A 72,089-nucleotide genomic window follows, 5' to 3' on the forward strand; every position below is an offset into this window, starting at 1 on the left:
ATTGTAAGTAGGTTTAAATTTACAAGACAAATCTATTGTGTAACTTCAACTGTTTTAATCATATCGGTACATATGATACTCCTATGATACTGCAAAGGTTTGAAAATGCTGACAGAAAAATAAGTACCATTAAAACACGCACGAAACAATTTAAAATTGTAAATAAGTACAGGTACTTAAATTACTGTTTTGAGAGATTGAATTATTAAAGTTTGCATTCAAATGGATATTAAACGGTCTCTGTTTTGCTTGTTTTTCACAGAGGTTAAACAAAATTTACAACTATATTTGATTTCTTAGCAGTGTAAACAAAAATAAATGTTAAGACAAGTGATTAAACGACATGTACATTTCTTTCAATAAATAAAATTGAAGAAAGACGTGTGTTTTATTGAAGGCTAGCCACAAATTCATTTGTTTCATATTCATATCGTATACTCAGCCTTCCTTATCAATATTTCTTCCATTCCATTTTTTTTAATGATTTAATTGTTAACTTTAAATTGCGCAATAAAATTTTGAACAATAGTTATGACTTCTTGAATTTGTTCATTTATTTCTTTATTCATTTCTAAAGGTTTATATATCAGTGCCATTTCTGTCAATGATTACTTTCTTGATTAAGAAAGTTTGATTTGGCGAGACAATCAAAACTAAATAAACAATATTTTCATATAATATAAGATGACATTAATTTCAATAGTCTTGAATTATTTTCAGAGCCCTTGATGTATTGTTAATAAAGGTATTGTTTCGAGTTGTTTATGTGACTGTGTTAAATGCCTTAAAAACACAATATCATGTTGGTCATAGAATATTATTCAAAACTGACAACAATTTATATTGCTAAAGATTGTTACTTGTTTGTTTTTTTTGTTACTGTTGTTGTTGTGTTTTGGTGTTGTTTTTTCTTTTCCTTTTTTTTCTTTTTTTTTTATTAATAGCACAAACAATATTGATCTTTAGTAGGTTTGAAATAATAACTGTCTTAATACTTCAAGACATTTTATTGCAAGTTATACTGGTAAACATTATAATAGTTTTTAAATATTAAAACATATGATAGGTTATTAACATTGTCATTTACAATTCATTGTTATTGAAATACTGTATCGCTTATTCGAGTAGATATTAAATTAATAAGATAATTATGATGACCAAAAATCATTTAGATTGATTACTACAATAATTTTTCCAGATATATAATCATTGCAAATGACATTGGATAACATAAGAATTATTTCTAAATACTGAAACATAAGGTCAAACTATAATCACAGTCATGAAATAATTTATTTAGAAAAATAATGCATTTAAACAGAGAATAATTTGTTTCCCTTGTATTGTAGCAACTCTGAAGTAGTAAATGCATAAAAAGATACTTACAGCGGTAAATGGTGTCGTGAGTTATCAAATTCAATGTCGTTGATAGCATTGCAAATGACAATGTAACTGGAAAACTATTTTTAAAAAAGTGCTCTAAGTCCCCAAAAAGTTGTTAGCTATTGCTATCTTTGACATTTCAGCACTAAACAATTATCTTTTCTGTTCCGTCTTTTATATCTAATTACGTTTTCTAAGTTCTAAGCATTTATCAATTTGTCTCAGACAAAAGTAAATTCTGCATTCAAATAGGACAGTTTTTTCTGCATTCAAAACCGACAGTAACTGTAACTTTACAGGAAAACTGTAGCACATCTAAATCCATTTGTACACCAACACAACACTTAAGGTTGGATATCTACGTCTAAACACATGTAAGAAGAAAATATAAAAGCTTGCGATGAGAAATACTTGATTATATATATTTATTTTATATATGTTAACCCTCTTTTCCATACGTTTCATTTTTGTGGAGCATTTTATACATACGTACATAATTGAAAATTTTTTGCGTATACAGATAAATGTTAAGATACTTTATATTTTATCATAATTGGTTTCATTTATTTATTTTACCTTGAAAAAAAAGAACTATAACTGTGTACAATATTGTTCAGTAAAAGTGGTGTTTCAACTAAGATGAGAATAAATAAAAAACAAAAACAAAGCCATAAAGGGAGTACAGAGTTTATATTTTCAAACATTTTGATATAAATTCAACACTTTTAAAGTAGAACGCCTCCAGATTCTTGCTAATTTTCATGAAAATTTTGAAAATGTATTTGAATGTGTAATATTGTGAAGTAACTAAAAAAAGCAATTTACACATTATCAATGGTACTTACATTTCACGTAAATTACCAAAAAGTGGTCAAAATATGCATAAATAGCCTTAACTGCGTTAGTAACGCAGTAGAATTCTAGTTGTAAATACTGAAAAATCAGTCGTTAATCGCACATAAAATGTAAAATATTACTTGAATCCTCAAACATTTTCCTTTCACTTACATCTTACTAGTATATTTTTCTCAAGTTTGACTTTATTGAATTATTCTGATTCACCTGGAGGCGTGTAGCTTTAATAGTGAATAACTTCTTAGGATATCCTAAATATAGACGTGGCTTGATAATACATTACACATTTACTACTTTGCCACGCTGTAATACAAAACATACCAGAATTGTATAACATAATAAAATGACATTTTTAAACAAGTACACAGTAACAGAAAAGTAACTTACCTTTTTTAGATTGTATGTGTTATTAAGATTTTTTTGTCATAAGCTCTATTTTAATGTATTATATTGTTTATAAAAATAGCAGAACTCAAGCATTTATTTTATAGAGTTCCGCTATTTTTTTGCCCGAGCTATGACATATAACATGATTAATATAATGATACTTATTAAGCATAAAAAAACAAATGAGAAAGTTTTAGATCAAATAAAAAAACACATCCGTTTCACGGTATTTCTAACCTTTAAACATAAAAGTACATCTTTGAAATGACCTAGATCAAAGAACATAAAACCAATCATGATTATCAGAAAATAAAAAAGAATATACAAATTGTGTGCTATATAAAAATATATAATACATTTAGATAAAGTTCAGAAGATGAGCAATCAAGACAAATCAACAGTTTTTACAAAGGAATTACTTTTAAGAAAATAACTAAGGCATCACTGGTTAAAATTTAATGTATGGGAAAAAGTAAGTTTGTCACATTGCTCAGCTAACATATTTAAGTTTTATAACTGAACTAAATATAATCAAATGACTCGACTTTAGAAAAAATATAGAATCATGTAGAGATCATTCTTTTAAAACAAACGATTAATTTGAAAAAGCTAGGATAATTTAACAAAGATGGGTGGCAAATTTCAAGATTTGATATTAAATATATTTTTAAAGTACAAAATTCATGCAACGATTTTAAAAATGTGGTTTTTAATTTTTGCAAATTTTTCATGATATGTTATATGTCATGTGCTACGATATATCAGAATGGCTATGCGTAATTGTTTTTTTTTTCCAAAGCAATGAAACATTTTCTAATTTAAGTGAATTTGTATTTAAGAGTACGTAATATGTTTCAAACAGGTAGCATGTGTATATTTTTTGACAGGAAAACCTCTCTTTAAGTTTAGAAAACGTTTATAATTTCATGATTGCTTTCAAAGTATGCTATGTTACTTAAATAATGTCTTTCATTACTTACTTGTAGGCAATGATAAACGCCAAATAACATTGCCAACTGAAAAACTTATTTTCTAGTGTTTATTAGAGAGTAAAAGTTTAAAACTTGTATATTTTAGATGGTTTTATGCAATTCTAAAGGTGGCAACGTCTTATTTTACTGTCGCAATTTAATTGACGCTTTAATTAATTTCAATCTGTTGAAAACCATTAAACGCATTTTGACAATAAGGTTGTCAGTTTGTTATCTTTTTTCCTAATAGCAGTCTTGTCCTAATAGCAGTCTTGAGAATAAGTGTAAAATACAGTTATCGAAAACGAATGATAATCTATTTGATTAAAAAATTATGTAAACTTAATGTTTACTAGCATCAAAATGAGAAACCTGAAGATAAAACTGTAACTCAAATAACATGTTTTCCCTTTCAAAGCAAACAATTCTGTAAGAAAAGGCTTGTATATCTTTCATACAAATGTTGCTAGGTGCTCGGCTTAGTTATTTTGTCATTTGACATCTACACATTGTGTAAATATTTAAAGCAATGATAAATAGTTTGAATATCAATTTAACTCAATTCCAAATGTCTCTTTTAGAAACAAAGACGTAGTTCGTCTGACACTCAATATAGGACAGGTGCGAAAGACATAGACATAATCTAATGTAGCTCTTAGACTATAAATGACTCGAGACTATCTGAATTAACGAAACGTTTAAGATTTATCTTGGAAAAGCTATAAAGACAATTAGGTTAACCTAATTATTATTATAGTGTTATTGACCGTTACATGATTTATATGTGGTAATGCTGTTTTATAAAAATAATTGATGTATAAGAACAGTATGTTTTTATCATATTTTTGATGAACTGAATGAATGAATTTGATTATTTTCTCTGACAACATTGGCCAATGTTATTGAAAACGTATAGAAGTCTACAAGGACAAAATTATGAATACTTCATATATTTGACACCTGTACTTAAATTAATACAAGCAACAATAAACATTTGAAACCCGCTGAGCATGATTTAAAAATCATTATACCTTAGCCCATCACTGTAATATTTCTTCATGGCAAGAGCCGGAAACAATTAATTTTGCAACAAAAACGTTATTGGTGTATTAGACCTGATCGTAATGACAAATTATTATTCGTAAAATATCAAAACTATTTACAAAAAGGTTAAATAAAGGTTAAAAATAAGGAACCGTATTCATGAATTATTGTTCCAGACGATTAAACTGTCTTCTATATTTCATTTTATCACGTCTGATGCAATTATATTAAGTTTAAGATACTGTGAATATGTGGGAAGATATTAAAGTGTTTATTAATGTAACTTTATACTTGTTTTGATTATATAAATGTATCTAATACTGTCATGATATCGCCAAGCTTTCCGTGATGACAAATATGTTGACAGCTGCATTTTACCAGCTTTGTTAGACTCAAAGATTGTTTTAAAAGTTCTTACTCAGTAAATAACGGATAAGTGTAAAATGTTCTGTCTATAAATTCTTGGTTTGTTTCTTCGCCAAATGATTATCAAGTGCAATCTGTTACGTTTGCTCATTAACCACGCATTAGAATGAGAAAATTTACAGACAGCATTTAAGTTTCGTAGCAACATCAGTAAAAATGTCAGTCTTTTATAATTATAGATGTCGATTTACGTTATATATAAAAACCAAGTTGCAATACAAGAGTGTGCATTAAGACACATTCAAAACTAATAAATTTCAAACATGAAAACAATTTATTTCAAAACTGAGATAGCAGAAACAAGAGTCGAACACATCTATTGTTCTCTTAAACGAAGAGTTAATATCACTGTTTCTTATAGATAATAGTTATTGGCTATAAACCTCTTTAACTATTATTTCTTCTATATCTCCAACCTTTAATTATTATTTTGTGAGTTATCTGTAGAATATGCTTTGAAGTAATTCATTATTTCCTGCAATATGTCTGATCACTTAACTTGCTTAATTGTTCTTGATTTCTTGTTTAGAAAGATTAGACTGTTTTCATATTTTGTCAATGATGTTTATATGGTATTATAATAATAATTGTATAGATGTTATCTTAAAAAATAGTATCTGAATTGCTCCGTTAAAAGTAAATGTAGTTGGTAGTTTTCAAGTATTACTAAGCTTCTTCATGCTTATACATTTCGCACGCATTGTTAGTCAATGTGATCTAAATGCAGTATCGGATATTCAATTTGATATTAAACTCAACTTTACGCTGAGGAATATCTTAAATAGCGTTGACAATTCAATACATCTTAATTATGTAAAATTACAAACTTTTTTCTGACTAAAATGCGATTAGTTCTGACTATGATCAGACGGAAAGCTGATCCGGGTCATCACTGGTCGCTTTGGTATATTTAGTTGCCACTAGAAGGCTATTGTTAATTAAATAACAAAATATTATTGAAATAGTTAAGATCGTGTACATAATAATGTAGTTTGACAGTTGAAGATTTACTATGGGCAATTTATTACCATGATGGGTTTTCCATAAACTATAGAGAATTAACGCATCCAGGAAATAATTGAAGTAGGTACAACAATTTTTTCTTCAAATTATAGGTCGATGATAGCACAGAAAATGACAATGAGAGTGAGAAATTACATTAAAGCGAGCCTAAGTCTCGACAAAATTCTGTTATGTTCGAACATTTGTCAGCACTTGTAACCTTTAGCAATAGAGTTCTAAGCGGATTGAACATACACATATCCATACTGCATTTCGTTAGATTTAAATACGTTTGTTTAGTTTCAGACGTAAATCAATTTGTTTTCAGACAAACGTCTATAATTTGTCAAAAAAAAGCGTTCACTATCAATGTAGAAATGTATATAAAAGGAACATGTACATGTATAACAACATGATGAATACTAAATAAAACAAATACAAATGCTGGTACACTCACTGAAAATAAAGATTATTACAGAACATTTATTTTTCTAATTTTTTTACCGTTACAGTATAGTTATTTCATTGCTAAATAATGAAATCTGAAATCTATTAACATTCTTGTCACTACATATTCTTTGTATTGAACGTTTCTATTTCATTCAAATCAGGCATCAGCATTTAAACTAAACTCGTGTTATACTTTTTGTCTTTATGTTCTCATACGTCATATGTCAAAATATCATGCAACATAGTAAAACATTAGTTGAATATGTTCAAATATTTACAGTAATGACAAAAAGGTTGCATTTGATTTAAGAAAATTAAAAACTACTCATTATTTGCATCTATTACTTTCCAATTGGATTGTTCAACAATTATTAAAGGTGATTAACCGTTTCCCTTAATTCATTTAAGCTTGATAGTGAGACGTAATTTTATAAATCCTTATTTCTAAACGATAAATGACAATGTTTTACTTCTCCGAAGGCAAGAACATTATATAAAGGTATCTAAGCAAGTATTGCTACAACAAAATAATTCATTATTAACTTAAAGATATAAACAGAATTCAAAATTATACAAACCAACAGTTACGATTAGTATTTCCTTCACTGTATTTTTCTGGTTTTGATTATATGAAGACAAATATAGATATTATCTACTAAGTGTATACAACTTTTCTTATACTTTATTGACGGGATAGATCATTTTCATTGTTGTCTAACACGTATACTGTATTTTCATGTCATGTATTATTCTTCGTTAATTAAAACAATAATAGCATTGGCATGATGACATTTATTTGACTCATAAGTTGAATACCTTCTTTATATCACCTCAATATTAATATCAGTAACAGAACCAGGTTCTCTTTTGCATAATGTTTCCATGAAATGTGATACCAGAAAAAGTGCAGGAAATGTCATATGTGTTAAAAATAAACCTCACATGTGCTCAGTCACATTATTACCAAGTAATATCTTTATACACTATCTCTTACGGAAAGAATGAAAATGTTACAAAGATTATATTTGTATTGTTTCGGAGTATTACATGTATTATTTTGTTATCTATATCCAATTTTCAGCTTTTAAAGGTCAATGTGAACAGTAAATAAATATCATAAAAAGCTATTAACAAATACAAATGTTTATTGTTTTGTCGATTTAATGAATGTCGCGATGACTGTCGGCATTGTCTCAAAATTAAAGATTCCAAACTATATTACAAAAAAAATTAATCAAACAATATTGAAATGAGTTGTATAAGCTTAGGTTATTAAACATAGATGAAGATGCGTCCTGAGTCTTATTAAATAGTTTAAATGCATGCTAATATACCTTAATGATGAACAATAATTTTGTATTAAATGAACTCCACTGAGGTCAAAAAATAGAGACAAAATGAATTCCTTAAAAATGTCCAAAACTGCAAAATTAAAATGTTGAAAGCTCGTTATGATTGAACCTCTTAAAGGACGGTAGTGGTAACTGAAAACTTCCGTTTACGCCCCCCTTAATATGACTTTTCTCAAAGCGGTTCATTATTAAACTTGTCGCTATTTTTTATCTCAGAAAAACATAATTATATTGCTAACAGAACAGTTACCTGATTATCTGTTTTCCTATCAAGAATTCAATTTTTTGTAGTCAGACATGTAGTGTTAAAGAAGGTTTTTTTCTTATTCAATTGTCTTAAATTATATTGAAACTACAGTATAAAGTAATACGGTTAACATAATCAAGTCATTTTGACATGCTGTTGGAGTTGTTATTCTGTTGATTAAGGTAAATAAATCCTCGAATTTCACCACGATAATTGAAACTAAAATGAGTTCATATGTCGAATTCAAAATTAATCTAGAAAGGAAACATTATATGAACAAACTGATATCTTGTATAACAAAATAGTGAAATTTAAGACATCAAGCTGCTAAATTGATTCATAAATTTGACATCTGACACTTGACATATATTTCCTTACGGTTAGGTGTTGTTCCTAAATATGATATATTTTACATCTAATATTTTAGCAATTGGTTTTGTTTCTAGTTATAATGTTTCAACTTACTTTGGCAGAGTTCGTATCCGCCAACGAACTGATGTTTCAAGTTTTGTTTTGGCCCGCCTGCTGTTTTACTGGCTTATGTCAATCATACTTTTATTTAATTTCATTTGAATCCTTATGTCACTTTTAGAAATATTATTACATAGTCTTTAAAAGATTCCATAGATTTTTCATGGATGCCATTTAGGAATGAAATATTGTATTGATATTCAATTACACCTACTAGTCAACGATACAATTCTAATTACAACAAATATGATTCAAACTAAAATGAACTTCATAACGTAAGCATAAAATTTTATGTAAGTAGTAAACGGTAATTTAAACGAGTCACAGGGTAATATTTTTAACGTTTAGTCCCGATAATTCTTACTTACAATCGATATTATACATTGAATGAGAAAACCAAATGACTTATAATATGTAAAGAGCAAGATCTACTTTGTTATAACAAATAATTTTTAACTTTTTTATCGTCGTTCAGATACAAATTGTCAAATGGTAACATCAAGGCAACTTGATGTAGAAAATATTTTTACAAATGAATGCCCTCGTATGATTTGTTGTCACAAGTAAAATTACATTAGAGATAAGTAGGACATTTCGAGAAATTACGATGTCTCACACGTCGGACACATATTAAAAGCTATGACTGACTATCTGCTGCTAATAAAACTTGAACTTCGCCATTTCATCGTTTTTGGGTGATAGTGCATATAATTATGCACGTTTGCACAATAAATCACTTAACATTTATAAAGTAAAGCGCAGGACGAATTTTACTTTTACCTCTTGGAATCATCTAAGAATTTCCTATGTGTCGAGCGGTCAGGGAATGTCATTAATGGAAGCTACGTAACCTTTTATGATCTGCATGAGGTGTAAAGAAGATCAAGGTTATTTGCAATAACTTTTTATAACTATTGCATTACCTCGTATGGGGTGATTCATATCCTAGTGAAGAAGCCATATATAAAATGTTTAAATATTTAGTTTTTTGTATGGCAGTCAAAATAATACTTACTCTAAAACCGTTTCCATAATTGAAAATCATAAATTTCATGTTTGTCTTCTTTAAGGAACAATTATCTTCGTTTCTGAGGCAAGGCAGATGTTAAGACATTCCTATAGCAGAACATCCCACCAGCTTTCCAGGATTAGTAACTAGTTAATAACAATTTCAGAGACATTTGGTTTCACAAAAAGGTAATGATATCAAAACAGATTATTTTTATTGTATAGTTAAAACAGTTTGAAACAAAATACTCATTCACACTATGATTCATTTAGGAGGCGTCTGTCAGACGGATAAACTTTCACCCATATTTCATTTCAACTAAAACTTAATTGTATATTGAACCATTGTAAGTAGGTTTGAATTTACAAGACAAACATATTGTGTAACTCCATCTGTTTTAATCATATCGGTACAAACAATCCTGCTATGGTACTCTTAGCTGACAGGAAAATGACTACTATTACAACATACATTAAACAATTTAAAATTGTAAATAATTACATTTAATTAAATATCTCATGTGAAATTGCTTTTAAAAAGTTTCAAATGAGTATCACGCGGACTCTGTTCTTGCTCGTTTTTCACCAAAGGAAGACGCAATTTAAAAAAAAACGTACTTTGTTTTCCTAGCAGTGTATGTAAATATGTAAAAGCAAGTGTACATGTCCATTCTTTCAATAGATAATGTCACAAAAGACGTGTGTTTGATTGAAGGCTAGCCACACATTTATAAGTTCCATCGGAGTTTGAAAAACTTGTGATTATGAGAGTCGTAAGCAACATGATTAGAATACGTGTCTGTAGTTTTCTACTACCAATTTAATGTCATTGCGTAAATTCATGTTACATATACCAAGGCTCTCTAATCAGTACTTCTTCTATTTCCTTTCCTTTAATGATTTGAGTGTTATTTTAAATTGTGCAATACAATATCGCACAATACAATGACTCACTGAATAAATTCATTTAGTTCTTTAGTCATTTTTAATGTTTAAGATATCAGTTTCATAGTCTAACAATTATTACTTTCTTGTTTGATTAAAATAGTTTGATAGGACCAGACAATTAAAACTAAATTAACCATAGCTTTATATGCTATTAATATAAGATGACAGTTAAATTAAAAGTCCTGAGTTGTTCTCAGAACGCTTGGTGTATTGTTCATAAATTTATTGTTTCCAGCTAATGTGTGTTTAATGCATTAAACATCAATAATATCATCTTTGCTATTAAATGTAATTTAAAGCTGACAATATATACAGCATTAGATAATTACTTATATTTTCAAATTAATACCACAAATAAAATCAATATTTAGTAGTTTTAAATTAATATCTTTACTTATCTTTATATTATTGCAAATTATATTGGTAAACATCAAAATAGCTTATAAATACTAAAACATGAAGACAAATTATTAACACAGACATGTACGACTCATTGAAATTGAAATATTGTATCGCTTTTTCAAGTAGATAGTTAATTAATTATCTTCCAGATACACGAGTATAATTATAGAAAATGATACCTCAAAATAACTTTTTAATACTAAAACATGAGGTCAAACGATTAACACTGTCATGAAATAATTTAGAAAACCATGCATTTAAACAGAGAACAAATTATGTCCCTTGCATTTTAGCATTTTAGCAAGTCAAAATTAGTGAATTATTGTCGTGGGTTAACAAATTACGTTTTATTGATAGCATACAAAAGGACAAAGTGACTGGAAAATTGTATTAAAAAGAGAGCCTCAAGTCTCAAAGATATTATAACAATTGTTTGTTCTTGCAATCTTTAACATTTCAGCTCTAAATTTAAACAACTATCCATTTTATGGTGTCTTTTAGATTTAATTTTGTCAGTTTGGCATTCATCAATTTGGTTAAGACAAACATATTTTCTGTTTTCAAACTGAACAGTAACTGTAAATGTACAGAAAAGTGAAACAAACCTAAATAGACATGTACAGCAACAAAACACATTCAGGTAAATATACTTAACAACTGAACAAGAATACATAAAAGCTATGATGAAATATACCTTAACCATATTAAAAAAATCATAACGAAATTAGCCCACTTTTCAATATTTTTCATTTTTGTATACGTATATTATAAGGATTACATTATTCCAACATAACTGAAAAATGTGGGTATACAGATACAAGTTATTAATAAGATACTTTATCATACTTGTTTTCAATTATACATTTTGCAATAAAATGTAAGAAATAGACTGAAGATATAAACTTGCATGTTCCATAGGGATTTCAATAGATATACTCTGTATTTTAACAGTTACGTTCACTTGATTAAAGGGAACGGAGCGTGATTTTATAATACAGGCACTATTTATATATTATTTATAATGATTATTTTGCCGCGCACGCAAACACTCGCAAACAGACAATAAAGGTTTAGATAGGAAGTCTTACTTCTGTGATGTTCCATTTCTATTGTCTGTTAGTGAACGTGAGAAATTTTAATCGCATTTCGTTTAAAGATGTATTCAAAATTTACTTTAAAGATATACTATGCTCATTCTTGTGTAAAATATTTTAATTGCAAAAATTGAAATCTATGAACTTCTTAATGCATATGTAAACGTTAAAGAAAAGAATGAATAATCTATGTATGGAAAGCTGCATTCCCTATTGCGAGTCAAGAAAATTTTGTCCTTTCTTAAAAAAACTGCGTGTATGTTTATGTATATATTGTTCAGACAAAAGTTGCTGAGTTGAACCATCGGCTGTATTATTTCAATGACATCTAGACATTGTGGTGTAAATATTTTAAGCATTGATAAATAGTTCATGCGCTGCCGCTTGAATATCGGATAACGCTTACAATTTAACTAAATTCCAAATGTCTCTTTTGAAAACAAAGACGGTAGTTCGTCTGACACATAGGACAAGTACCAAAGACATTACGTAATGTAGCTCTAACACTATAAATGATTCTAGGTCAGATGGTACTGAGTATCTGAATTAATGAAACATTAAAAAAAATATTTGTGTTAAGCTATAAAGTAAAAAAGGGTTAACACTGTGGTTGTACTCTGTATGCGGTACTGCTGTTTTATAAAAATGATTGATGTATATGAACATCATGTTTTTATCATGCTTGATTAACTAAATGAAAACATTTGATTTTTTCCCAGAAAACATGAACTCGTATCTTTAACATGTATGCTATATAGGTAAATCATAAAGTCGAAGCTTTAACTATATCAAACATTTCATTCGATTTAGAAAAACAGTTCTTATCACTCCAAGTAGAAGTCGTTCTGCAAATGTTAAAACGTATACAAGGCAAGGATTGTGAATACTTCATGTATTATATTTTTATTTTGGTGATTAATCATGTATAAAAAATGTCGTGTTTTCCTGTGATGACAAAAATATAAAATTACTCAAATAATACTCAATTGTCTTTTCGGTTAAATAAAAATAACATCCGTAATGTTCTGACGACGACTTATTTGACTATTATGAAAGATGTTAGAGTAATGAATTATTTCGTCTCTAGAATGTATTAAATACAAATAAGATATGGTCAAATATTATAACAATGATAGCGAAACAAACTATTTCTTTAGTCAATTTCTATTTTAACAAAAATCAAAGAAATTAATCTATAAAATGTTATATTAATGCTTTACTTTTATAATAATTTTTTATATTAATACTAATTTCTAACGACACTTGTACGTAAATTAATACAAGCAACAAGCAACCTTTGAAACCCGCTGAGCATGATTTATAAATCATTAATCGGCCCATCACTGTAATATTTATTCATACAAGTGCCGGAGACAATAAATTTTGCAACAAAAACAGTAATTGGTCGTAAAGACAAATTGTTTTTCGTAAAATATAACTAAAAGATTTTTTAAAAAAGATTCAATAATCCGTCATCGTGAATTATTGTGCCAGACGATTATACTTTGTTCTATATTTCATTTGATGTAATTAGATTAAGCTTAAGATATTGTGAATATGTGGGTAGATATAAAAGTGTTTATTAATGTAACTTTATACATGTTTGATTACATAAATGTCATGTCATGATATTGCCAAGCTTTCTGTGATGCCAAATATGTTGACAGCTACATTTTACCAGCTTTGTTAGATTAGAATCTTTAATTTCAGTAAATAACGGATAAGTGTAACATTTTTGTCAATAAGTTTTTTCTGTTTCTTCTTCATTCTCCAAATAATAATCAAGTATTATAGTTTATTCATTGGCCACGCACAAGAAAGAGAAAAAAAAATATATTAGATTTCGTAGCAACATCAGTAAAAAAGGCAGTGTTTCATAATTATAAATGTCGATTTAGATTTATATATAAAACCAAATTGAAAAACAAAACATAGAGAAAAAACAGAATCCTGAAAGAAAGCCAAACACGACAAAAAGGATATTAATGCAGGCTCTGTTTGATTAATATTGTGCATTAAAACAGATGTTTACAACATAAATCAACTAAGGCGAATCGGGTTTCAAACCTTAGATAGCACAAACAAGATTCATACACATCTATTATTTCCTTAAACAAGAAGTTAATATCACTGCTTTATATTAAAAAAAAACATTTTTATTATAAAATCTCTTTTATTAATATTTCTTCCATATTTTCTACCTTTAATTATTATGTTGTGAGTTCTCTGTTTCAAAACCCTTTGAAATAATTCATTATTTCCTGCAATATGCCTGATCATTAACTTACTAATTTGTTTCTCGATTTATTGCTAAGAGTTAATAAACTGTTTTCATATCTTGTCAATGATGGTATAATAATAATAAAGTCTCACTTATTATTATTTCGTCTATATTGTCAAAGATATTGTGATGATAAGATATATTATATGAAATTGTTTTTATTGCTTCTTGTCTTTTAGAAGACGTAAAATATTTTGAATTACCAAGGCATGCAAATATAAACATTTTATATATCTACGTGTGTATTGCTATTTAACTTTATCACCCAAAAGCACAACGACCGTTGGATTATATTAGCAATGTCATATCCAATTATATCACTTTATTATATATAATTATATTACTGTTTCTTTAATTGCTTAATTGTGTCAAATGTTGTTGTAACCAACACAATATTATAAAACATTTGGAGTAAAAACAGCTTTCAGTAAATATAACTTTACTCTGATTTCAATCTCAATTGCGAGTTTGATGAAAGGTAAAAATAAAAGGCGTGTTAAATGTTGCATACATTATTTAAAAATCGTTTGCACTAGCCCATTTGACTTCAGTTGATTTGATCTTAAGAAATGGTATCTGCATTTCTTCATAAAAAGTAAATAAAATTAATAATTTTCAAGTAATCCTTTTTAATGCTTATACATTAGGCCGCACTTTACATTGGTCGCATTGGTAGATTTAGTGGCCACTAGCAGTCTAAGATTAATTAAATAACATAATATACTGAAAAAGTTAAAATGATGTGCATAATAATGTATTTCGACAGTTGAAGATTTACTATGGTACTTCAATAACCATAGAAAGTTAACGCATCCGGGAAATAATTGAAGTAGGTACAACAATTCTTTCTTCAAATTACATGTGGATAATAGAAGAGAAAATGACATTGTGTGTAAGAAATTACATTAAAACGAGCCTAGGTCTCGACGAAATTTGATTATGTTCGAACATTTGTTAGAGCTTGTAATCTTTAGCAATACAGCTCTAAACGGATTATACATAAACAACTATCTATTCTACATTTCGTAAAATCTTATTACGTTTGTTTAGGCATTAATCAATTTGTTTTAGGCAAAACAAAAACTATTTCTGTTTAAAATAAAAAAAGCGTTAGTTGATACGTAACTAAAACAAAACTCCGAAAACAGACACGGATACTGGCTTATTAACTGAAAATAATGAAATTGCTGAAGGTCGTTGGTTTTTTAACCATTCATTCGTAGTATTATAAAGAGATCGGAACTTGATTAAGTGAATTAATCTGAACTCACATTATTTTCCACACATATATCAATTGTTTTGAACATTTCCATTTCCTTCAAATCAGGCATCCGCTTATAACTTCATTTACCTCTGTTTGTCCTTGTTTTTATGTTTCCATACGTCCGAATACATATTACTGGCTGTTCTATAACATCATTTGAATGTATGTTTAAATAAACACAGCAATGCTAAAAGATTATGATGTATTGCATTTGATCTTAGAAAAGTCAACTACTCTTTATTTGCATCTTTTTGTTTTCTAATTGTATTGCTCCATAATTATTAAAAGTTATTAACCATTTCCCTTTTAAATTGTTTTAGCTTGATAATAAGGAAGTAATTTTGTAAATCATTATCTCTAAACAATAACTGACAACCTAACAGTTTTTACTTCTGCCGAACGCAATGACATTCAACAAACTTAAGATATTCAACAAAGTGTTGCTTCAACAAAATAATTCTTACTTTACTGATATATATATACACAAAATTTAAAATGATACAACAAAATTATTTTATCATTTTGATTAATTATTGTCTGAATCATTCCTTTTGATATTTCATTATGTCATTTTTTATCAGTAACAGAACCCGGTGTTTTTCGCATAATGTGTTCATGAAATGTAATACCGGTGAAGTGCACCAAATGTCGCATTTGTCAAAAATTAACCTTACATGTGTCTCATCATTACCAAATCATTTCGCTATACAGTATCTTGTACGGGAAGAATACTAATGATCTCTTTAAATCATCACTGATGAAATGTTGTTTACCAAATATATTTCTATGTCACATTTTCTTATTTATTATATATTTTTACATCACTTTCAATCATCACCGATATACAAATCATTTGTCATTCCCATATCTTCTTTGTTGTTGACAAAATATGTTTTTATATAACATTCTTTCTTAGCTCATAAGAGCACAAAGTTTTCAAAGGTTAGCTCGTTTTGTACAATTTCTTCAAACAACATCTCCTTAAGCAAGTACTGTAGATTTTGACCAAACCTAGCACAATTGATCGTTATGTAAAAGGCTTTGCTGAGTCGCATATTTTAAGCTCCTACACCGCCAAATTGTTTATTCAGTTTGTTAAAATGAACATAGTTGGATGTTTATGCAAGTCTTTGAGTAAATATATTAAACTGCGTGTTGGGGCATGTCTCATTGGTAAAAGTGACAAGCTTTTTGTTTTGAAGAGGTCTTACATATTTCTCAAATAATAAGGTATTGAATATATAAATATTTCGTTTATTTTGTGTTAAAATTCTTCATATGCTTCAAAAGTTTTGTATGTTTTGAATTCCAGATCTGACATTTTTTTATAATTAATAATTATTTCAAAAATTGAATTTCAATAAAATGTGCGTAAAATAATGAATTTGCATCATTAAAATGTTGTTGATCGCGACTCTTGTATTCCACTTATTACGTCAGGAAAAACGAGGTTAGTCTTTACAAATTTTTAATTTCAGCTTCCCAAGTAAGTAAAGTTAAACCCTTTAGCCCTTTAACTTAATTTCTTGATCTATTTTATGCTCTTATTCTCATAACATATATTTATTAATGTATGTTTTCCATTTACAGGACAATACTTAAGCTTCAATAACTAGGATGGCAATACATAAAAGTGTAATAGATATTCAAAATGCTTTTATTGGTGTACTATGTAGAGAAATCACTTACTGAATCAGGAAAACTAAACTGTGTATCATATATGTCTGTTATATATGTTGTTGACTTCACTATTGTACTGCATACATATTTAATATAGTAACATATTTTGGTTGACAAGATGGTGCTGCAAACGTGTATGTTGCATATTCTTTCTAGTACATATACTAAATTTTCGAGCCCATGAATAAGACATTTATTTATTTATAAGTATATATAAAAATTAATGTGTCTCCTTATTGTAGACTTCAATAAAAACATTCGTAAAAAGTTAACTTCTAAAGGGTATAATACTAATTGAGTATATGCTTATTATCCGAAAAGATCATCAAATGCATTCAAATGACATCCACTTACTCAAATAAAAAAGGCCATTACTAAGTATAGTTTCATTTGGTTAATAAATAAAAAGCATATGAAGCTTATTAAGCAAGCACTATCTAAATGGCATTTTGCTCCTAAATATTGCTCTTTTTGGTAGATTTAATATATTAACAAAGATTAAATTGGTATCTGTAAGCGTCGTAGTATTATTTGGTTATTTATCATTACATTTTTGATGACCGCGATGATGGACGGCATGGTCTCGAAACTAAATATTCCAACCTATAAAAGTTAGTATAATAACAAACAATGTTTGTCAAACAATAAGGAAATAAATTTATATCGTTAGTTTGTCACACAAAGATAAAGATGTGCGTGTGCCCTAAACGAGAAAACGGTAGGCGGGACAAAACTAAAAGGGAATTTGGAAGGAGGTAAGAGGTTTTGAAGCCTGTATATCGTGAAATGATAAATTTATAAAGATAAAAAACATATCCTAAGAATACTTAAGAAGGAATACTGGAATAAATCAACCAAATAAATCGCCACAAATATAGACACACAACAATAATGTCATGCTGAACGATCTTCAAAGATTGAAAAAATACATCTTTGATTATTTTTCGGCCTCCACACAGCACAAAGCCTAAACATTACAACTTGAATTTCTTACAAGATCAGCTGGGGAACTTAAAACATAAAGGTTTACAAAAAATAATTATCAAATATAAAAACTAATGACTTGAGCATTGTACCTTTGTGCTTTTCTTAGCCGGCTTCGAGTGAGAAGCGCTTTTTTAGTTTTCAGACATTTTACGCAAAAAGAATAATCTTGCGAACGATCTTAAATTCTACACATGAGTTATTGGTCTGGACCTAGATCAAATGGTACAATAGATTTTAAAATTGTCTCCAATGCCGTAATTAAAACACCTTCGCGGAATGCAAAAAATGTACACAATTTTTTCAGCTTTTTAAAACTTTAAGACGTTTGATTATTGACTGTTTTACCTTTAACCGATCTTTTTCTTTAGGCGAATCTCGTTTTCATATCATGTAATATTACAAGCCAATTTACATTTGTATTGGACAACTTAATTTCTCGTCAGACAGACTGACATATTTAGTAAAGATATGACTCGTCAAGTGGCAATTTATAACTTAACGCATACGACGTTTGATGCATTTCTTTGGTATCATATTTCAGACATGACAAAATGTAACAGGGATAGAAAGGAAAACGAATGTAGACTACCTAAATGTACATTTTTCAATCTTTATTGTATTTAAAAAGAAAACATTAGAACGAGAACCTTTGAATACTAGTTATGAAAGTTATTTTAATCTTTATATGACAAAAAATACCATGACTTTCTTGTTTGGTAATGGCAATTTTGTGTTTCTGAACAAAATTTTTCCTAAAGATAAGTGTGTTGTTTCGAATAAGAGGTTTATAAATAAACAATTAGCACAAATAAATCCATATTATAAAGTTTTAACTTTCTTATCAATTTGGAGGCGCTCTTGACTTGTTGACTTCAAACCATTTGGCCTTTATCGCTGTGATTCAAATCCTGCAAGGAACTTTTGATTCCCTCATGTTAGGAGGCTATCTATCTATAAATGAAAATGTCGATTGTTCCATTCAGGTGTCCAATTACGTCTGTAATAATGATGTGAATCATCACTGGTGTTTTAGAAACAAGTCTAAAAACCGAGTATTATTTCTCATTGTCCCCATGGCCGACTTGTCCCCCACTTCTGTAGGTACGAGTCCTTCAGACTGAAGTTGCAATATGATTTTTACAATGTCCATGTGCAAAGAAATGAAACAAATGACTATTAAGTGCAATATTTTGTGTGACTTATTGTAATACACATACTTTGTTTCCAAATATCCACACACATGGATGACAGTGGAAGCTGCAAGCTACAGTCTTTTATCAATGGCATCGGGTTATGAGAACTTCACAATTGAAGCATGAAAAGAAGAAATTAGAATATTCATTTAACAAGAGGGACATGATGGACCTGAGGTCGCTTACCTGTATATAGGCCCCCGAAGCGAGGCCAGTTTAAACCCCAGGGCTTTTATTTGAACAAACTTGGAATTAAGACACACATTAGAAGATGTTTCATGATGTTAAGTTTTTGCTATACACATATAAGGAAAAACAATGTCCTCCCCCCCCCCCTCCGGCAGAGTTAATTTTAACCCAAGGGCTTTTATTTCAACAAACTTAGTAGAAACCCATAAGAAGATGTTTCATGCTAAACATCTAAGCTCTAGCTCATTGGGTTTTTTAAAAGAAGATTTTTTAAGTTTTTACTATACACATATAGTTAAAAACAATGACATCCCTGGGGCGGGGCCAGTTTTGACCCCAGGGCTTTTTTTTTAACAAACTTTGTAGACACTTATTAGAAGATGTTTCATGCTTAATATCTAAACTCTAGCTATTTGGGTTTTCTCAAAGAAGATTTTTTAAGTTTTTGCTATACACATATAAGGAAATCAATGACCCCCGGGGCGGGGTCAATTTTGACCCCAGGGCTTTAATTTGAACAAACTTTGTAGACACTCACTAGAAGATGTTTCATGCTTAATATCTAAACTCTAGCTATTTGGGATTTTTTCAAAGAAGGTTTTTTAAGTTTTTGCTATACACATATAAGGAAAATCAATGACCCCCGGGACGGGGCCACTTTTGACCCCAGGGCTTTTATTTGAACAAACTTAGTAGACACCCATTAGAACATGTTTCATGCCTAATATCTTAGCTCTAGCTCTTTGAGTTCTTTAAAAGAAGATTTTTTAAGTTTTTACTATATGCATATAGGGAAAATCAATGACCCCCCTGGTGCTGGGCCAATTTTGACCCCAGGGCTTTTATTTGAACAAACTTGGTAGACACTCACTAGAAGATGTTTCATGCTAAATATCTTAGCTCTAGCTCTTTGGATTCTTTAAAAGAAGATTTTTTAAGTTTTTACTATATGCATAAAGGGAAAATCAATGACCCCCTGGGGCGGGGCCAATTTTGACCCCAGGGCTTTTATTTGAACGAACTTTGTAGACACTTATTAGAAGATGTTTCATGCCAAATATCGTACCTCTAGCTCTTTGGGTTCTTTAAAAGAAGATTTTTTCAGTTTTTACTATATTTATATAGGGAAAATCAATGACCCCCTGGGGCGGGGCCAATTTTGACCCAAGGGCTTTTATTTGAACAAACTTGGTAGACACTCATTAGAAGATGTTTCATGCCAAATATCTAAGCTCTAGCTCTTTGGGTTCTTTAAAAGAAGATATTTTAAGTTTTTTCTTTCGGTTGCCAAGGCAACCAGAGTTCTGCATGGAATTAAATTCTTTGAACATTTTTTAAAGGTGACCACCAAAGGAACATTCCTGTGAAGTTTGGATGAAATTGGCTTAGTGGTTTATGAGGAGATGTCATTTGAAGCAAAAGTTAACGGACGGACGGACGACGGACGGACGGACGAAAAGCGATCACAAAAGCTCACCCTGTCACTTTGTGACAGGTGAGCTAAAATACAAAACAATTGTTCACATGACGGTTATAACTTTAACGTGACAAGTTTGTGCCATCTCATGATAAGCGGCGAATGGTATCCAAATTAAGAATTGTGTATGCCCTAAACGAGAAAACATTTGCAAGCGTAAGTAAAATTTGTTTTGAAAAAGTACTTAATGTTTTGAAACCTGCTTATTTACCTTTTCCGTCTGTTTGTTGAGTACGAAAGAATTTCCTGATATCATAAAAAATCTCATGTAAAGAAAATTGGAAATAAAGCCAACATCTGATAATTCAACCTGATGAAAGCTTAAACTGTCATTTAGAATGTGAAAGAAACTAATTTGATCTTTAGCTCTGTATTAAAATTGATTATATCTTTAATCAATCACTTATGTATTTTAAGAAGAAATTGTGTTTCATTTCGTTGTGAATTCCGTAAAACAGTCCTAGGCGCTGTAAAGCTGTTGCATTCATTTAAGGAATAATACGGCAATTCTGTAACTTCCTTGCTATGAAGGGATATTTCCTTTTTTTTCAGAAATTTTTTAGGCACAAAACAGACATAATTTGATGTCAGGCATCCGTAAAAAGTTCTTTATATTGCTTTCATTGTTGATATGTGTTTCGGTCCCTGAAGACCACTGATTACTTTCTGCTGAAGATTGAATACTGTTTATGTTGTTAAGGTTAATACTAGAGGTGCTATATGTTTCACCATCTATAGACTTAATCAGCGTTTCAATTTGGTTCTATTGTCCAGTACGTATTTCCGCTTTAAAAAAAACAAGGAAACTTTGGTATAATTGTTTTCTTTCTTTCTTTGTATTTTTGTTCTTATTCTATTGTTCTCTTTTTTCATAACGTAGTTTTACATAAAAATACCATAAATCAATTTACTGACTTTATGCATTTGAACAAATCAGATAAAGCAGCTTGTGTATTGACCTTTTTGTGCTATTTGTGCGCTGATTCCTCATATGAAAGTAAAATTTAAAAAATGCAATGATTAAATTTACAATTTCGTGCTTTTTATAGCAAATAAAAGTAAAATACCATGTTTCGTAATGGACTTTCAAATGTAACATTTTGTCGACAGGCATTTGACGGAAGTATTATTCTCTGTTGTATTTTTGTTAAAGTTACATTATGCTCATCTTTTATTGTCATGTTTAGCTGAATTATTATATTTTGACAGATTAACTGTAATAAGGGTGACTGACAAACAGTTGTTATTGGAAAATATTAAGAAATAACATATGCCAAAAATAAACCGATTACACCGACCATAAATTGTATCTATTTGATTACATTAAAACAAATGTGATTCATTTATTTTAGTAACACCATAAGGAAATATGCCTAATGAAGAAATAGTTAAACTAAGTCATTCCTGGGAAATCCCCTCAACAGAAAAGTGTACATATTCTGGCTAGGTTTGTCTGCTCATTAAGTGGGGTGATAAGTTAAGTTTAACAAGCTACGTTAAAAGTTTTGATAACATTCCAAAACGAATATCTTAAACATACAGAGTAAATTAAACAGATTTTGACAAAAAATGACATTGCAAAGATGAACGTCGCCTTTCCTTGTTGATCTTGTTTATCATATTTTCTAACTTAAGGTCTGGAAAATGTTTCGATTGAAATTTTGTGAAATAATGCTTATGTTTATTCTACTGAAGATTAATGAGTCTATTACTATTTCATTCACAATAATTGTAAAAATAACTATTTAACACAGACAATCTTGCTTTAAAATATGACGTTAAAACAGTATAATTTGAAATGTCTGGTTTGTAAGTTATGAAACATATTAAGTTTATAATAAAGTTATAATTACAATTGTTGGATTTTAAGAATTGTTCTACAACAGGTTTTTTTCTCATTGTCAATCGGATATGTTTATTACACATTTTTAAGATTTTTGAAAAGTAGGACGGAGTAGAATTAGATTTCTCTTACATTGAAATCATGACAGGTAAAACATTTCTTAATTTATTGCTTGCATGATTGTCTGTTTTGAAAACATCGACAATGAATGAAACCAAAACAAAAACTTAACTTTATTGTCTAATAAAACGCACTTGTTGTATTTTATTGTCAACTGTAACTGTGATCAAACTGTTAAACGGACATTATTGTTTTGCATATCAAGTTATTATTTAAAAATAAAATTCTTTGAAATTAAACATGACAATAAAATCAATGTGCATAAAAATATGATTTTCTTTTGCATTTTAGGTATAAATATAAATTATATTATTTCCCGCTTGGACTAAGTATCGTAAACAAATGCTCATGGAATAATTGATTCCGAATCAAGTCTGTTCAAGAAATCTATTAAAAAGCAAAAAAACTTATATGTTTTCAAAACTTAGCCCTTGAATCGAATTTGCCCTGATACTGAACGAATATGCGGTACATTAAAACGGTGTATGCGTCAATAAACAGTCTAAACCCGTGTTCGCCGTACTTGTACAGTGTTTTTTTAGAACAAGGATACATACGTAGATATTATTCATCATCTATCGGAATTTTTCACCGAGACGCATTTTAGTGACCTAACAGCAAGTTTAAAAGCGGGAAAATTCAAAAATTAAATTTTCAAATTTTGTAGCCTTTATATTCTAAGGTCTTTAATACATCTTAAAGTCGTTAGTGGATTTCTTGTTAAAGTTAGACTACTCTTTAATAAAAATACCTGATACTTTAGATAAATGTTAAAATGAATATATTGAAGGACACTTCTTTGTCATATAAACGTTTTGCCCAAGAACCGAACACTATTTGCCGTTCAAGCGAACGGGTTTTCGGTTAAAGGGCAATGAAAAAAAAATTCTGTAAATGTTTTGCTTGCAATAGTCTTACAAATCTATTGCTTTTAATGTCTGCAAAATAAATTTCTTTTTACAATCTATCTAGATCGACATGTACATGGTTTGTTGTACAAAACATTTCTATTTCTTTCTGATAAAGATAAAAAGTCGTTATTTTAAGGCTTTTATCTTTAAGAGATTCCCATGTAAATTTGCAGATGCCTTATTCTCAAGAAGCCCTTAACAGTGCCCTAGAAGAAATCAAAATGTGTTCAAGTCTCAGAGCAGCCGCTAAGAAATATCAAGTACCTGTAACCACTTTACATGATCATATATCTGGTGCAAAAAAAAAAGGAAAATATCCCTTACTTTCTCTTACATAAGAGAATGAACTTATTGAATATGCAATCAAAAGAGCGGATATTGGAATAGGTGTTTCCAAAAGCACATTTTTTAAGTTTTGCCGGACAGTATGCGGCGTCTGAAGGAGTTTATTTTAAGGGCCGGATTGCTTCCGAAAAATGATGGTGAGGGTTTAAAGTCCGCCATCCAAATTTTTCATTGAGGACGGCGGAGTCTACTGCAACAGGTAGACATATGTCTATGGCACGGTTTCATGTAAGTCAGTACTTTAGTGAGCTGAAAAAAAACGTACTGAGAAGCAATAACCTTATTAATAAGAGTCAGTTTATATGGAACATGGACGAGACAGGATGTCAATGGCACCAAAGCCCCTAAAAGTAATAGCACGCAAGGGAAGTAAGACTGTGCATGCTTAATCTTCTAATTCTAGAGAAATGATAACTATCATTGAATGTGGCAACGCAGCCGGCACTGTCATCTAACCTAATGTCATTGTCCTAGGAAAGACAAAACGGGCGCTGCTCAGCTATGACACAGGGAATGTGCCCATTGGTAAGGATTTCTGTAACACTTTTAAATACGATAGTACAATTTTGATAACTTTTAATCTTATATAGATTTATATAATACTTATACAACATTAATCAATTCATATTACAATATTTCAATTTGAAATCTAATCTAGTTATGGCAAATGTGCCCTTTGTGACTCCACAAAAACAATATTTACGTAAGCCTTGGATATTAATTAATTAATTTTGACATCATCTGCGTTGTAACTGGGTTTATTATGCCCAATGTTACGTAATGACGGGTTAAGTTAGCTGTATTTCATATTTATTTTACTCGTTGAGTTAATAATATGCTATACAAAAGCTCGCATTATGTTTTTAAGTTAAACTCGTTCAATAATTTCAGTATTGAACCTAACATTAAATGTTATCTATATTATGCATGTTTTAATATTCATTTAGGCACGAAGTGTAGTGTATCCGACAGTGGTTGGACTAAACAAGCGATAAGTGAGCTTTGGTTTACTGAAACCTTCATCCCAAACATTGGACCTAACCGGCCCTAACTACTTATCGTAGACGGCCATGATTATCATCATCACTTGGAGATAATAGGTTCAGCACGGAAGGAGAGAATAATAATTGTTGAACTGCAAAGTAAATCGAGCCACTTTACCAAACAAGTTTGGTTTTTATTCCAGTTGTGAAAAGAGACGTAACAATTAATTGGCACTATTTATATATATATATGGCGAACAGTTCTTTCTGTAAATAATCTTATTCAATTTTATTTGTATAGGATCTCACATGAGTTGATATTTTATATAAATTTTAACTATTTACCCGTACCGCTTTTGCGACTCCTTAATAACGGTACTGAACGGCCGTGAAGCTGACGCTAAATATAGACTACATAACAGGAACGTCAATGAATAATTGATTGTTTAAATTGACAAAAGTTTCTATGTAGACGGAATATGATATTTGTGTTGGTTCAATAACGAATTTATTGAACTCGTTGAATTAAATAAAATTATGCTCGACAGAGGCTCGCATATTATAATTTCATTCCTACCATTCTTAAACTAACAATCATTCAATATACAATGTACTCTAAACGGGTTCCAAAGGTTGGATTGATTCTATCATTCTGTTTTAATTTTTAAGATAAAAAAATAATAACCATTATATTCTAACTAATTTATACAACGATTTTGTGATCGTTTTTATCTCATAATTACCCTAAAGGCATTGAAATAAATGCAATTAAATGTACACACGTCTTTTGTGGACTCGTGATGGCAACGCTTATCAGCCGATAAGAACGTCTTTTTAATATTCAGTTACATTGAAAACGGCGACGCTCCAAATATAATTGTTATGTTTCAAAAAACATTCACTATAACTGTGATGAAATGTTTGATAACGTAATCGTATTTTCTTTCTGGGTCTGTATTTAAGTATTTTAAGACGAGTTTGGCTAGACGTGTGCAAGACTTCACTTCGCAGACTGGGGTTGCCGTGGCACATTCTCAGTTGTTGCTTTTTTTGCATTATCAAAAAAGCCTGGAATGATGCTCTTACCAATGACAATGTTAGTGCATGGTTTGTGGTCACTGGGATTTGCCCTTTAAACCCATGCGTTATCCCGATCATGCTTACCTACCAGCGGACATGTATAACTATGGCAACACCAATACAGGATCAGTCTGATGAGTCTCCTTGTGATCAGCCTGTTGAAAGCACACCAATTAGCATAAATGTAAGAGATATTGTCTGTAGAGAAAAGTCTTGAAACACACACTGATACCAGTGATGTTCTTTATTCTTTTGACATACATGGTTCGAATCAAGTTGTGGACCTACCTGTTTCTCTAGATGAGAGTGGTATGCTGATGCTTCTAGAATAATTAGAAACACAATCAGGGAACGACCCTAATTGTCAGTTAATAGTGTCAAACAGTGCAGTGTTAACAAACACTGGTGATCAAAATAGCACTCTTAAGCGTGTCTAATGCAGCTCTCGCTCTGTCGTTGAATCGGCAATACCTGACGTAAAGAAGGAATTGTATCAAAATATGTATTATTCAGGTATTCTGCAATATGCCTCACTAACAACACATGGGTATGAATCACAATATTTTCATAATAATTATCATCCTTTATATTCTTTTCCCATTCTAGCAATTTAATTATAACCGCATTACATACAACAGGAGTTGTAGCGCAAAGGTCGAAGAAGTCCTAAATAATGGTGTCCAATGTTTCATGACAAAGGAGTTCTTCCAGCAAATTATATGCTTGCCATTTACAATTCTAGCTCCTTGCCTGTATCTCATGTCTACGCAGGTTAATAACTATATTTGCCATGCTTCTAAGTCTGAGATGAGATGTAAGAAAATAAATAATACACTTAAATGAGTATAAGAAATGCAAAAAACAATTTACTCATGAATTTGAAACTATTTTATTTTATTATTGATAAAAGCTTCCTCTTAAAGGATACTCATCTAGTCTTGTTCCAGAAAGTGACGCCTATTAAGTCATCTTAAAATACGTTATTTCATTAGAAGGATTCAATTTGATGTTCGGTAATAGGGCTTATACATTTAGCATGTTCAATTTATTGGCGAAGGTGTTCGTTTTAAGGGCGAAAATGGTTACAGTAAGTTTTCAAGTACTTTGATACCATAGGCCCAAGATACAAAGTAAATCATTCCAATAAATCGGTGAGTTTTGTTTGTTTGTTTGTTTTGATTTTACGCATTTTCCCAACTATTTCAGTCACATAGGCGGAAAGTTTCCTAACCATCGTTCCTGGAGAGTTACACCAGTACTAGACTACCTTCCTCCGCGCTAAACTACCAAAGCATAGGGGGGGGGGCGTCCGTGGCCGAGTGGTTAAGGTCGTTGAACGTCGGTGGTTCTACTCAGGTGCCCGTTCGTGCCTTAAATAATGCACGGAGGGGCACCTGAGGTCTTCCTCCACCAGTAAAGCTGCAACGTCGCGATATGACCTATACTGTGTCGATGTGACGTAAAACTCAATCAAACAAACAAACAACCAAATAGATAGAGAAAGACAGAATCCCTAAAGAAAGTCCAACACAACACAATTGAAAATGTTGCAGGCTCGGTTTGATTGAGCCTGTTCATGGACGGTACTGGAAAGTGCAAGTTACCGTCCACGCCCCCTAGCACCGGCTTTAGCAGAATTCAACATTTAACACGAAAATGGTGAAATTTTGAATTTAGAATTTTCAATTTTGCCGTGTTGGGCTTTCTTTAGGGATTCTGTATTTATCTTTTTTACCAAGTTGTAAAACTAAATTTGTATATTCATCGAGGATAGCATATGCTTACTTGTTTTTTATATTTCTTAAGCTAGAATCATGAATGGAACTGAAAAATGTATTAGAAAAATAGAAAATGACAGAATTGCTGTTGAGAATGACTCTTTTATGAATTTAATTGTAATTAGGACACAGTATGCATCGGAAAAAGTATTAATTTGGTGCCATAAAAAAGATACAGGTATTGTATTACGCTTCCTCTGAATCTGAAACAATATTCCTGAATGAATATTGTTTACATAATTCTTATTGCATTTCTTAATGTTTGATAGATACCGATAAAATTGGTTTCATTCTTATAGTCGTTGGTTCGTTGCAAAAATTCAAGACATGTACAAAATGTAAAGTGTTCCTTTAAAAAATCACTTTTGAAAATGTGAACTTGTATGCCTACCATTTTTAGCTCACCTGTCACAAAGTGACAGGGTGAGCTTTTGTGATCGATTTTCGTCCGGCGTCCGTCCGGCGTCCGTCCATCGTCCGTCCGTAAACTTTTGCTTTAAATGACATCTCCTCATAAACCACTGAGCCAATTTCATCCAAACTTCACAGGAATGTTCCTTTGGTGGTCACCTTTAAAAATTGTTCAAAGAATTTAATTCCATGCAGAACTCTGGTTGCCATGGCAACCGAAAGAAAAATCTTTAAATATCTTCTTTTAAACAACCCTAAGAGCTAGAGCTTAGATATTTGGCATGAAACATCTTCTAGTATGTGTCTACCAAGTTTGTTCAAATAAAAGCCCTGGGGTCAAAATTGGCCCCGCCCCAGGGGGTTATTGATTTTCCCTATATGCATATAGTAAAACCTTAAAAAATCTTCTTTTAAAGAACCCAAAGAGCTAGAGCTAAGATATTTGGCATGAAACATCTTCTAGTGAATGTCTACCAAGTTTGTTCAAATAAAAGCCCTGGGGTCAAAATTGGCCCCGCCCAGGGGGGTCATAGATTTTCCCCTATATGCATATAGTAAAAACTTAAAAAATCTTCTTTTACAGAATCCAAAGAGCTAAGATATTTAGCATGAAACATCTTCTAATGGATGTCTACCAAGTTTGTTCAAATAAAAGCCCTGGGGTCAAAATTGATCCCGCCCCAGGGGGTCATTGATTTTCCCTATATGCATATAGTAAAACTTAAAAAATCTTCTTTTAAAGAACTCAAAGAGCTAGAGCTAAGATATTTAGCATGAAACATGTTCTAATGGATGTCTACCAAGTATGTTCAAATAAAAGCCCTGGGGTCAAAACTGGCCCCGCCCGGGGGGGGGGTCATTTATTTTTCTTATATGTGTATAGCAAAAACTTAAAAATCTTCTATGAAAAAACCCAAATAGCTAGAGTTTAGATATGAAGCATGAAACATCTTTAAGTAAATATCTACAAAGTTTGTTCAAATTAAAGCCCGGGGGTCAAAACTGGCCCTGCCCAAGGGTGTCATTGTTTTTAACTATATGTGTATACTAAAAACTTTAAAAATCTTCTTTTAAAAAACCCAATAACTAGAACTTAAATGTTTAGCATGAAACATCCTCTTATGGGTGTCTACCAAGTCTGTTCAAATAAACAAATAAAAGCCCTTGGGTAAAAATTGGCCTGGGGGTGGGGGGCCTATATACAGGTGAGCGACCTCAGGGCCATCATGGCCCTCTTGTTACTGTATCCGTGCATAGCACATAATATGCCTCTTAATTGAAGGTTCCCGCCTTTATATAACAATTTTTTCTGACTTTCTTGCTGAGTAAGGTATTAAGAGAGAGAAAAAATAAACAACGATAAGTTTGAAATACAATTTTACTACTTTTGAGTAATTAATTTTAATTTTTAAGGCATCATTAGAAAGTCTAGGAAGGACTCTTTCATTTGACACCAACATTATTAAAATTGTTCAAGAAATAAAAAGGTAAGTAGGGGGCGCCGTGTTTTTCTTACTAAATTTCAGGGAGTGGTTCAGAAGGTAAAATGATTTTTTGAAAAAAAAAATTAATATACCTATTTAATTCATTTTTATTTATGAGGCATTCATAGAAAGCTTACAGAGAAATCTTTCATTCTATACAAAAATATTGAAATGTTTTAAAAAATAAAAAAGTTCGAAGGGACGTCGTTTTCCTTCACTTTATTGAGAAATAGGGGAGACTCACCGGGTTTTATACCTGTCTGTAAATTACCGTAACACAGGTTCGTAAATACTCAAAGAGGGTCGGGACGTCATGCATGACATAACATCGTTAAACTGTGAATATTCTTTTGTCACATTTAAACATTTTACAGTGTAAACGTACTCTTGTAGTTATACAAATGGAAACACATTTTCTTAAACATTCCAGTTTAACATTTCAGTTGTGTGTATCTCCGGTACAGATAGATAAGTGTGCAAACTTGCTTATGTATTATATTCAATGAAAGATATGAGCTTGTAAATTTGTAGTTTTCCATGCTAGGTCAGTTATAAAGATCTACATGTAAACCAGGTGCCTTCAAATAAAAGATTGAATTGAGAGGCATATTATTTGTTGTGCACGAATACAATCAATGATGCTATACCATTGTATACATAAACGTTCCCATTTTCAAAAGTAGTTTTTAAAAGGAACACTTCACATGTCTGAATTTCGGCGACATAAGCCCTCCATACATTCTAGGATAGGATTTTTAAGATATCTATAGCACATTTTGTTCCATCATTTATGTATGCTTTTGACACGTTTAATCAAACAAAATACGTAAAACAGCATAAAGTGAAAGTATTTCATTTATCACGCCATACGATAGCTATGGGAAATTTGGTAACATGTCGCTAATTTGGACAATTATTAATGAATATATTTAAGAGCTCAACATAAAACTCAGCAGGTAAGTAAAAAAATGACTTACAACTTAGCGAATTATAAAAACTCTTCGTGAAAAATAGCATGCCAATAAACTTTTTTGAACCATTGTCACAGTTACACAGTTACAGTTTCTCGTCTACGGTAAGTATCTTCCCCATTGCCTCTAGTTTTTATTTCTTTGATTAACCCCCCCCCCCCCCCCCGGTCTCCTGTCCCCTTCCCCTTTGTGGGCCTATTATTATTTTCTTTGAATTCCTAATCAGTTACAAATTATTTATCATTTATTGATTAACGTGTCGTTGCCCTGTCCTTTTTATGTTTGGGGTCCGCCTGGGCTCCTTGCCATTGGTTCTTGTTGCTGGGTCATATGGGGGTTGCGTTCATTGAACGCCGCCTTTCCTTGTTGATCTTGTTTTTCATATTTTGAACTTATTAATTAATCTACCTACAGTAAACGCGTAGTTTCGTAGTTTATTTGAAAGTTTCAATTGCGTAGAGTAGCTGTCACTTTATTACAGTTAACTTGTATGTAAAATAGAGAAAGCCTGTTCATGGACGGAACTGTAAAGTGCAAACTGCCGTCCACGCCCCCTAGCACCGGCTTGTGCAGAATTCAATATTTAAAATGAACTGGTACAATTTTAAATTTTGAAACATCCGCAGATGTGTTCATATGGCGGTTATCATGGAACCTTCAATGTGACACTAAGTGCCATTCCATGAAAAGCGGCATATGGTCCCCAAGTAAAAAAAAAGCGTGTGCCCTAAACGAGAAAACAATGGGCGGAACTAAATAAAATGGAATTTTGAAAGGGGATAAATTACAGTTTTGATGATTTTTCTCTAATAATCCTCAATCTTGAGTGATAAACGTTCAAGAATTACTATTTTATTTTATTTCATATTAAGAACCTCGCTTGAGCAAAGTTTATCGTTTAATTCAGGTGTTTAAAAGAGAGTCGAAAAATACACATAATGAACGATTAAACGCAATTTAACATACTAATGATTTTGTTTCTGACTTGTTCCATGTTACATGAATTTTTCCTTTCAGGCATAGTCATCTGTGAATATCTGAAAAATGTTTGTATCAAATACTTCGATTTTAAAGCATCTTTATATCACTAGCATACCAAATATATTACAAAAGCTAAATTAACAATTTTTAAGTGTAGAATTGTGTTTTTAACAAGTGTTTCCTTATTGTTATGGTGCATGAAAGAGAGCTTGCACTTAACCCATTATCGCCTATAAAAAGGTTTACTCGAACCGAGTCTGTTTTAAAGATTGCCGTTTTGAGTGTTCTAAAGTAATTTCATGTTTTATAATACATTGTGTATATTTTTATAGTACAAAGTATTGAGAGGAAATTCTAGAAACATCGACAGAAAAAGATTGGATACAATATGATAAACAAGATCAACAAGGAAAGGCGGCGTTCATTGAACGCAACCCCCACATGATCCAGCAACAAGAATTAAAAATACCACAAACATAACTTGAAACGATCTATAAGAATTGGAAACATTACACTTCTAATTGAATGTAGATATGGATTGCTATAGGAACATCATTTTGTGTTTTTTTTTCTAATTGATAAAAAAAACTTATTTTTAAATGTTTAAGCTAGTGTATCAAAGTATTAAGGAAATACAATTCTTAAGAATTGTATTTTTCTGTTTTAAATAAATGAAGCATCTTTAACATCTTCTTTCTTCAAAACATTATTGAAACAGAGAAATTATTTCATAAGAATTTTGTTTTCTTTTTTTTTAATACTTTGAGTTGTAATATTTTTAAATCATTGATTGTTACTGCAAGTTACAACCAAATTAAAGAATAAATTATATAAATCCATTCCCCCTTTTGTACATAAACGGTGAACACCCATCGCTCTAAGGTCGTGCATTATAATACAAAAGATTTATTTCGATCACATACTCGTGCAGCTTTAACGGCTCTATGAAACAAGTATGGTAACAGCCGTGCATATATTTTAAATTTACGCAATTTGCGTGATATGAACAAAGTGTAAAAAGCACCAAACATCTTAAGCGTTGTGCTATTGGCGCGTTAATGAAAACAAGAGGGCCATGATGGCCCTGAGGTCGCTCACCTGTATAAAGGCCCCTCCAACCCCCCAACGTTGCAGGGCCAATTTAACCTAAGGGCTTTTATTTGCACAAACTTGGTAGACACCCATAAGAAGATGTTTCATGCTAAACATCTAAGCTCTAGCTCATTGGGCTTTTTAAAAGAAGATTTTTTTAAGTTTTTACTATACACATATAGTTAAAAACAATGACACCCCTTCGGCCGGGCCAGTTTTGACCCCAGGGCTTTTATTTGAACAAACTTTGTAGACACTCACTAAAAGATGTTTCATGCTAAATATCTTAACTCTAGCTATTTGGGTTTTTTCAAAAATTTTTAAGTTTTTGCTATACACATATAAGGAAAATCAATGACCCCCGGGGCGGTGTCAATTTTGACCCCAGGTCTTTTATTTGAACAAACTTGGTAGACACCTATTAAAACATGTTTGATGCTAAATATCTTAGCCATAGCTCTTTGAGTTCTTTAAAAGAAGATTTTTTAAGTTTTTACTATATGCATATAGGGAAAATCAATGACCCCCCGGGGCGGGGCCAATTTTGACCCAGGGTTTTTATTTGAACAAACTTGGTAGACACTTATTAGAACATGTTTGATGCTCAATATCTTAGCCATAGCTCTTTTTGGTTCTTTAAAAGAATATAATATGATATGATAAACAAGATCAACAAGGAAAGGCGGCGTTCAATGAACGTTTTTACTATATGCATATTGGGAAAATCAATGACCCCCTGGGGAGGGGCCAATTTTGACCCCACGGCTTTTATTTGAACAAACTTGGTAGACACTCACTAGAAGATGTTTCATGCCAAATATCTAAGCTCTAGCTCTTATGGTTTTTTAAAAGAAGATATTTAAAGTTTTTTCTTTCGGTTGCCATGGCAACCAGAGTTCTGCATGGAATTAAATTCTTTGAACAATTTTTAAAGGTGACCACCAAAGGAACATTCCTGTGAAGTTTGGATGAAATTGGCTTAGTGGTTTATGAGGAGATGTCATTTTAAGTAAAAGTTTACGGACGGACGACGGACGGACGGACGCGGGACCAAAAGCGATCACAAAAGCTCACCCTGTCACTTTGTGACAGGTGAGCTAAAAACACTATATTTGTACTGAAAATATGTATGTAATAAATACAGTTAAACTTCAGTTCGTTCGAACTCGGATCGGATCGCTCGAATACCTTTTTCTCGCTCGCTCGAACTCATTGCACAGTCCCGGCAAAATTCCTATTCTACATCGGATCGCTCGACGAACTCTCGACACACCTTTTCGCTGGAACACATAAAGACAACAAAAAGTTTATATTCGTGAATGATCATTACTAAACTATTTGAACTCGTTTGAATAAAGTAATATCCCCGCATAATGTAATTTTATTCAACTTGTTCAGTAAATTTATTATTTAACTTACACTCATACAAAATACTCTATATTTTAGTTATTTCATTCTCCGTATACACACATATTTACTTGGTAGACAGACTGACATCTTGGGTAAAGATACGACTCGTCAAGTGGCAAATTATTACTCAACGTATACGACAGTTGATGCATTTTGTTGGTATCCTTTCTCCTATCAGAAAGAATGTAACATTGAAAAACATGAACATTAAGTGGTTTTAATATTTCGGACAATGACTGTTTAAGGGAGAAAGAGTTCTTCGTTTTTAATTTTTCATTCAATATTTTGTAAATGTCTCATAATGAATGCACTAGGCAGTCACAAGAATAAAACTTTCTCCTTAAAAAGAATTGAGTGGTGGTTTCCTAACTTGACTCGCTTGGCTCAGGTTAGAGCTTTAAAATTTCAGTGAACAAGAACATGTCAAATGAATGGCTTACATCGATCATACAATATCCACAATGTCTGTTATTGTAACTCCCACTGTTTGTTCAAGTCGCATAACTTGTTTTAAAACTACTCGATGATTCTGTCAGCGTTTAAATTTCGTTCAAAACATAGATATAATTACGCTTCAAACCCAAAATATATAGAGTTTATACAGAAATTCATGCTAGGACTTGGACTTGAAAAAGTCATTTTAGCGTGATTTGAGTACATAAAATCATTTTAATATTTTTGCCAATAATTTGAGTATCTCTCTAAGATGAAAAGGGAAAATATGAGAAAATAAGTAGACATTATTTCAAACCATTGGGTTTTTGTTGTTATTGTGTTTCTTCTCTTTTTTGCAGTATTTAGTATTTTCTAATATTTCAATATTTCAAAAAATTCTTTTTATTCAGTTTTAAGATACTTGTAACAGGGTTTAACTATCGAAATATTACACAGTATTGAGGACAAATATATTTTAATTCTATGAATTTCCGTTCCGTTGTTGCACTTCTATCAAATATCGAAATTTTGCTATTTGTGATAAGATTAAAATATGATAATGAAAACAATTTGATTTTCGTATCGCCTGGAAAGATTTCTGTTCTTCCCAGGTTGCGCAGGTTAAAATCTATGTTGCTTTAATTTATCAACGGTAATTGTAAAGTTTAATAAAACCTCCTTTTCCTGTTTCTTTGCTCACTGATTTTTTACAAGGCATATATTTGCCCATGTATTTTTAGATATATGTTTCGTTATTTCAATAGATGACATTTTCGAAAGGCATTAAAACTATCTCGATACAACACAAATAGTTTAACTTATTAAATTTACATTTTAATGCACACAGAGAATGAGAGTTACTTTGAGTTTACTATGACTATATGAGACGATGATATAGAGTAAATACTTTCTATTTATAGCCTAGGAAATTGAATAAATTTCTTTTTTTAAAAAAACACTTCGAATGTGGAAAACAAGAATATGAATTGCTCATATATCAGAGCAACCTTTTGCTCATTTCAATTGTAAATTTCATGATCATTTAGATAATATTTTAGTAAAAAACGGTTCGGTACTGTCAGTAATAGACCCTCAATGTCTAAGGGAAATGTCTTAGATAACACCGTTTAGAGTTGTGCATATAATTCTAATCGCCTATTGGCTATCGGCTTATCGATACCTCGATTTGACTGACAGCTGGCGTCTGGTCAATTGTCTATCCTACATGATACACATTAAAAATACAACTTAGTGAACTCCAGAAGCTAATTAGAAACTACACAAGTATAATAAACCAAAAGGATAACAACAATTACAGGCATTTACTAAGCAGAGTATTTTACGTTTTTACTGACATTTTCTAGTGACCATTATTCTGTGAAAAGCACGACTCTATTATTCTTTTTCTCTTTTTATCTATGTCATTCCTTTCTTCCTTGCATTTCTAAATAGAATCTGTAGCCTGTGTAAAATCCACTTTTGCTTCTTCTAACAGGGACCTGGCTATGTTCATGAAAACCAGAATCCCTAACGGAAGCAAAACACGGCAAAATAGAAAATGTTTTAAACGTGATTAAAGTCTTAAGCTTTTACAGCCACAGAAAGTCTTTCAGTGGCTTCCTCAATAACTTCATTTGCTCTTTGGAGCTCATCTTTCAACTTTTCGGCATTTTCTAATTGGGTGGTTCCAATATTCCTACTTGAATAATGTTGAATCACCCTTAGGATATGTTGCCTGCGTTTTAAATTTGTCTTTTGACGTCTTATCTGTGATATGCAGGCTTCATAACCTCAGATCCCCTTTCAAAATTCCATTTTATTTAGTTCCGCCCATTGTTTTCTCGTTTAGGGCACACGCATTCTTTTACTTGGGGACCATACGCTGCTTTTCATGGAATGACACTACTGTGTCACATTGAAGGTTCCATGATAACCGCCGTATGAACACATCTGCGGATGTTTCTAAATTCAAATTTCACCATTTTAGTGTTTAAATGTTGAATTCTGCTTAAGCCGGTGCTAGGGGGCGTGGACGGTAACTTGCAATTTCCATTACCGTCCATGAACAGGCTCAATCAAACCGAGCCTGCAACATTTTCAATTTTGCCGTGTTGGGCTTTCTTTAGGGATTCTGTATTTTATCTATTTGAGATCACCTTCTGTTTTCTTCATTTCTTTTTCATTTTATTTCCTTCTTCTGTTTTGCTCTTTCTTTAGTAATTCATTTTCCCTCTCCTTTGCCTGTTTGTCTTGCTTTTTTCTCACTTAAAAGCTTATCTTCTTTTTCAGTATCTATTGTCATAGAGTTTGCTTGCCTTACGGACATCAAGAGCTCTTTGCTCATAGGTACTTCTGTCACTTTATCATACATACTTATAATGTCTCTTGACAGCCTCAGACTGACATGTTATTTCAGGAGTCAGTATTTTCTTGTTGACAGATAAGCTCCGTACAACATCAGCATTTCAATAGGCAAAACAGAGTTGTATGCACAACTTTTTGCAAATTTGGATATTTCAACCCTGCTGCTTTGTTTTTGAAACTAAGAACATATCCCCAATAAGCATCTATTATTTTTAAGTTTTCTTTGCTTTAATGAATCTCAGCTTCAGGGACATCTTCTGCTCTATATATTTTCCATTCATGAAGGATAGAGGAAACATCTTTATCAATGATTGAGGAAAAAACATTGTTATGGACAATCAACAACACTTGTGCATGATCCTGATCTCTAACCTCAGGATGAAGCCATTGAGCTCCTCTAATAACATCTTTCAACTGGTACATTTTGGAATTTTGAAACATCTGCAGATGTGTTCATATAGCGGTTATCATGGAACCTTCAATGTGACATGTAAGTGCCATTCCATGAAAAGCGGGATATGGTCCCCAAGCCCCAAAGGAGAAAACAATTGGCGGAACAAAATAAAATGGAATTTTGAAAGGTTTGTTTGTTTCATTTTTACGCCTTTTCCCAACAGTATTTCAGTCATATAGGCGGGTAGTTTCCTAACCATCGTTCCTGGAGAGTTACACCAGTACTAGACTACCTTCATCCGTGCTAAACTACCAACGCATCTCTCGGGGAACAAACCCACGCCAGAGAGGTAACTAGATTAGTCATCGACTCTAACCACTCGACCACGGAGGCGGTCGAATTTTGAAAGGGGATTAGAGGTTATGAAGCCTGCATATCACAGATAAAACGTCAAAAGACAAATTTTCAAAAACAGGCCACATATCCAAAGGGTGATTCAACAGTATTCAAGTGAGGAATACTGGAACCACCTAACAAGAAAATAGCCGAATAGAAAGAACAAAATTACTACAAGCACAACAATAATGTCGTGCTGAACGATCGTAAATATAACATCTCTGATTGAATGTACGGGGCGACTTTTTACAGCCTCCACACGGTACAAACAACACTGAGTTTTTTTTGTGTCATTTCCAATTTCCATTGTTTCAAAATTCAAACAGGGCTTGTCCCCTTCCCCTTTGTGGGCCTATTTTTATTTTCTTTGAATTCCTAATCGGTTACAAATTAATTATCATTTAATGATTAACCTGTCCGTGCTCTGTCTTTGCCCTGTCCTGTTTTTGTTTGGGGTCCCCCTGGGCTCCTTGCCATTGGTTCTTGTTGCTGGGTCATGTGGGGGTTGCGTTCATTGAACGCCGCCTTTCCTTGTTGATCTTGTTTATCATATTTTAGTATTTTTGACATCGATGGCCAAAAAGTGCCTGCCTTTACACTTCTTTACAACATCAAATTTCAAAAAGCGGGACATAATCGACTTTAAAAATGTTGCAGCTTCAAAGTAAAGCAATTGAATAAGGGGTTCTTGTTTTGGGGGAGTTCTAGAAAAGTTTCAAACAAAGGTTCCGTATTTGTCAAGAATTGGATATCTGCATAATATTTGATAAACAAGATTAACAAGGAAAGGCGGCGTTCAATGAACGCAACCCAAACATGACTCAGCAACAAGAACCAGTGGCAAAGAATCCCAGGCGGAATCCGCTGATACCTGGAAATTTTTTCGTAAGGCTGATTCTTCATGATTGTCCTAGCTTATTATTGAGAGGTCAATCTTAAGTTCGTGTGTACATCAAACCAGTTTCGTAAAATTCTCTGCAGTAATGGCACAAACGTTAACCATTTACACTGAACATTTCAAACAATCATTTCATCTTCAAAGAAGAGACAATAAGAATCTCTAAAGAAAGCCCAACACGGCAAAATTGAAAATGTTGCAAGCTCGGTTGTTGCGTTCATTGAACGCCGCCTTTCCTTGTTGATCTATTGTTTTTTGACGTCTTATCTGTGATACGCAGGCTTCATAACCTCTGTTCCCCTTTCAAAAGTCCATTTTATTTAGTTCCGCCCATTGTTTTCTCGTTTAGGGCACACGCTTTTTATTACTTGGGGACCATACGCCGCTTTTCATGGAATGGCACGGAAGTGTCACATTGAAGGTTCCATGATAACCGCCGTATGAACACATCTGCGGATGTTTCTAAATTCAAAATTTTACTATTTCACGTTCAAATGTTGAATTCTGCTTAAGCCGGTGCTAGGGGGCCTGGACGGTAACTTGCACTTTCCAGTACCGTCCATGAACAGGCTCAATCAAACCGAGCCTGCAACATTTTCAATTTTGCCGTGTTGGGCTTTCTTTAGGGATTCTTTATTTATCTATTTTGTCATGCATGGAAGAATTTTAAAATAAATTGGCACAAATGTCTAACATATCAAAAAATAGATAAATTCAGAGTCCCTAAAGAAAGCCCAACACGGCAATATTGAAAATGTTGCAGGCTCGGTTTGATTGAGCCTGTTCATGGACGGTACTGGAAAGTGCAACTTACCGTCCACGCCCCCTAGCACCGGCTTAAGCAGAATTCAAAATTTTTTATCATTTAATGATTAACGTGTCGTTGCCCTGTCCTTTTTATGTTTGGGGTCCGCCTGGGCTCCTTGCCATTAGTTCTTGTTGCTGGGTCATATGGGGGTTGCGTTCATTGAACGCCGCCTTTCCTTGTTGATCTTGTTTTTCATATTTTATGCTCACAACCGTGTTGTTTGTGCCGTGTGGCGGCTGTAAAAAGTCTCCTTGTACATGCAATCAATGTTGTTATATTTTCATCCTCAAGGGATTGTTCGGCGTTCAGTGTCGGTGTCCCCCTCCATGTCCAGCCTTCATAGACTAATGGTTTATATTTATTTCCACTTTATTATATTTTTATACCCCAAATTTTCTTTAATCTTACCCTTTTGCAGGTTCTGTGTACACTGTGGCACTAATACTCTAGTCTCGTTACTTTAATATTGGTGCCCCACTGGACACGGAATCATTTTATTACAACATATAATTATGAATAACTTGAATAGAAGCAATACACACTTTCTTTCACCTCTTCGGGTACATTCTACGTCTACTAATTCTTTACAGATTGGAAATCACAGTACACCTAGACGAACACCATCCGTCGTTCTTTCGCCTTTTAACTTTTCATCTGTTAATTCATTTTATATTCCACGATCCATTAACTCTAATATTTTCAATAATTCTTTACGCATTAGGCTTTCTCCTATAAAACATACCATTCTTAGGAAATATAATATCACACATACTAATTATCCTCATAGAGCTAGAGTGTATTCTTCTATTAATAAGTGTAATTCTAAGAGGTGCGGATGTTGTAACTTTTTATCGCACAGGTCTACAATAACCTCTAATGTAAATGGGAGAACTTTTAATATTATTTTGAATACAGATATTGACTGAAAGGCAACTCATTTTGTTTATGTTTTAACTTGAAACACCCCTGGGTGTGGCATACAGTATGTTGGTCAGACAGGACGTTCTCTTAAAATTCGATTCCGTGAACATTTTTATAAAATGAGAAATCGCACAAAATTTACAACTTTTCTATATCAACATTTTCGTAAAGATGGTCATTCATTTAAAAATGTTTCAATTCAACCAGTGGAACAAATAATTTATGATTCTGATGCTTCTGCTAGTTTTAAAGTTAAAGTTAGACACTTAGCAGAATTAAAATGGATCAAGAACTTACAAACGCCTTTCCCACTTGGCCTAAATGACAATATTTTTCAACAAGGTAACATCTCTAAAGATCCAAACATTGATATATTTTCTATTCTGAATATTCGTAAACGTAAATCCCGATCTCACGGAGTACGTAGAAATGGCAACATCAAACGTAAATCTAAAATTACCCTGTCTGTCACCGACTTAAATATTATCTTAAAAAACTCTGGTAAACATGCAATGTTATCACGTCTTACTTCCCTTTCATTATCATCTCTGAAAATCTTAGACGCGGAGCAGTAACCTTTCTTAATAAAGGTATCGATTTCATCGATTTACCAAGTATTTTTCGTGATAAACGTGTCACTAATTCAGTTCCTTTATACTTCAAAAACTCCGAGATACCAATTATTTGCTATAAATATAAGAAACCTGTTAGAAATATCATATTTAATTACAACAAAGTGGTTTCTGACTTAGATATTCAGTCTAATACTCCAACAACTTGAGACTGCAATACTTCTAAATTCTGTAATTCAGATTTTGGCCATATAATCACTGGTAATTTTGATATAATTGCAGACAAAAGAATTCGTAACTTATTCTTGAAAGGACCTAAATACAGAATTCCTTCTGAGATTGATTTTAATGCTTGTCGTGGTCAGATTGCTGAATCTATAGAGGATTTTTCGGTCAAATGGTGTCGCCGTGAAAATGCGGATAGTAATGCTCTAGTTACATGGAAACGTAACATCTTTAAAATTATTGATTCACGTATTAATTTTTATCGTGGAAATGAACATCTTTTGCCACTAAACCAAGACTTACTTTAAGACATCTAAAAAAAGATATTCTAGCTTTTCATTCAAATTTGTTTTGGTGCCAGCGGACAAGGCGGCTAATAATATTATAATTGTTGACGAATCCATTACATTAAACGTTTTGCATAAGGAACTAAATAGCACTAATGCGTATTCTAAAACCTCTGCCTCCGAAAAAGACATTGTAAACAATCATTTTACTAATATTTCCAATCTTAAAGTCCAAATTAATGAAAAAGAACTCAAACTTCCTATTATGTATTGGATTCCTAAATTACATAAAAAACCTTACAAAGCCAGATTTATTGCTAATTCTACATCTTGCACTACAAGTAAACTTTCTATTTTATTGACGTCTTGTTTGACTGCCATGAAAACACATGCAATTAGATATTGTGATAAAGTCTATGAAAACACAGGCAAACATCTCTTTTGGTCAATTAAAAATTCTGGTGAAATCTTGGATAAATTCAAAATTAATAACTTTCAAGCTTCAACTGTCAGTACATACGATTTTTCTACACTTTATACAACTTTGCCACATAAATTAATCAATGATAAACTAATTTCCCTAATTCAGAAAACTTTTGCACGGGAAAAAGTTACCTTTCTAGCATGTAATTCGAACAAAGCTTTTTTTACTAACGGTATTGTTAAACATTATACTATGTGGACCTGTGACGAAGTTTGTAGAGCACTCTCTTTTTCTTTTAGACAACATTTATGTCAGGTTTGGTAATACCCTATTTAAACAGATCATAGGAATTCCTATGGGTACTATTTGTGCACCCCTGGTCGCCGATTTGTTTTTGTACTGCTATGAAAGAGACTTTATGTTGAGTCTCTCTGAAGAGAAACAACAAGATGTTATAGTCGCATTTAATAATACTTCCAGATACCTTGATGATATTTTTTAATTTAGATAATCCTTATTTTGATCAAATGGTGTCTGACATTTTATCCGCATGAACTACAACTTAATAAAACGAACTCTTGAAATTTTAGTACATCATTTTTGGATCTTCATATTACTATCAACAACAATTCTATTCACACGAAAATTTATGATAAAAGAGATGACTTTGACTTTTGTATAGTTAATTATCACACATTTGGATGGAGACGTACCCCATGCAACATCCTACGGGGTTTATGTTTCTCAGTTAATTAGATTCGCTAGAGCTTGTAACAACGTAAAGGATTTCAAACGAGCGGAATATTTTTATTACCAGCAAGCTTCTAAAACAGGGCTACCGCTATCATAAATTACGGAAATATTTTACTAAATTTTACAATCGTAACTTTGATTTAATTTCTAAATTCAATAGTGATTTAAAAAACTCTTCTGCGACAAGGGATTAGCCAGCCTGGTTTTTATGGCGATGTGGTTTACAAACTTCGTAAGATTTTGGGTCATGGTAATTTTTCTGCTGTTTTTACTAAAATTATTAAACGTTTTATTAAAAGAGGTTATGACCCTACTATTTTAAGACATACTGCATGTTTAGTGTTCAACCCTTTTACAGTTGGACACTACGCTTTCCTCTTTTGATTGCATCTGACGGACCAAGTGGGAGACTCTATGATGGATAGTTCGTAAAGCCCTTTGGGACTGAATTGTCTTAATGTTCTGCTCTTCTGCCTTGCTTCGTCGGGTCCTTGTAGGTGATTTTCTTGTTGCTCTGTCTTCCTTTAGGACATTGAGTACTTTTGTTATGGTCATTGGGTTTACTTTTATATGTTTCTACATGATCATTTTAGTGTTTTACTTATTTAACCTTTTGTAACCATGACAACTGTTAGAATTTCACTTGGCGGGGATTCATTTTATTTACACTGTCTCGTTTATAGGAACATGGTGGGGCTAAGAGCGAGGTTTGGTGCACCATTAACCGGTTTAAACTCCCCAGCAGTCATTATGCTGCTGACCGTTCCAAGGCGGCGCCCCACTGTGTTCCTCAGATGTATGTCTATGTTGTTTCATACTGTTTTGGTGACACTTTTGCTTGTATTGTTTTCTCGTCTACGGTAAGTATCTTCCCCATTGCCACTAGTTTTTATTTCTTTGATTAACCCCCCCCCCCTTCCCCCGGTCTCCTGTCCCCTTCCCCTTTGTGGGCCTATTATTATTTTCTTTGAAATCCTAATCAGTTACAAATTATTTATCATTTAATGATTAACGTGTCGTTGCCCTGTCCTTTTTATGTTTGGGGTCCGCCTGGGCTCCTTGCCATTAGTTCTTGTTGCTGGGTCATATGGGGGTTGCGTTCATTGAACGCCGCCTTTCCTTGTTGATCTTGTTTTTCATATTTTGAACATGAAATAGTAAAATTTTTTAATTTAGAAACATCCGCAGATGTGTTCATACGGCGGTTATCATGGAACCTTCAATGTTACACTTCCGTCCCATTCCATGAAAAGCGGCGTATGGTCCCCAAGTAATAAAAAGCGTGTGCCCTAAACGAGAAAACAATGGGCGGAACTAAATAAGACATGGAATTTTGAAAGGGGATCAGAGGTTATGAAGCCTGCGTATCACAGATAAGACGTCAAAAGACAAATTTAAAAAGCAGGCAACATAACTAAGGGTGATTCAACATTATTCAAGTAGGAATATTGGAACCACCCAACTAGAAAATGCCGAAAAGTTGAAACTAAAAATACCACAAGCACAAAAATATATAACACAAGCTAAACAAGGTTAAGGCCGATCATATCATAAGTCAGTAAGAAGATCGGAAAACATCACTTACGAAAAGATGGTGTCCACTTGACAGCAAAAGCTTGATCCTTGTTGATCTTGTTTATCATATTTTTTTGAAAATAGTTCAACAAGAGCTAAAAATCAGCCTTATCAAAGTAAATCTTTACTTTGAAAAAAAAAAACAGTCCTTTTCAGGACTACCACGAGTTTAGAGACTGGCCAGGCGGGATCTGCCGGCAGTCTATCATTCGGTAATGATCCATCCGCAGGTTCACCTACGGATACCTTGTTACGACTTTTACTTCCTCTACTCCGGTCAATTTGCGCATCTTCTCGGCACAACCGAGAGCCACCCCGCGAAGGGCAGCCTACGGGACCAATCCGAAGAGCTCATCAACTGGAGCGATCGGTAGTAGCGACGGGCGGTGTGTACAAAGGGCAGGGACGTAATCAACGCGAGCCGATGACTCGCGCTTACTGGGAATTCCTCGTTCATGGGGAACAATTGCAAGCCCCAATCCCTAGCACGAATGGGGTTCAACGGGTTTCCCAACCCTCTCGGGTCAGGCGAGACGCACGCAGTAATTCAGATTGGACACACTTTCCTTAGGACAGATGTCCTAAATGGGCATATTTTTTTAGGTCATTTGTCCTAAAGTACAAAAAAAACTTAAGACAATTTTTGTAACAGTCAAATGAATAATAAAACATTATTGACACTTTCAAGTTTACTTTATTAATATCCCTTTTGTTGGGGGAAAATATTTCATTCATTTCTATTTCAGTCAGTAAACAATTTTCTAGGTAGCAGCTGCTTTCCCATGCCTTTAAAGCATCTTCAAATGGGAAAATCTTCCCTAGGCTTGCCATTTATCCTTATCCTCATGATTTGGTCCTGAGTGTCAGGATTGAGCCTGTTTCTCAAAGCTGTAAGAGTTTGATTTTGAACAGAAAACCCCCTCTCACAGCCTGCAGTGTTTACAGGACATATGATGGCAAAAAATAGATAAAATACAGAATCCCTAAAGAAAGCCCAACACGGCAAAATTGAAAATGTTGCGGGCTCGGTTTGATTGAGCCTGTTCATGGACGGTAATGGAAATTGCAAGTTACCGTCCACGAAAGACTGGCCAATATCAAAAGGTTAGGGAACTGTTCACCATGAAACTTATTTATAAGATGCCACAGTTTAAAGAGATCATCACGGGGATACATTTCTGCTTTAACAAGTATCTTAATCTGTTTCCATTCATTTTTTGTTGCATCTGGATCTATGATTGGAGAGCTGGTCTTAGTGTGCTGCACCCCATCAACCTTCCATTTGTGACTTTTCTCCTCTCCAAAATGATTGACCAGAATGTCTATTTTTTCATCACCCCAGGTTTTCAGTTCAACATCTGACAGTAGTGTGATGGGCCTCATTGAGAGTACCCCAAATGAGGATAGAAGATCAGTATCTGGAAACCTGAAATTATACAAGAAAAACAGAATTATACTATTTTTTAATATACCTATATGTTATGTTATGTATAAACAATTATAGTTTTTATATGTCATATGAAATAATAACATGTAAAAATACTATCTGCATTTTAGATACTTTATACTAGTGTGGAAAATGTCTTGGAATGCAATGAATTACCTTTTCTCAATATTATTAACAAGTGCAGTGATAAATTTCTCTTGGCACTAGCTATTGTCACTTTTTTTGACACTGGGGAGATAGTGTGCTCCTTGAAGCAAGTGTCTGTAATGACCTCAGCTAACTTCTGCTCATGGCATCCTGGAGTGCTTATCAACTGCTGTAGGTCTGACAATGTCTGGTCAATCTTCACCTGACAAAAATAATGTTTATTTATAATAATGTTTCTATTAATAATTATTTATTTATAATAATGTTTCTATTAATAAAGGTTTGATTCTAAATAGTTTATTGCATGGTTTTAAAGAATAAGCAATCTGAATTATTTTTATGCTCACCAAGTATAAATCAATACTTCAAGCATTAGCAAGTTTTGTAAGTAACTTTTAAGCGAATTTTACCTTGACTAATGCTACATCTGTAATTTCCTTTTGGATTAGAAAAGATTCAACTGAGTCACAATTGGAATGATGTCCATCATTATGTAGGTAATAGATATGAACTTCAGTGTGGCAATCTGAAATGATTAAAGTTTCATTATTGTTTGTTGGTCAATTAAATCAACAAGATATTTTTCAGACAAAGTATTTTTATACAGAAAATTATCAATTAAATGTTTTAATTAACATGAAATTGAATTTAAAAATAATTTTGAAATCTTAGCTAGAAAATAAAACACAGTTGCAATACAATAACATATATGTGAAAAGATATAAAGTTGTAACAAACTTACTGTAAAACAATGTGATTTCATCCAAAATAACTATAACGGCCAACAGCAGCAAACATCTATTAAATAACATACATTGAAATGTAAAATGAAATAGGAACATTCAAACTAAAATCTGTATAACAAAACAGCTAACTCTGAACATGTGGTTATTTTCAGCATTTTAATTTAATGTTTTTTTTGCATTTAAATCAATAAGGTCAATTCAGAAATAATAATTTAAATATTGTTTATAGCATGAGCCACAAAGAGGCTTTATTCTGTCAGTTGTAAAAAAATGACTTCAAAACTGCTGAAAATATTTAGAAAACAAGTATATTTATAACCTGTTTGCAACAGAAATAATTTGACAACCTTTTTTTTCAATCCTTGTGCTTTGGCATCACTCATTGGGGTGGCAGCTAGATAAGTAATCAATGGATCCAAGCCCCTGAAATAAAAAAAAACATACATTTAAATTGCTGTAATTATGTTCTTTTATGCATATGAACTTTGTGTTTTAGGATTTTCAAGGAATAAGTTGATATTAAAATAGGCTTGGTCTGTCTATAACTGAAATTGCTTTAAACAATCAAAGATTTTATTCACAATAGCAAACATAAAAATGCATATCGGAAAAAAACATCATGTTATATGTTTATATGTTCAACTGTTTATGCACATTGGCAAAAGATGATGATCATGTTATATGTTTAAATTTAAAGTTTTTAAATAGTTTACTTGTAAACTGCTTCAAGTGCAGAGAAGAACGACATCCACCGAACAGCATGGACCTCTTTAAATCTCAATCGGGGGGAGTCCAATACATCCTGAATGGCCTGTAACTTTGCAACTCTTGCAGCAGAGAATTTGAAGTAGTAAAAGATAGCTGAAATGATTAATCAATTCTTAAATAACTTATTCTTCTTAAAATGTCATGTGCTATATACAAAATCAAAACTAAATACTTTGTTGATTGAAGTAAGCTTACATCAGACTTAGGAAACAAACAAGATTATAAAAATATCTTAGCATTGAATTTGACAGAATTTTTTATTTGTTGGTTTGACAAAAATTTTTATTTGTTGGTTTATGCTTAGAATTTAATCAAAATTTAGTAAACTGCATAAAAATGAGCTTATCGATAGTTATAATTATTACTTACATGTTATGACTTCCTGATATGCTTTCATTGGTGGCACAGAATCAGACGCCTGACTTGTTCACAACGCTAGTCTGTGGGCAATGCAGTGTACATTCATGATATGTGGGTTTTGACGCAGCATCATGCCTGTAGTTCCTCTGTCTCTACCTGAAATTTTGTAGAATTGCTAAATATTACAAGTCACTATGTTTTAGGAATAATCATTGCATTTCAAAGAAAAGTCAACTTTTTTTATAACAGCAATACCACCATGTGTCACATCATAAAAATTTAACTTTGATTTATTGTGCATTGAGTATTAACATTGGTCTCATTTTTATCAGTAAAATTTTGTGCTTAGTTGTAAAAGGTACCTGTCATTGCACTAGCTCCGTCTGTGCCAAGACCCATTATCTTTTCAGGACCAATTCCCCTTTTTTCCAACTCCTTGTATAGTGCAGAAGAAATAGCTGCACCTGTTCCTTCATCTAGGCGAATGTTGCATAAATATAATGTTTCAGGAAAACATATCCTCCCCCAAAACCTGGCAATAAATGAGTAGGCGGTGTGTAACAGTACGATCTGTTAATTCGTCACAAAGAAGTGTAACAAATGGGAACTTCTGTAGTTTCTGTACAGTATGTGTCTCCACAGTGTCGGATACAGCTTTCAAAAATTCATGACTAGCATAGTCCGACTCATAGCTTATACCGTCAGATACAGACAGATGATTGTAGCCACTCACACCAACACTTTTCTGAAACTCAACGAGTGATTTGAATTTACTGAGTGGTATATTTTCTTCAACCAGGTAATAAACTGTCTTTAAGGCAAGTAGAACCGCTTCGTCCTTGGCAGAGAAGTGCTTGTTCATCACACTTTTAAAGTCATCTTTACATGCATTTGCCGCTAAAGATCTCTGGTGATCTTTTGATTTAACATGGTCACTAAAAGTACTTGTTCTAAAATTATTACAACCTTGTGTAAATATGTTGTCGCGTCCGTCGTTAATACAAAGGCTACAAAACATCAACTGCTTTTCTGTATCGAACTTAAGCCACTTGTGGGCCTGAAATAGTGAAAAACAGAATCCCTAAAGAAAGCCCAACACGGCAAAATTGTAAAATGTTGCAGGCTCGGTTTGATTGAGCCTGTTCATGGACGGTACTGTGAAGCCATTTATTTTGAAATGAACGTGGTACTTTAGAATCAGATGAACTACCTTTTTCTTTGATAGGCGGCTGGTTTGACGATTTTTCACTATTAAAACCAACACTAAATAAAGATCGTTGTTTTGCATCAAAGAGAGGTTTTTTCGCCGCTATATTTGTCATACAACAACGATAAACATCGAAGCGTTCCGCACTACACTAAATCAATAAGCGCCGGGTACCGATAAGCGCCTGTATGACTCGGATTATTTTAAATAAACGATTCGTACTTTATCTTTTTAATCGCATAGATAGGGACGAAAATATCTGTTATAATCGAGGCAAAATTGTAAAATGAAGTTTTGACCGTTTGCTACAGAAATTTTTCGGTCAAATTGTCTGACAAACTGAATTTTTCTCGGCCCGATTGACGTACTGAATTTGTTTTTTCCGGTCATCGGTAGCTTTTATCGGCCATTGACCGAAGGGCCGATCCAATCTGAATCACTGGCACGCTGATCCATTCAGTGTAGCGCATGTGCGTCCCCGAACATCTAAGGGCATCACAGACCTGTTATTGCTCAATCTCGTGTGGCTAAGCGCCACTTGTCCCTCAGGACTCGATAGAGGATCCCCGAACTATTTAGTAGGCTAGAGTCTCGTTCGTTATCGGAATTAACCAGACAAATCGCTCCACCAACTAAGAACGGCCATGCACCACCACCCACCGAATCAAGAAAGAGCTCTCAATCTGTCAATCCTTGCAGTGTCCGGGCCGGGTGAGGTTCCCCGTGTTGAGTCAAATTAAGCCACAGGCTCCACTCCTGGTGGTGCCCTTCCGTCAATTCCTTTAAGTTTCAGCTTTGCAACCATACTCCCCCCGGAACCCAGAAACTTTGGTTTCCCGGAGGCTGCCCGCCGAGTCATTGAAGCAACTCCGGCGGATCGACAGTTGGCATCGTTTATGGTCAGAACTACGACGGTATCTGATCGTCTTCGAACCTCTGACTTTCGTTCTTGATTAATGAAAACATGCTTGGCAAATGCTTTCGCTGTAGTTCGTCTTGCGACGGTCTAAGAATTTCACCTCTAGCGCCGCAATACGAATGCCCCCGTCAGTCCCTATTAATCATTACCTCGAGCTCCGAAAACCAACAAAATAGAACCGAGGTCCTATTCCATTATTCCATGCACCATTATGCAGGCGGCCAAGGCCTGCTTTGAGCACTCTAATTTCTTCAAAGTAAACGTTCCGGCCGCCCGAGACACTCAGTCAAGAGCACCAAGGGACGGTACGCCGGCGTGGAGGCCAGGACGAGCAGTGACCGCCGCGAGACGGACCGCAAGCCTGCACCCGAGATCCAACTACGAGCTTTTTAACTGCAGCAACTTTAATATACGCTATTGGAGCTGGAATTACCGCGGCTGCTGGCACCAGACTTGCCCTCCAATGGATCCTCGTTAAAGGATTTAAAGTGTACTCATTCCAATTACGGGGCCTCGAAAGAGTCCCGTATTGTTATTTTTCGTCACTACCTCCCCGTGTCGGGAGTGGGTAATTTGCGCGCCTGCTGCCTTCCTTGGATGTGGTAGCCGTATCTCATGCTCCCTCTCCGGAATCGAACCCTGATTCCCCGTTACCCGTTATCACCATGGTAGGCATAGCACGTACCATCGACAGTTGATAGGGCAGACATTTGAAAGACGCGTCGTCGCCGCAAGGGCATACGATCGGCACAAAGTTGTTCAGAGTCACCATAGAGGACCGGCCACGAGGACCGGATTGGTTTTGGGCTAACAAAAGCGCTCTTCCCGTAAGGTCGGAGCTGTGTTGCATGTATTAGCTCTAGAATTGCCACAGTTATCCAAGTAGGATTGTACGATCTAAGGAACCATAACTGATTTAATGAGCCATTCGCAGTTTTGCCGTGTAAAGGCGTGTACTTAGACATGCATGGCTTAATCTTTGAGACAAGCATATGACTACTGGCAGGATCAACCAGGTAGCTACTACGGTGAGAGCAGAGGGGCCGGCCGCGCCCAAGCCAGGACACTGCGAGACAAACTTTGTTTTATACAGATGTCATTGAAATCTTTTGGTGAATGGTTGTAAGTTTATAACTTATGCATGTATATGTCTATAAGATCTTGTAATCTATAAGCATTTTCTCTTCTCTCGCCAACGCACAACAGAGTTATTTCTTTACTTTTGGATTATTTTGATCACAGTGCATTATAAAATGCAATTCCAAATATTATTTCTGTTACAAAAATAGCCTTAAAATTCTTTAAAAAGTAAACTATTGGAAGAAAAAAGGCACAGGCTTAATCTCTGAAATTATTTTGTAATTTTGTTGTGATTAATACTTCCGAGGGATCACTTTATTTCCAGATGTTTAGAGAAGGGAACAAACACTATCCTCTCTTTATTCGGTCTTAAAACTTTTGCACATTGACCCATAAAAATATGAAAAAATAAGGTAATGTTTACCTTCGTTGTGAATTGTATGCACTTGAATTAAGCACAAAAGGACCAATTCACTTGAAATGTTTCTGTTATCACATTTTAACAACATGCCAAGTTTAAAAATATATATATTTAACAGTTTTAATTCTTCCTCTATGAAACCTCCCGAAAACGTCTTAAAATTCTTTTTATTATAAAGATTAAGTTCTAGTAAGTGTTTATGAAAATATTTTTCGTCAAAGATAATCGATCGTTACAAATATGTGTGTCAAAATATAACGATTGTTACTACATCTTCAAATTGCAAACATTAAAATGACGACTGCATAAAATGAAGTCGTATATGCTTTAACATGGTAGATCTAATTAAAGAAGCGTACTTTAATTGTATTCAATTGCGAATATTTTAATATATAGATTAAGAACACTCAAAATATCAGTTGCCTTTTGAAATGAACTTTATTGTCATGATAAAACGTTGTGTGATTTGTTAACTGAATACTATTTTTTGTTTCTAAATAATAACCATTAGAAAAAAAAACATTTTTCATCATTATATTATATATTTTTTAGTTTCCTCATTTCTGAAAAACAGACCTCCTAATTATAACTCGTAACCAGAATTGTGAATGTTGTTTCAGTTTTGCATATATGCGTCTTTTCAGCCTTGTGACTGGCCGATATTGTTATTTTTCAGGTCTTTATAGTGCCTATTAGTAGAGCTGTCATCGATATCGACAATATCGATGTATCGTTGATATTTTTTTGTCGATCAATAATCGATACACATTTTAAAAAATCGATACTTTTGACTTATAAATTAAATGTCTAGAAATTATACAATTCACCCAAAATATATACAGAAACAATTATTTATATCTAATTTTATGCTTTTGTTATATAGTGGAATTATTTCATAATCATAGCAATGGTGACAAAAAATATTGTCTGGAAAAAATCATGCAGTGGACAAGACACTGTACAGAACATGTTTTTGACTGAAATCATTGAAACAGGTATGAAAGTGAATGACAGACAAGTGAGTATAGGATATTATCGATATATCGGTGTATCGTTGATTTTTGTTACTTGATATCGATATATCGTTGATATGCTTTGCACTGAATCAATGACAGCTCTACCTATTAGTGAGTTTTTCTCACACGTGTCTGTGTGTGCGTGTTCGTGCGTGTGTGTATGAAAATATGCTAAATTTGAACTCTTTCAGAGTTCCTTAACGTGCATTGTAGTTTTGTAACGTATTGATTACAATGAAATTCGCTTTCAGATGAAACACCTGAGATCTTATGCAGAAATATGATAATTAAAGTAAATTAACGGAAATGTCACTGAGCTTATAAAAGAAAATATTTTCATCTTAAGTACTGTATTAAAATGAATTATAACTTTAATTTGCCCTGTCCTGTTTTTCTTTGGGGTCCTCCTGGGCTCCTTGCCGCTGGCGCTTGTTGCTGGGTCGGGTGGGGGCTGCGTTCATTGAATGCCGCCTTTCCTTGTCGATCTTGTCTATCATATTTTAATCAGTCATTCAAACAGGTTGTTCGTACTAATGCCTTTATAACAATACTTTTCAATTCAAATCAATACCTCGTGTTAACTATTTCATGTGGCTTTGTCTCAGGAGCCGTTGTGCTTTTTATTTGCTGCCAGCTTATTAACCCTGAAATTGTTTACCTCAATTTTCACCTCTGTTTTGTTTTATTGTGTTACTCTCATGACATCTCCCTTTTCCAACAACTTGAGGCAAATGTTGAGATGATTTTGGCTGCCCGTCCTTTCATATTAAAAAAAGTATTCTAGAAAAATAGGATTTACGGAACTGGATATTAAAGGAATCTTTTTAATGTGAATCATTTGGATTCCATTCCGCTTAAAGTAAGTGCAATTTCTACTCCATTTGACTCGATGTTCTTTTTGTTTTGATTCCTGAAGGTTTGCATCATGCATCGCAACTTATCCAGCCTTGTAAAATAATCATGAATCGACCTTGAGAACCTCATGTTCATTTTAGAAACATGACACATGCTTTCTCCCGTTTACCTTCAAATGAAGAGTACTTGGGCAATGGCTTATTTTCTGATCCTTCGGGATCATTGATACCAAAATATGATAAACAAGATCAACAAGGAAAGGCGGCGTTCAATGAACGCAACCCCCACATGACCCAGCAACAAGAACCAATGGCAAGGAGCCCAGGGGGACCCCAAACACACTATAAAGTGTGTTGAGAATTGAGTACCGCTCAAGCCGGTGCTAGGGGGCGTGAGGGATGTTGCACTTATTCATTATCCCTCATGTACAGACTCAATCAAATCAAACCGAGTCTGCAATTCTTATGTTATTTTGTTGTGATTAATGCTTCCGAGGGATCACTTTAATTCCAGAATTTTGTACTTCACAACAGCAGGTGTCAAGTGCTGTGTGGCAGCCGTAAAAAGTTGCCCCGTACTTCACTTCAGTGTTGTTATATTTTCTGATCCTTCGGGATCATTGATACCAACACTATAAAGTGTTGAGAATTGAGTACCGCTCAAGCCGGTGCTAGGGGGCGTGAGGGATGTTGCACTTATTCATTATCCCTCATGTACAGACTCAATCAAACCGAAATTGTTTGTTATTTTTGTTGTGATTAATGCTTCCGAGGGATCACTTTAATTCCAGAATTTTGTACTTCACAACAGCAGGTGTCAAGTGCTGTGTGGCAGCCGTAAAAAGTTGCCCCGTACTTCACTTCAGTGTTGTTATATTTTCTGATCCTTCGGGATCATTGATACCAACACTATAAAGTGTTGAGAATTGAGTACCGCTCAAGCCGGTGCTAGGGGGCGTGAGGGATGTTGCACTTATTCATTATCCCTCATGTACAGACTCAATCAAATCAAACCGAGTCTGCAATTCTTATGTTATTTTGTTGTGATTAATGCTTCCGAGGGATCACTTTAATTCCAGAATTTTGTACTTCACAACAGCAGGTGTCAAGTGCTGTGTGGCAGCCGTTAAAAGTTGCCCCGTACTTCACTTCAGTGTTGTTATATTTTCTGAAATAGCTAAATACAGACTCCCTAAAGAAAGCCCAACACGGCAAAATTGAAAATGTTGCAGGCTCGGTTTGATTGAGCCTGTTCATGGACGGTACTGGAAAGTGCAAGTTACCGTCCACGCCCCCTAGCACCGGCTTAAGCAGAATTCAACATTTAAACATGAAATAGTAAAATTTTGAATTTAGAAACATCCGCAGATGTGTTCAAACGGCAGTTATCATGGAATCTTCAATGTGACACTTCCGTGCCATTCCATGAAAAGCGGCGTATGGTCCCAAAGTAATAAAAAGCGTGTGCCCTAAACGAGAAAACAATGGGCGGCACTAAATAAAATGGAATTTTAGTTCCGCCCATTGTTTTCTCGTTTAGGGCACACGCATTTTTTTACTTGGGGACCATATGCCGCTTTTCATGGAATGGCACTAACGTGTCACATTGAAGGTTCCATGATAACCGCCATATGAACACATCTGCGGATGTTTCAAAATTCTAAATTTTACCAGTTCATGTTAAATGTTGAATTCTGCTTAAGCCGGTGCTAGGGGGCGTGGACGGTAACTTGCACTTGACAGTACCGTCCATGAACAGGCTCAATCAAACCGAGCCTGCAACATTTTCAATTTTGCCGTGTTGGGCTTTCTTTAGGGATTCTGTATTTATCTATGTTATGATCACATCCGTGTTATTTGTGCCGTTTAGTGGCTGTAAAAAATTTCCCCGTACATTTAATCAATGATGTTATATTTTCGATCCTTGAAGTTCGTTCAGCACGACATTATTGTTGTGCTTGTGGTTTTTTTAGTTTCAACTTTTTGGCATTTTCTAGTTGGGTGGTTCCATTATTCCTACTTGAATAATGATGAATCACCCTTAGGATAAGTTGCCTGCTTTTTAAATTTGTCTTTTGACGTCTTATCTGTGATACGCAGGCATCATAACCTCAGATCCCCTTTCAAAATTCCTTTTTATTTAGTTCCGCCCATTGTTTTCTCGTTTAGGGCACACGCATTTTTTTACTTGGGGACCATATGCCGCTTTTCATGGAATGGCACTAACGTGTCACATTGAAGGTTCCATGATAACCGCCATATGAACACATCTGCGGATGTTTCAAAATTCTAAATTTTACCAGTTCATGTTAAATGTTGAATTCTGCTTAAGCCGGTGCTAGGGGGCGTGGACGGTAACTTGCACTTGACAGTACCGTCCATGAACAGGCTCAATCAAACCGAGCCTGCAACATTTTCAATTTTGCCGTGTTGGGCTTTCTTTAGGGATTCTGTATTTATCTATTTTTTGAAAGGGGATCAGAGGTTATGAAGCCTGCGTATCACAGATAAGACGTCAAAAGACAAATTTAAAAAGCAGGCAACATATCCTAAGGGTGATTCAACATTATTCAAGTAGGAATATTGGAACCACCCAAATAGAAAATGCCGAAAAGTTGATACTAAAAATACTACAAGCACAACAATAATGTCGTGCTGAACGATCTTCAAGGATCGAAAATATAACATCATTGATTAAATGTACGGGGAAACTTTTTACAGCCGCCACAGTCCTTCGGGATCATTGATACCAACACTATAAAGTGTTGAGAATTGAGTACCGCTCAAGCCGGTGCTAGGGGGCGTGAGGGATGTTGCACTTATTCATTATCCCTCATGTACAGACTCAATCAAACCGAGTCTGCAATTCTTATGTTATTTTGTTGTGATTAATGCTTCCGAGGGATCACTTTAATTCCAGAATTTTGTACTTCACAACAGCAGGTGTCAAGTGCTGTGTGGCAGCCGTAAAAAGTTGCCCCGTACTTCACTTCAGTGTTGTTATATTTTCTGATCCTTCGGGATCATTGATACCAACACTATAAAGTGTTGAGAATTGAGTACCGCTCAAGCCGGTGCTAGGGGGCGTGAGGGATGTTGCACTTATTCATTATCCCTCATGTACAGACTCAATCAAACCGAAATTCTTATGTTATTTTGTTGTGATTAATGCTTCCGAGGGATCACTTTAATTCCAGAATTTTGTACTTCACAACAGCAGGTGTCAAGTGCTGTGTGGCAGCCGTAAAAAGTTGCCCCGTACTTCACTTCAGTGTTGTTATATTTTCTGATCCTTCGGGATCATTGATACCAACACTATAAAGTGTTGAGAATTGAGTACCGCTCAAGCCGGTGCTAGGGGGCGTGAGGGATGTTGCACTTATTCATTATCCCTCATGTACAGACTCAATCAAACCGAGTCTGCAATTCTTATGTTATTTTGTTGTGATTAATGCTTCCGAGGGATCACTTTAATTCCAGAATTTTAGAAAAAAAAACAAGGACTTGCCGTAGAGAAAGAAAACGTTAGTGAGACGTACCGCACGCAACGTCTTACGGGGTTTATATATCTCAGTTAATTAGATTTGCTAGAGCTTGTAGCAACGTAAAGGATTTTAACGAGCGAAATATTTTCATTACCGGTAAGCTTCTAAAACAGGGCTACCGCTATTATAAATTACGTAAATATTTTACAAAATTTTACAATCGTAACTTTTTTGATTTAATTTCAAAATTCAATAGTGATCTAAAAACACTTCTGCGACAAGGGATTAGCCAGCCTGATTTTTACGGTGATGTGGTTTACAAACTTCGTAAGATCTTGGGTCATTGTAATTTTTCTGTTGTGTTTACTAAAATTACAAGAAAAGCATTGATGCAAAGCATCAAAGGGCGTCCAAACAGCAGGTGCAGATGAACTAGTAGATATATGATGACAAGATATTCTTATAAATATTTCAATGGTTCATTGGGTTTTACCAGAATTGTATATCACTTTTGAATGAACGGACGAAAGACATTGTTCATTATTTATAACTTTGATCGGCATGCTAGAAATTAAAATATTACTTGTTATTTCTTTATGATCGTGGTTATTAATAGCAACGGATATACATGCATACAATCATTTATAATCCATATGTGTAACGCATGATCAACACCATACTTGTGTAATTGTCCCTTATTATGTTATTGCTATTAACGAGGACCCCCTCTTAAGGAATCTGTTCACACTAAGTAACAATATGACACTTGTTATATTACCATGTTGATCATGTTGAGCATAATTGTTTATTATACAATAAATGTAATTTCTATTTTAATAAAAAAATTACAGATTTTATGAATATTGTTTTCTTTTCTTTTTTTGTGTGTGTTTTATGCGCTATTTTAATACTGAGTTTTTACGTTTACTACTATTTTAAGAATTCAATTGTCATAATGATCGACGATTATAAGTCAACTTAACTGGAAAAAGTCAGTAAATCATGGTTAATCTTTCAATTTATAATATTGTTTATTCTTAAAACCATATACATGTACATTTGTATTTTCTTTATCATTTTTTAAATTATCAATCAATTGAATAATTCATAAAATCTGATTTGTAACTTTGAATAATTCCTCGGAATCTTTACTAAAAACACGAATAACAAATTATATAAAATGTTTTAAAGTTGATAGTGTCATATTAATGCCATAAAAATGTACATTTTTTCTCAATTATTGTACATATTTATTGTTTTTATCTCATATAGATAAAATATGACATGCGATTTGTGTTGTTGGTTTTTTTTTCGAATTGTATGTTTATGTATAATAATAATCAATCAGTTCGAGAGTTGATCTGTGTTTATTAATTATTGTAACCAAACTAAGTGACAAACATTCATTTTGAAAAAAAGCTTATTTATCTGTAAAATATTTGTTCTGGTCTGTAACGATATCTACTCCAAAACCGGGAGAGACCGGACAATAAACGTGTGGTACTATTCGCCGGTCATTAGTAAATCCCGGGAGAGACCGGGAATTACCGATAGAAGTACATCCCTCTATAAATAGATTTTCGGAATATTTAGGTCATCAACTCATCATTCTATTAACAACTTTCGGAATAACATACCATAATAACCCACTGTGTACTACAAAATGATAAGCAAAAATACCCCGAAGAGCGCGATTTATTGACGGAAAAGGTTATTTCATTTGAAAATGTTTGCATTGCGAAATTCTCCAGTTCGCCATTCATTGTACATATCGCGACTAATTAATAATCAAGCACCCTCATACCGATCGGAATGATCGGCTTTTATTATTGGCAACTATAAAAGGCTCGAGAAGTTGCTGTCGCCCTTTCACAAAACCTCATTTCATTCCAATAGGCGCCGCGCCGAACGCCAATAAAACGTTTTATTAAAAGGGGTTATGACCCTACTATTTTAAGACATACCGCATGCTTAGTGTTCAACCCATTTACAGTTGGACACTACGCTTTCCTCTTGTGATTACATCTGACGGACCAAGTGGGAGACTATATGATGGACAGTTCTTAAAGCCCTTTGGGACTGAATTGCCTTAATGTTTGTCTTCTGTCTTGCTTCGTCGGGCCATTGTAGGTGATTTTCTTGTTGCTCTGTCTTCCTTTAAAACATCGAGTACTTTTGTTATGGTCATTGGGTTTACTTTTATATGTTTCTACATGATCATTTTGGTGTTTTACTTATTTAACCTTTTGTAACCATAACAACTGTTAGAATTTCACTTGGCGGGGATTCATTTCATTTACACTGTCTCGTTTATAGGAACATGGTGGGGCTTAGAGCGAGGTTTGGTGCACCATTAACCGGTTTAAACTCCCCAGTAGTCATTATTATGCTGCTGGCCGTTCCGGGGCGGCGCCCCTCTGTGTTCCTCAGATGTATGTCTATGTTGTTTTATACTGTTTTGGTGACACTTTTGCTCGTGTCTCTTGTTGTTTCTCGTCTACGGTAAGTATCTTCCCTTGTCCCTGGTTTATATTTATTTTATCCCCCCCCCCTTCCCCGTGTCTCATGTCCCCTTCCCCTGTGCCTTTTGACATTGTGGGCCTTATATTAAATCATTTATTTGTTTTGTTTTATTTCCTTATAAGTTACTTATTATGTATTCTGATGTAGTGGTTTGCCTGCCCGTACTCTGCCTTGTGCCCTGTCCTGTTTTTCTTTGGGGTCCTCCTGGGCTCCTTGCCGCTGGCGCTTGTTGCTGGGTCGGGTGGGGGCTGCGTTCATTGAATGCCGCCTTTCCTTTTCGACCTTGTTTATCATATTTTCAAGTTGATGAAATGACAATAAACTTAAGAAAGCTGTATGGCTTGCAAGAAGGGTTTTAAACAAGAAATGTTTTAACAAGAAAAATATTAAAATGATAATTGGCCTATGTAAATCTGCTTTTACTTGCCAAAAACAATTTCGGATTTTTGTGTTCATGAAGAAATGTAACAGGGCCTTTTAAATGATTTAATAAATTTGATAATAAATTTAAATTATTTCAGTAAATACTTCTACATGAGGCAAAAACCATTGTATTCCTAAAAGTAGGTAGTCGGATAGTAAGATAATATGCTTAAAGAGAGCAGACCTTCCACGCTTTAACATTAACTTTATTATTTAATTTTTAGAGTAATGTAAGTGAGTAAGTGCACGTTTAAATAAATGAAAGTTATTACCACATGCCACTTGCCATTTACTTAACCCGGAGAAAGTGACATGTGTTGTTAGAATATACGGTTGAAAGTTAGTTGATATGATTATAACCAAAAAATCGTAAATATACACAATCGTAATGGCACACTATAGGGTTTATTGAGCAAACATAATGTTGCTTATCATGCCAACTAATGTTAATTACACACCTTGAAATGATTGCTTTAATAAACTTTTTATTCACAAATGATCTTGTCTGAAGGTAACTTTGTTGTTTTTTTTAACCACGTGAATGTTGGTCTTGTCGCTTGATAATCTTACCCGTAAACTGCTAAAGGAATTTTTTAATTGCATGTTTCATGCTATTTATTATGTTCAGTGACAACGACGCACTGTAATGTATTAAGCCCTGAATTTTTATCAATTACTCGAATTAATTTGATGCAGTTCAATGACATTTACATGCTTTATTTTGAAAAAAAAAATATTAAAGAAAACAAGGCCGTCTAAATTTTATAACTGTATAATTTCATCTGAGAAAAAAGTTGAAAGTGATTGATTTTAAATAGATTGGAAGGCAAAAAGAGGTTTTCTTAAAGGAAAATTGTTCCTTCCATTTAATATATCTTATGAAAGCAAATTGCCAGACTCACGCTTTCACTTGATATAACTAGCATTGCGTCTTAGCTTGACAATGTTGAAACATGGTTATTGATAATAAACCGTAAGACTGCTGGCGGCAACATGTTCTACCCATACAAACATTGAGTGGACACCTACATCATCTGGTACACCGTAACCTGTGTAAGTCAGTGAAGTGAACATATTAAATTATTTATATGAAATATTTACTGCAATATATAATGACACAGTCTGTTGACGTTTCATGCATGATGTCAAAAAAATAAATAATTGGTAATAATGACTCTCAGGTTTCCCACAGCTCGATATACTTTACCAATATACCGATGGTGGTTTCAAAATGTGCTCAACTTTAAATTACGCATTCATATCTTATATAAGCTTTTTTGACCATTTATGTATCTTTGGAATCATTTTAGACAACATTGAAATGGATAGGAGATTTGTACAAAAGCGATTTCAAACGATTAAACTAGGACATGTTCATCAATTTGAATGCGTAAGTCTGAATATTTAAAATTTATTGAAAGTTACTGCTATAATTTAAATCCCTTAAATAGTTAAAATATGTAATAGCACTGCTTTAATTGGAATTGCTTTCATCATCAAATGATAATAAAATCACGTTAAAACAAAATGGTTTGTAGCATTAACTCCATTAAACATATTTTAGTTTCTTAAAAATCTTATTTTCTTATTGAAATTATTGTATCTCGTTCATTAAGAGTATTTCAACACGGGTCACCTATTTTAAAAGTGATAAAGATACAGATTTGAAATAAAAAGGATTATGAGTATGCATGCTTTAAATAATCACTTTTTCCTCTTACTGGTATCTTTTTTATTGAGTAGACTTATTAAAGCATAACTTGGCTGCACAAGACAATTAAACAATCAGCTTACCATACTGGAGTAACGGCCTAAATTTCCTGAATTGTTTATGTTTGCGCTGATAATAAGTGTCTTCAATTTAAAACCGAAATTTGTAGCTATAAAATTTGCGATTTCATGCTTCACCTTATTTTGTACAAGAAATGGATATGTTTCATTTATTTACAATCGAGTTCCTTCCATTTCTTTAAAATTTATTTTTTAATGATTAACGATGAACGTTAATGATAAGGCTTACGTAACTGTAATAATATGAAATAAATGTAAAGTGTCTATAATTCTGTAATTGAAAATACTATAATAAGTTTATATAAAAATTGGGCCGGCCAAGTTAAAAGTATACTGGAAACACATGGATTAAGTTACATTTGGGACCAACAAGAATTTGTTGATATTCCATTCCAAATGATTAAGCAACGTATCTTTGACGCATACTTACAACGCTGGTATAGCGATATAAATAATTCCACGCGTTTGGAGTCTTACTGCATATTCAAACATAGTTTTAAAGTCGAACCATATTTTAATTGTTCTTTAGAGCCAAAATACAAAATAGCCCTCTCAAAATTTAGAACCTCCTCCCACAATTTGTTTATCGAAACAGGTCGCTATGACAACACGCTGCGTAAACGACGTATTTGTAAATCGTGCACAATGAATGTAGTGGAAAATTAGTTTCATTTTTTACTTGCCTGTCCTAATTACCGCGAACTCCGAAAAAAATATCTTAAACCATATTTCTGCCGATGGCCAACAATAAATGAATTCTAAATCAAAAATATCTATTTCCCAACTAGCAAAATTCTTTTTCTTTGCAGATAAAATCCGCGTTTCGTAGAAACCTGAAGAAAATAACTCACAAAAATTGTGTTTGTTTCAAGACTTTGTAAAATAACTTACATAAAATTATATTTTCTCTTTTGGATATGTTTTCATTTGCCAATGTATATATTTGTATGTGCTATAAGCATTGTAAAATGTTTAATGCAATAAAGATATTGAATTGAATTGAATTGAATATAAATTACGCCAGAACTTTATGATATACATTATTGTTAATAAGAACGTTTGTTACGCAGTTTCTTTAATGTCGTGATTATGTTAAATGAGGTAAAAAGAAACAATATCTTGCGGCTGTATTAAATATATTGTAGATATAAAGACATAACTTAAGACAAATATTGCCATTAAAGTGTATAAAGCTATATTTCTTATACAAAAATTATTGTTTGAATTTTAAAAAAGCAATGCTTGTATGATACATTGCCTTAAAAGCGGATGGCGCATGCACAAAATCATTGCTTAACCGATAAAGCCTGACTAAAAAAATAGCAATTTGAAAATAATATTTTCTTCCGGAACATTTTATTCTGTTTACTTACATTATTCATGTGTATTAAATATCAAGGAAATTCTATGTTACAACTTTTTCGGGAATCTGGAATCAATATAATTATACTGTTGATATTTTTTTTAATATTTCATTATATATAGATTTATACCCTTGAATAGGGTTCATCAATTTCGCGGTGTAGAACAACTCAATCATAAGGGAAACATGTTTAAGCCGCTGGATAGATGGAAATATTGTAAATTTGTCCTTAAATAGTTTACATGTTTAAATATATAGTAGTTAAGCCGGTAACTAATAAGTACATATACATAAGAAAGGAAAGAGAAAGAATATTTTAAGAAAACATCAAAAACCTGGTTAATTTACAATCTTGCAGTCAGTGTTAATTGGGCTGGTTTCTGAACTTAGTCGTTAAGTACAAGCTCCCTTGCCCTCTTGCAACGGCTTAAAGTATAATTAATATTTAGATGAATAAATGATCACTAAGACGTTTGGTACAAATTTGTTTTCAACTTATAAACTCGACTGAGCATGTTCCATTCACTTTTTAACTAATTGGAAACAAATTAAGAAACGCTTTCAGAAAGATATAATTTGCATGCTTACTTTACTTCATGAATAATTTATAATGTTTTGTGATTTACAACTAACAAGTTAATTTAGCTTACAACACTTACGCTCAAGTGTTTCTACAAATGTCAAAGGTAAATTATTAACTTAAAAAAAGGTTTGAATTTATGCTAAGGCTAGGTTTCTATTATAATAATTGTTTTATTAGATAAAGAAATAAAATCAGAATAATGCTTCACATATCTGAGCTTTACAATTTTCCCTGGGCATATACACTTTAAAGTCTTTGTCGGTTTCTTTAATTTCATATTTTGAATTATTTTAAACGTCGTCCATCACTGTATTGCTTTGTGCCCTCTTCTGTTTGTTTTGTTTTTGGTATGCTGTCTGGCTCGTTGTCATTGGTCCTTTTGTTTGGGGTTACGTATTTGAAATACCGCCCTTCCTTGTTGATCTTCGTTTTCAGATTTTAGTGTTTGCTTAAAAATTATAGTGAAAAACGGAATCCCTTAAGAACGCTCAAAACGACAACATTGACAATGTTGCATGCTCTGTTTGATTACCACACTGGAATTTGCGTCCGTCCACGCCGCTAAGTTCCGGCTGAAGAAGAATTAAACAATTACATGAAATAGTAAATTATGAATTTAAAAACATCCGCAGATTATTCATTCAGTTAATTATGTCATTTTGTCATGATTTTTTGTAGACAATATCGATTTCATAGGGTTTTTTAATATTTCCGGATGATTATTTAAATATTAATTTGCCAGTAATGTCACTTATTTTACCTATCTTTCAACAGATATACGCGTATCGATCTATTCTGTTAGTTCCTTTGCCAATGAAAATTTTATCACAGTTGACTATCTCTCTTAATGTTTAATGCCTAAAAGGAATGCACGAGTTAACAATAAGAATATAATAATTAAAAAATATCACTTATCAGTATTGTGGCATTTTCCTTTTTACTTGTCTGGTGTGTCCAAACCAATAAATAAATTATTAAAGGATTTGAGATTAAATCCCTTAGAGCTGACTTTTTTAACTTAAGCTTGTTTAAAGGTGCTAATTATCAACATGTTTCTTTTGAAAGGAACAAATAATACTCGTCTTGTCAAAATTTAAAAAAAAAACAAGAATAAAGATCAACAAGGCAAAGGCAACGTTCACAGTACGCAGCCCCCAGACACACCCAAGTAGGGTCATAAAAATAATCAGTTGAAACAAATTTGGATAATATATATAGTTTTTTTTTCAAACAAAATAGTAATTTTCTTAGCTATAAATCGCAGCATTTAGATAAGCTTAGCAATTACATTGAAGGGAACAAAATATGTAAAATGTTATGTTTGCAATTATTTAATAGACATAAAGAACTGATATCGTGACTTTATTGTAAACTGGATAAAGTCACACATAAATACATGTAATAAGTATTACTCAATATTATTCAACAATGTTCCTGTTCATATGGCGTGATGGATACGCACAATTCGCCCTACGCTGCTTTAATTATAAATTACAAGTACAGAAATTGATAACCTACAGAAGTTTGTACTTGTACAAAGAAACATTTGTTTTACGTTAAATAAGGGGAAATATTGACATGTGGTGAATGATACCCTGTGAATTATGCGGAAATGGTTTGTTTTAACGTTTTATGAAAGTTCATATTATTTCAAATTGTGAATTTATAGTATTGAATGTAAAATATATTTGTTTGTATGCTTGACTTTTGAGGTCATTTACTCACCTGATGGTGTGTGGCTTGAAATTGAAAAATAAACTAATGATCATTTGCAAAATGCAAATGCATAAAGTACTCTTTGAAGCTAATAGTTAATTCTGTTGCAAAGATTTGTACAAAGTTGTGAATATGTTTGTATATCAGATGAGTTCTGTTCCTGTTTTGTAATTTTTCTCAACTTGCAAAGACGGCTCCCCCCTCCTTTGGCACCATAGTAGAATTTAACACGAACCGACTTGGGCCCAAGAGGTCCTATGCTCCAGGGCAGCTTTTCTATTATCTAAATTTTCAAATTTGTACTTTTGTACACGATTGATGTTAAATTGTCAAATATATAGATACTATTGTCACAAAATAAAAGACTGGCCAGAATGTTTTTGTCAAAGATTAGTCGCGTTGACTTCTGTTTAGAGTGGTGTTGACCTTTTATCTTGGTAAAGTAACATGCAGGGGGATCAAATTAGGACCTATTTTTATTTGTATTAAAATCACGTCATAACATCTATATAAAAAATACGATATTTGACATGTAAAATTTGAAATAAAATAGATGGGTTCAATAGTCATTAAAATGAATTTCATATTAATCGGGATACCTTTACCTGTTCACATGTTAGTGATCATCTTGTGACATTTGCTTAAGGCAATCATTGATAATAAACGGTTAGCAGAGGTTTTATTAAGAAAATTAAAAAAAAAAACGTTAGAAATATTGTATCATAAAATCATTTTTATTTACTTGGAATTCATTGTCTTCAAAATGTCATATATTTTAATTGTCCTTTAAAATTTAAAGCTATAACCCAGATTCGCACTTATATAAAAAGATCAAATACTTGCTATTTTTTCAATATTTCATTTCTCTTGTTATAATAATTTAGCAAATTCTTTTTTTAATATTCAAAAATAATTAATTGTAAAAATGCATGTTTAATATACATGTAGTATAAAATGTTGTGAGTAGGAAGTAATGTTAATCAATTAACGATAATTATAAATGTAATACGTCGAGAAACAAAAGATAATAAAAACGATATGAAATTGAATTCAATATGAAATCAAATAACGTGTAATGATTATAGAATGCCATATTGCATGACGCGATACAGCTAAATTTTCTTTGTTGTTGTTTTTTTCTTTCTTTTTAATGAAGAAAACATGATTCTTTGTAAAAGCGTTGTGAACACTGTAACTTAAAAAAACTTTTTTGATAACTTAATATTATTTAATTTTCAAACTGCAATAACTACAAGTTATGGTTTCAAAAATGTATGCAATGTTTTGCAATTAGTTTCAGGCATTGTTCGCACACATATTTTCGCAGGCACGGTATGTCTCGGAAATGAATATCCTTTATCATTGTGTAGATAAGGCAACAGTTGTATTATTATATTGTAATGAAAATGGATTCAGAACAAGTGAGTTGCTCATCATTGTGACATCATTTGTGATAAAGCTATCGAAATGAAGTCAAAAGAGTATTTTGACTTCTTTACAAAATACCAAAATGATATAGAGAAATACAGAATCCCTAAAGAAAGCCCAACAAGACAACATTGAAAATGTTGCAGGCTCGGTTTGATTGAGCCTGTTCATTGACGGTACTGGAAAGTGCACGTTACCGTCCACGCCCCCTAGCACCGGCTTAAGCAGAATTCAAGATTTAAACACAGCAAATTGTAAAATTTCTAATTTACAGACATCCGCAGATGTGTTCATACGGCGATTATCATGGAACCTTCAATCCATTCCATAAAAAGCTGCGTATGGTCCCCAAGTAAAAGAATGCATGTGCCCTAAACGAGAAAACAATGGGCGGAACTAAATAAAATGGAATTTTGAAAGGGGATCTGAGGTTATGAAGCCTGCGTATCACAGACAAGATGTCAAAAGACAAATTTAAAAAGCAGGCAACATATCCTAAGGTAATTATACAGTATTCAAGTAGGAATACTGGAGCAACCCAAGTTGAAAAAAGGCCGAAAAGCAGAAGAAACTAAAAGTACCACATAACATGTATTCACAATAATAATGTCGTGCCGAACGATCTTTAAGGATCGAATATATAACATCATTGATTAAATGAAAATAAGTTAAAGTAACTGCACTAAATGGCAAAAGGCAAAAATAAAATATGGCTTGGCTGGTGCTAGGGGGCGTGGACGGTAACTTGCACTTTCCAGTACCGTCCATGAACAGGCTCAATCAAACCGAGCCTGCAACATTTTCAATTTTGCCGTGTTGGGCTTTCTTTAGGGATTCTCTATTTATCTATTTTATGGTCAACATGTATTTTTAAAGGCACCAAAGATTAAAATCGTTTGAAAATAATTTTGTGTTTAAAGTCAGATACTTTTTGGGTATTACATGTGCAAGTAAGCAACCTTTTACCACCTGGTCTATTATTATTAGCAATGAAACTAGAATAATTAGATTAAACCTTGGTGTGAAAGGTCATTCCTGAAAAATTCTAAATTTCTGAAATCAAACACTTATCTGTGCATTAGTTTTTCTGTTAGAAACATATGTGTTTTCAAAATGAAAAACACCCTCCTGTTTGTTGAATTAAATTCTATATTGGGGTTTTCCTACTTTACATTAGGCCATTTATCTCGTACCGCTGATTCAGAAAAACAATGTGGGATTAGTTGCAAGTGACTTGTTGAGACACTGGTCATCCCTGATTGGTTAACAAAGAATGTCAGCTAGTTTGATCGACCACAAAAAGTTTTAAAATCGGCGTTTAGAGCAGACAAAATTTAAATAAAAAGATTTCCAGGTCTACTGACGTTTAATACGTCAATAGATTTCGTGTTTCACTACGAGAGGTTACACAATTTAAGCAATTTTTAACGCAAGATATATTTGTAATCTCATTTTGATTTGGCGTTAGGTCTTATATCATTCCATCAGATATATCTTCCAAAATTCAATTCCATGATGCACTGTTACTTTCCTAGTGAGCTTCTATGATCAGACGATTTTGTTGTTCGAGATATTCAGTCAGATATATGTTAAAGATGTTTTGTAGTTGAATGAAAAAAAAAGGATTCTTAATAAAAGTTAAAGATAATAAATAGAAGAAGACATTGTATGTTAAAAAAGATATCAAGTCAAATTGTAAATAGTTGAATAAAAAAACCAGAAAATTAATTAAGGTGAAAGATAATAAATAGAAGAAGACATTGAATATTATTCTTTTAATAATTAGGTGATTTTGAAAGAAAAAAAAATCTGGAAACAAAGTGATCCCTCGGAAGCATTAATCACAACAAAATTATAAGAGAATTGCAGACTCGGTTTGATTGAGTCTGTACATGAGGGATAATGAATATGTGCAACATCCCTCACGCCCCCTAGAAAGACTTTTTACGAAAAGAAAATGATTTTCAAAGTATCACTATGTCCATCAAGATTTTAAATATAAAACAGTAACTAGCTAATTCGACGATATCAAAATATACATGTATATATGAATTCCGACAGATTGGAATCCTGACAATGGTCTGGTTTCAGATAATGATGCTCATCTTCTTACAACCTTTTTCCTTATTACGCGGTAATTTATTTAAAAATAACCTTAAAGACAGTCCATTGCAGTATTGTTCATTGATTTCATTTACTTAATGTTTATAAAGTTAGTGATTACTCATCTTATTAGCTCGACTTTTTTTTTGAAAAAAAAAGTAGAGGTATTGTTATAGTCAGGTCGGCGTTCCCGTTGCCGTTGCCGTCCGCAAACTTGTACCTGGATCATTACTTTTTTATTTCTTGGTGTATTGCCTTCATACTTGGCCATAACAACCCTTGGGACAAGACCTTTCAGTAGACCGCACTAACCTTGACCTTCATCCATAAATGACCTTGACCTTCAAGGTTAAAAGTCCAATTTTTGCTTGTTCATGCTGTTATTGGCTGTAACTTTGTTATTTTTGAATGGATTGTCTTCAAACTTGAACATAATAATCTTTAAGGATATCCCTTAAAAATAACCAGCCAGACCTTGACCTTCACTCATAAATGACTTTGAAGGTCAAATTATTGAAATTTTCATTTTTTTGGCTTTTATTGGCTGTAACTTTGTTATTTTTGAATGGATTGTCTTGAAAAAACTTGAACATAATAATCTTCAAAGATTACTGTTAAAAATATACCGAAAGACCTTGACCTTCACTCATTAATGACATTGTCTTTGAAGGTCAAATTATTGAAATTTTCATTGTTTTGGCGGTAACTGACTGTAACTTTGCTATTATTGAAGGGATCAACTTCATATTATAAGAGAACATTCTTAAGGACCAGACCTTGTTGTTTATCAAACCCAAATTTGCTTGGGCTCTTTAATGACCTTGACCTTGAAGGTTAAATTACTGAATTTTCTCAGATTTGTGCATTAAATGACCATAATTATATATTTATTGGTGTGTGTGTGTGTGTGTGTCTATATATATATATATTTACAACAACAACAACTAGAATTGCGTCATTGTTTCTTTTTATAGAATTGCGTCATTGTTTCTATTTATAGAATTGGGTCATTGTTTCTATTTATAGAATTGCGTCATTCTATATATTTATAGAAATTGCGTCATTGTTGCTATTTTTAGAAACTGCGTCATTGTTTCAATTTTAGAAATTGCGTCATTGTTGCTATTTTTAGAAATTGCGTCATTGTTTCTATTTTTAGAAATTGTGTCATTTTTTCTATTTTTAGAAATTGCGTCATTTTTTTTTATTTTTAGAAATTGCGTCATTTTTTCTATTTTAAGAAATTGCGTCCTTTTTTCTATTTTAAGAAATTGCATCATTGTTGCTATTTTTAGAAAGTGTTGCTTATCTTAGAAATTGCGTCATTGTTGCTTTTTTTAGAAATTGCGTCATTTTTTCTATTGTTAGAAATTGCGTCATTTTTTCTATTTTTAAAAATTGCGTCATTTTTTTCTATTTTTAGAAATTGCATCATTGTTGCTATTTTTTAGAAATTGCGTCATTGTTGCTATTTTTTAGAAATTGCGTCATTTTTTTTATTTATAGAAATTGCGTCATTGTTGCTCTTTTTAGAAATTGCGTCATTGTATTTTTTTTAGAAATTGCGTCATTTTTTCTATTTTTAGAAATTGCATCATTGTTGCTATTTTTAGAAATTGCATCATTGTTGCTATTTTTAGAAATTGCGTCATTGTAGCTATTTTTAGAAATTGCGTCATTTTTTCTATTTTTAGAAATTGCGTCATTGTTGCTATTTTTAGAAATTGCATCATTGTTGCTGATTTTAGAAAATGCGTCATTGTTGCTATTTTTAGAAATTGCGTCATGTTGCTATTTTAAGAAATTGCGTCATGTTGCTATTTTAAGAAATTGCGTAATGTTGCTATTTTTAGAAATTTGCTTAATGTTTCTATTCATATATATATACAAAATATATAAACAAAACTTATGTGACAAGACAGACCAACTAAATTTATAAAAAGGAAACATTAAGATATGTTCAAACCTTTCTATGTTTGCGTTTAGAAAAAGTAAAAAGTCGAGCGTTGCCCCCGCCCGGCGGTGGCTCTTGTATCTTCAGTGTTGTTATATTTTTCTGGTCCTTCGGGATTATTGATGCCAGCACTATTAAGTGTTGAGAATTGAGTACCGCTCAAGCCGGTGCTAGGGGGCGTGAGGGATGTTGCACGTATTCATTATCCCTCATGTACAGACTCAATCAAACCGAGTCTGCAATTATCTTGTAATTTTGTTGAGATTAATGCTTCCGAGGGATCACTTTGTTTCCAGATTTTTATACCGGTATTCCTAGATTTCGTCTTAAAGTGATCAATTTTTGATATTGTATGCATACAATGTATCATTTTATTATGGGCACTGTGATATAGCAGCCTTTTTGAGCAAAATAATACAACAACGATAATGAGTTGCCTGTATCAAGCAAGAACACGAGTTACACATATAATTCCATGCTACACTGTGTTTATCACGCGACCTTCAAGATATAGGAATCAGAATTTATGCCAAATGCTAAATAAGCCCGGAAAAAAGCTAAAGGCATATGTATTATTTAGAGGTAAATACTTGGTTGCTGCTTGCCATTATGCGATAATGGCCCGAAGATGTGCATAATGGCATGAGGGCCGCAGGCCCGAAGGACATTATGAACTCGAGGGCCATGATCGCATAATGGCGAGCAGCAACCAAGTATTAACGTCTTTTAAACCTATGTCCGAAATAAGGCGTTTAGACATCGCCGCTTATCTTGGTTGTCGTCCTTTCTAAGAAACGGAAGTACAAATATCTGTCATACTGTACAGTTTAACACTCCGAATAACTTAGAAAACAACACAAAATAAATATAAGAAAATGTTGTTTAATTGTTGTTTTTATCGATAAATACAGAATCCTACTCTTCACATGTTTGTGAGAATTGCATTTAGATCTAGTGCCAGTTTTTTTTATGAAATTGTGTGCCTTCGAGACTGTCTACTAGTAGGCCTAAATGCGAACAATCCGACCTTTTCGTACCGTCAATCTAAAATCATTTTTGGAATTTCCGAGGGTCATGTATTGTCTTGAGGTTATAAGTCTTGTATTGTCTTGAGGTTATATACCTAGCCGGTGCTAGGGGGCGTGGACGGTAACTTGCACTTTCCATTACCGCCCATGAACAG

At 33.0% G+C, this 72,089-nt stretch overlaps 1 protein-coding gene and 1 long non-coding RNA gene across 2 annotated transcripts; both read right to left on the bottom strand.

Annotated features, from left to right (window-relative positions):
• Positions 1-37,547: 37,547 nt before the first annotated feature.
• LOC132756989 (uncharacterized) lies at positions 37,548-46,209 on the bottom strand. The gene is made up of 3 exons (XM_060748151.1): positions 46,176-46,209; positions 45,647-45,998; positions 37,548-37,760 (listed from the first exon to the last, which is right to left on the bottom strand). Exons 2-3 carry the CDS (start codon positions 45,953-45,955, stop codon positions 37,548-37,550), a joined length of 522 nt encoding a protein of 173 aa, XP_060604134.1. The 5' UTR covers positions 45,956-45,998; positions 46,176-46,209.
• A 953-nt stretch (positions 46,210-47,162) lies between these two features.
• LOC132756994 (uncharacterized) lies at positions 47,163-48,538 on the bottom strand. Its single transcript, XR_009629394.1, has 4 exons — positions 48,403-48,538; positions 48,050-48,196; positions 47,626-47,773; positions 47,163-47,335 (listed from the first exon to the last, which is right to left on the bottom strand). It is a non-coding gene; the product is annotated as an uncharacterized LOC132756994 (long non-coding RNA).
• Between the last annotated feature and the right edge of the window lie 23,551 nt (positions 48,539-72,089).

Source organism: Ruditapes philippinarum, unplaced genomic scaffold (assembly GCF_026571515.1).
Source record: "Ruditapes philippinarum isolate M1 unplaced genomic scaffold, ASM2657151v2 ctg67_1_1_1_1, whole genome shotgun sequence".
Lineage (NCBI taxonomy): Eukaryota > Metazoa > Mollusca > Bivalvia > Venerida > Veneridae > Ruditapes > Ruditapes philippinarum.

Excerpts from the sequence above, each read along its gene's own strand:
- LOC132756989 (XM_060748151.1), bottom strand. The coding sequence starts at position 45,955 with ATGAGGCCCATCACACTACTGTCAGATGTTGAACTGAAAACCTGGGGT. Across the intron at positions 37,761-45,646 it reads TGGCCAGTCTTTCGTGGACG|ATGTTTCAAAATTCCAAAAT; the intron begins GTAACTTGCAAT and ends ACACATCTGCAG.